This window comes from Hordeum vulgare, chromosome 7H (assembly GCF_904849725.1).
Source record: "Hordeum vulgare subsp. vulgare chromosome 7H, MorexV3_pseudomolecules_assembly, whole genome shotgun sequence".
NCBI lineage: Eukaryota > Viridiplantae > Streptophyta > Magnoliopsida > Poales > Poaceae > Hordeum > Hordeum vulgare.
The window spans coordinates 50,814,812-50,886,900 of record NC_058524.1 but is presented as its reverse complement, the minus strand read 5'-3'; the positions used below and the strand labels follow the sequence as shown (position 1 = coordinate 50,886,900).

General features: G+C 42.9%; 2 protein-coding genes, 2 non-coding genes and 5 pseudogenes across 4 annotated transcripts in view; all 9 read right to left on the bottom strand.

Moving 5' to 3' along the window:
- Positions 1 to 16,384, bottom strand: part of LOC123412340 (alpha-glucosidase 2-like) — a 20,388-nt gene extending 4,004 nt beyond the window's left edge. Inside the window, exons 1-19 of the mRNA XM_045105295.1 lie at positions 16,037 to 16,384; positions 11,190 to 11,258; positions 10,958 to 11,095; positions 10,584 to 10,701; positions 9,950 to 10,032; positions 4,988 to 5,083; positions 4,595 to 4,763; positions 4,373 to 4,512; positions 4,197 to 4,283; positions 3,914 to 4,099; positions 3,311 to 3,478; positions 2,701 to 2,821; positions 2,202 to 2,271; positions 1,845 to 1,932; positions 1,642 to 1,762; positions 758 to 951; positions 568 to 676; positions 303 to 458; position 1 (exon numbers count right to left, since the gene is read on the bottom strand). The exon at position 1 is cut by the window's left edge and continues 102 nt beyond it. Coding sequence (XP_044961230.1) covers position 1; positions 303 to 458; positions 568 to 676; positions 758 to 951; positions 1,642 to 1,762; positions 1,845 to 1,932; positions 2,202 to 2,271; positions 2,701 to 2,821; positions 3,311 to 3,478; positions 3,914 to 4,099; positions 4,197 to 4,283; positions 4,373 to 4,512; positions 4,595 to 4,763; positions 4,988 to 5,083; positions 9,950 to 10,032; positions 10,584 to 10,701; positions 10,958 to 11,095; positions 11,190 to 11,258; positions 16,037 to 16,270 — 2,348 coding nt within the window. The 5' untranslated portion in view covers positions 16,271 to 16,384. The remainder of the gene's footprint in view (positions 2 to 302; positions 459 to 567; positions 677 to 757; positions 952 to 1,641; positions 1,763 to 1,844; positions 1,933 to 2,201; positions 2,272 to 2,700; positions 2,822 to 3,310; positions 3,479 to 3,913; positions 4,100 to 4,196; positions 4,284 to 4,372; positions 4,513 to 4,594; positions 4,764 to 4,987; positions 5,084 to 9,949; positions 10,033 to 10,583; positions 10,702 to 10,957; positions 11,096 to 11,189; positions 11,259 to 16,036) is intronic.
- A 29,110-nt stretch (positions 16,385 to 45,494) lies between these two features.
- On the bottom strand, positions 45,495 to 47,913 carry LOC123407968 (40S ribosomal protein S20). Its single transcript, XM_045101212.1, has 3 exons — positions 47,678 to 47,913; positions 47,460 to 47,573; positions 45,495 to 45,817 (listed from the first exon to the last, which is right to left on the bottom strand). The coding sequence occupies exons 1-3, from the start codon at positions 47,802 to 47,804 to the stop codon at positions 45,675 to 45,677; spliced, it is 384 nt and encodes a 127-aa protein (XP_044957147.1). The 5' UTR covers positions 47,805 to 47,913; the 3' UTR covers positions 45,495 to 45,674.
- LOC123414363 lies at positions 45,922 to 45,996 on the bottom strand (annotated as a pseudogene).
- LOC123414362 lies at positions 46,165 to 46,242 on the bottom strand. Its single transcript, XR_006614352.1, has one exon. It is a non-coding gene; the product is annotated as a small nucleolar RNA SNORD36 (small nucleolar RNA).
- On the bottom strand, positions 46,420 to 46,505 carry LOC123414379 (annotated as a pseudogene).
- On the bottom strand, positions 46,549 to 46,623 carry LOC123414364 (annotated as a pseudogene).
- LOC123414360 lies at positions 46,789 to 46,868 on the bottom strand. The gene has a single exon (XR_006614350.1). It is a non-coding gene; the product is annotated as a small nucleolar RNA SNORD36 (small nucleolar RNA).
- LOC123414367 lies at positions 47,015 to 47,100 on the bottom strand (annotated as a pseudogene).
- Positions 47,185 to 47,270, bottom strand: LOC123414373 (annotated as a pseudogene).
- Positions 47,914 to 72,089: the final 24,176 nt, after the last annotated feature.

Below are 72,089 nucleotides of genomic sequence, written 5' to 3'. Positions count from 1 at the left end.
TCTAGGGAGAGCCAGAGATCGAGTACATGTGATACTTAAGTTAATAAGAAAATAATTGTTGGATATATTTACAACCAATGGAGAAAATAGACGAACTCCATCCACATTACTCAAATTATAAAGCAACTAAGAAATTTCAAAACCCTGTTGCACCACATGTACTGGCATGTTAACAACAGTTCCAAGAATAGAGACTGCCTTGAATTTCTTTATTTAGTAAACAACATATCCTACTACTGTTGATACACAGACATCACAAAATAATAGAAGTCCATTGATCATATAGCACCAAAGGAGCATACCAGAAGGAAGATGAGTCATCGAAATAATACGGCCGCCAATCCATGGTACAATCTTAAGAAACCAGTCCCCACTCTTCAAAATAGTAAGTGTTTTTGAGAGCTCAGCGCCTTCCTGTCCCGATGGCTCGTCCATATCAGGTATAGGACGAATTGTCTCTGTATAACCATCGCAAGATACCAAAGCAGGCCAAGTTCAGTCAAATTGAACTCTAGTTATGGTAATTAAGCACTTCAAATATAAAGTACTAGAGTCATAGATAGATACTTAAGCGTTCCTTGAGATCAAGTTCACTTGTTGCAACCAAGCTGGACACTTCAAACTCAGAAGGCATCGTACAATGTACCTCTTCGCCATCCACACCACATGAACTTATCTGAGTTTATAGAAATAATAACTTAAATCCTTACAACAGAAAAACAATGTGATAAACACAAAATGCAACAAATATACATACCATGGCACCTCCACCAAGCAAAATACTTATGTTTAAGTTACGGTTTGGTCTCTTCCGGGACCCTTCAGTTTTCAGAACTTTCACCGAAACCACTGATGAGTGGACTTCGGCGACATAATATGTCAGTAGATAGTCTCCCTGTGTGAACCCGTATCCATCCCCGGCATCCTCGAACAAGATACCTTCAGCTTTACCTGTAAAAGAAATCATACATGGTGAAGAACAGAAAGTATGCACACCATATGACAATATGCTTAAATCAGTATCTTCAACATAGAAAACTGGCTAAAAATGCACTGCAAAATTCTGTTATTCTATTTGTTCGAGCACATATGAGTACTTAATAAATCACACAATACTAATAATAACATGGTCAAATCTTGGTATAAGAGATTATGAATGCCATTAAACATAAGAGAAAGGTGTGATAGCTCCCGGGTGTCTAGGCACCCTCTATGAACAGTAAAATCAAAAAAATAGAAAACAAAATCAAAAAAATCTGAAACTTTGCAGCATCAACGATGATCAAACTTTGTAGGTTCCTACAAGTTTTCATGTCAAAATATCATGTAGAGAAAGATGTACAAACAAGTTTCAGATTACAGCTAAAAAGTGCTCAAAACTTCAAGCATTGAAATATTTTCCGTGTGTAGAGCTCCTCGAATAGTTTTTTGGCATGAAAACTTGCAAACACCTACAAACTTTCATCATCTTTGATGCTGCAAAGTTTCAGATTTTTCTTATTTTGTTTTCTATTTCTTTTGATTTTACTGTTCATAGAGGGTGCCTAGGCACCCGGGAGCTGAAATAAACACCTCCCGATAAACCACAGACTACAAACCCAAGTTACCCTAGGCAAAGTTACAGACACCTGAGACACGTACCATTTTCATCCAGTGCAACAAGTAGTGATAAATTGTCCTCTGAACTTGCTTCACCAACATGCTGAATAGGAAGGCCTACAGGAAGTATTGCTCCACCTCTTAAATACAACACCGGCAGATCCTATATTATCGGACATAATAATAAAAGTTAGTTCCAGCATAGCTTTGTCGGCAGCACAATAAAATTTTACCAACCAACTTACCGGGTGTGAATCGCCAAAATCAAACGGTAACCAGATGCCATTTGGCAACTTATGGGCACATTCATGAGCTCCTTTATCAGGTAAAGTGCTGCCAAAAGACCGGAAGTTTTGATGTCACATAGAAGCAAAGAAAAATATACATATGGCGCATCATGATGGCCATTGATTCCTCTATCTTTAAAGGGACGACAGAAAAATTACATTTTTTAGTTAAGGGTGAAGAACGTATTGGCATTATACAAAAAATTCTACTGACAGACAACAACATGCAAGCTCATGCACACAAGAAAATCTTGATTTCCAAGATAACAAAGCAAAGAGGTACGTTTTGTGACCTCATTGATGTGATACCATTACCTTGCACAAACTAAAAGTGACCCCAGGAGAAACGAAGTCTCAATTTTCCTCAGTTCCGTGTCTTGAGGATCTACAACGAAGTAATGGATAAGATTTCATATTACATAACAAAATTCATCGAAAGAAGAGTATCTACTATATGGCACAACAGCAAGGAAGAACATAAATACTTTTTCCTTGTCTAGTCCTGAATCATAACATTCAATGATTGTAATTTCTTAGGGCCTGTTTAGATGGGAATTTCACAGGTTTCATATAGGAACAACACTATTTCCTGCAAACTTTTTGTGACATTATTGTGTTCCAACTTCCAAAAATGCCCTTGTCATAATAGTGCAACCACCGCGATCTTCATTTTATAGATGTGCACCAAGAAAAGAAAAAAGATGTGGACATGTTTTGCTACATCCCATTTATTTCTAAAATCTACAGCCAACTTAGACTATGGGTCTCTGCCACTACAATATTTTTTAGTGAATAGTAAGACAGACAATATTACCAGCAAAAAAAAGTGGCGCAGCGACTGGAGTACCCTTTTTATGCGAAACATAAAACAGAGTGTAGATGTGTGGCAGTAGCCGATACCGCCTTAGTAGCGCGAGACGGCAAACTTCCTCACACTGAAATGTGCATTGGCTGTTAGAAATAGCCAGTGGTATATCTATTAAGAAATTAACAACGATAAAAGGCATAGGAGGATCTTGATGTATGAATAAATTAGAATACTCAAAACGTCAGCACAATATATAACTAAATGAAAAGGCTTCTTCGTAATATATGCACAGTAGTAATAAATTTTAGGAAGGGGAAAAAGAGTTTTCCTCAGAGTGCATGAACAAAAAATCATTTTTCTGGCTATATGACTTGCATAATAAAATGGAGGAAATGTTGTGTGAAATGTATGTTAATCTCATGAACAAGAAAGCTCTCCTGTACATTTGACTTGTAAACTAAGAAAAAAATTAATGGAAGTACTAACACCATGTGTATCAAAATGTAGCATATAAGAAACAATCGAAGACATTGAAGCTTCTAGGAGTGCAACAAGGTTTTGTCTGTGTGCGTACACATGCAGTGTGGATGAGGGACGTGAAACACACAAACAGTACCTCTTCACCAAAGGACCATGGCTCATGATCCACGGTTCCAGCTTCAGAATGGCCACGTGAGAATGGAAACAACGCACCCACTCCCATCCATCTTCCAAAAAGTCTTGGAGTAGCATTTCCAGCAAACCCACCAATGTCAGGACCCGACAGCGGCTGACCGCTCAAACCCTGATTGGATATAACCACATTATTGATTCCTAGAGATTTATAATCATCATACCCAGTAATGGACAATGTGATGATTTTAATTTTTTGATGTCAACATATTGAGAATGATTTGCTGGAAGTAATCAGAATCAAGAAATAAGCTTGCAGAGTTGCAATGAAAGTAAAATTAAAAGAACAACAAAAATCTGTAACTAATACAGGTAGCAACGTTCCATAGAAGTAATGCACTCGAGAACGTTGCTTTAAGATCACAAGACTGTGATCACGGTACAATCAAATCACAGGATTAATGGTGTGTTCATCTATTCATTCAAACAATTTAATACACTTCTGTTTTAACTTTTAAGATGAATTGGATAAAAAATACTACTTGCTTCTTGATACATTTCAGGGAGGAGGGGGGCTATCTTGTACTTGAAGAAATAATTTACATACCAACTGAAGAACCATTGACAGACTCATGTGCAAATGCTCCCAGTTCGAGAGATTATCACCAGTCCATGTTGCAGCATATCGCTGGCTTCCTATAAAACCAGCTCGTGTAAGAACGAATGGTCGTTTTTCTGGATTGGACATCATCATTCCTTCATAAGTAGATCTTGCCATTAGCATTCCATAAACCTGAAAATCATAAACATTAAAGCATGATCGCATATAGAAAACTTGTTTGTATTCCATCGCCAGTTTCTTTTTATTGCCAAAGCGATAGAGATATTACATTATGATAGTAAGAATGATTCTGGACACCACCAATATTAGCATCTCCTCTATGTATGTTGCTCTCAGGCATTGTTTTGGTAGTAGTCTGCGAGTTGACACCATCACTTCCATATTGCATACGGAAATATTAAAAAAGATGACACATAACAAATGAATTGTGATAAGACTATATACTGTCATAGCAGGCTCGTTCATATCATTCCATATTCCATCAACGCCGTTGGAGATGAAATCCCTTACTAATCTAGCCCACCATGTGCGGATTCTTTCACTGGTGAAATCCGGGAAAACACAGTCACCAGGCCATACTTCCCCTGGAATTATAGGACATGAGGCATGTTCGACTGGTAAAATCAGTAAGATGACAAGGGGGTCATTTAAGTCAGTAAAACATACCAATGAATGGGCTACCATCTGCCGTTTTAATCCACACATCATTTTCTGAACCACTTTCGTACACAAAGTAACCCTTCTCTTTCTTTATTCCCGGGTCAAGCATCCAGATTGATTTACAACCGATGAAATGTAGATCATCAACCATAGATTTTGGGTCAGGAAAACGGTTCTGTAACATATCAAGTTCAGACATAGTCCTTGGCCAAGGAAGAAACTTGTCCCGATGGACACAAAATGTCACTGATTATAGACTATAGAATTCATCTAAAATAGACAGATCTTTGGTAGACAATATTTGTTAGTAAAAAAGAGAGACTTTATATGGCATTTTGAAGCAATATACATTTTATGCATGCTACTTTCATGTAGCAACTATCATAGAAAGGTACTTACATTGTCAAAAGTGAAGCATCTAAAACCATCCATGTAGTCAATATCCATCCAGACCACATCACAAGGAATGCCTTTCTCTCTAAATGTTCTAATAACCTGTGAAAGGACTAAATTAGTACATCACTGAAATATCATCACTAGCATATTTCTAAGCCACCTCTCGAGAGTAAATTGCAAAAAACCACCATAATTGGGGACTCTAATTCAGAAAACCGCCACCATTCGTTTTATTTTCGAAAAACCACCAACATTGTGCTGACAGTTTTCGAAAAAACGTTGATCGCTCGATTAAAACCATTTAATTGAAAATTTGACAAGTGGGTCCCGACGACAGGTCCATGGGGTCGAGGAGAGGCGGCGCAACTGGTCAACCCCGTCTCCTCGCGACTTTTCTCTACGCGCTCTCGCACCTCTGTAAACGCATGGCGGCATCGGCATGGGGCACACGGCTTCGGCCAGGCAGGCCGCCGGCTGACGAGCCTCCCAGCATCACCAACGTTTGTGCCACACAACACTATGCTCGGCCTCGGGCGGCAGAGCGGGAGATGGGGAGGCGCAGTTCATTGGAGTCGGAGGAGACAGGAAGGCACGACGAGGCGCTTTTGACGAGGCGACGAAGCTTGACGCGATGCAGCGTTGCGTTCTAGCCGCCTTGCTCCCTCCGGCCGCCGCAACCCACTGCTCCATTGTCGTTCGTTGTCGCAACAAAGAGCGGAGAAACAACGGCCGAACGATGACGGCTTGTCTCACCGGCGACGAATGGCGGTCCAGCGTGGATCCTTCCAGATCGAGGCGGGCGACGACGACTTGGCTTGCCAACGGCAACGGCGACCTACGGTCCGACGTAGGGTCCTTCCTTGTCAGGGCAACGACGGCGGCTGTGCACACTGTATGCATAGTGGATCTAGAGGAGGACACAAAGATGTGTTTTTATTATAGGAGAGATATCACACTGACATGCGGGTCTCATGTCTATTTTGACGGTCGATCAAATGTCGTTAGTTTTGGTTGCCACATCATCACTTATGCTGGGACCTATATGTCAGTTTTAGCGTTAGCAAGTGCTTATTTGAGCGATCAACGTTTTTTGAAAAAATAAAATGAATGGTGGCGGTTTTGTGAATTAGGGTTCCCAATTTTGATGTTTTTTGTTAATTTATTCGCCTCTGGGATCCAAAAGTGTGAACTGTGGGAAAGGGTCGGACATTATACTCCAACACTTCCCCTCACGTCTATGCTTCGTTGGAGCTTATGACGTGGCCAGCAAAAGCAGGGGCAAGCCGCAATTATTTATTGTGTTTACTGGATTTTGAACCCTGAACCTCTTGGTTGCAAGTTTATGCACCTAACCAGTTCACCCATCAGTCCGAACTAATGGAGGGAGGCAGGCAATATATTTCAACACCCACCCCCCTCACGTCTGGACTATTTTAGTCCTTAGACATAGGATCGATGTAGGCCGCAGAATCTTTTGTTTTTAATATTGTGTTGGCAGGGTCTTGAACTCAAGACCTCTTGGCTCGGTTATCATATTGAATTCATGCTTCACCCAACTCATTCAAAAGTGTGAACTGATGGAGGGAGGCCGGCAATATATTTCAACACTCCCCCTCTCGTCTAGGCTTATTTAGTCCTTAGACATGAGATCGATGCAGGGCGCATAATCTTTTTGTTTTAATACTGCATTGGCATGGTCTTGAACTAAAGACCTCTTGGCTCTGATACCATATTGAACTCATGGTCCAACAAACTCATCCAAAAGTCCGAACTGATGGAGGGAGGCAGGCAATCTATTTCAACACTCCCCCTCACGTCTAGGCGTATTTAGTGCTTAGACGTGGGATTGATGTAGACCACAGAATCCTTTTATTCCAATACTGCGTTGGTAGGGTCTTGAACTCAAGACCTCTTAACTCTAATATCATATTAAACTCATGCTCCAACCAACTCATTCAAAAGTCCGAACTAATGGAGGAACACGGACAATATATTTTAACATAAGTAACCAAGTATCAGTAGGAAAATACCAACAATACATAATCTTAAGCCTCATAGTGCATTTAGAGAGCACTTTCAAATCAGGAGACATCTACGAAAATCTAATGGCAAATAAATCTTATCATAAAAATAAGTAACTAAGTGTGTCGACATGAAAATATCAATACTACATAATCTTAAGCCTTGGAGTGCACTCATAGAGAACACTTTCAAATCAAGAGGCATTTATGAAAAGCTAATGGCAAATTGACCAATTATCATATCACAGTGCTACACAAATATAAATCTTGAAACAGATGAGTTACAAAACATCAACATGCCTAAGGCGTGAAAAATGGTTTCCAACGTTCTGGTCTACTCTTTGTTTAGGGCATTACTGGTATTATGCTTCAGTCTATGGTTTCTAACTTCGTCTGGATTTAATCCTCACTCTATGTGTTGGCTCTTATTATTTTTCTAATTAGTATTCGTCGAAGGGATTAAACCCTTTTTTAGATAGCTCAATTATCCCTTTGCAATCCCTTTTAATGAATCCATTACTGCTGTTTCACATCAAACTTCACTCATGTCACTCTAACAGTACGGACACCAATTGGGAAAGATTGGCATGCGGGAGGATTTCCTTCGTCAGCTTGAGTTCACCAAGGAAGTTTAGTACGTTGACACTTTTAGGGGAATTTATCACCATATTCAAAACTACATCATGCGCTATGATAAAAAAAAGGCAAGATTTTCAACCTACCCCACTTCAAAACATAGCAGCAATGAGAAGAATGCCACCTAGTTTCTTGAAATCAGGATTGTGCCACACAAAAAATGTCATTTCACCTATTTCCCCCAATTCTTCCCCAACTCTGTTTCTTTCATTTTGTTTTCCCATTTTTCCGAACTGCATTTTCTGCTTTGCCCTTGCCTTACTTGAACAGAATCGAAGTATCAAGACACAAAAATCTTGGGCCAATCCATATCGATTGAAGTCACCGAACCAATCAATATGTGACCAAAACAGGGAGGCTTGAGTTGGGTGCTCCATGACCACAGCTTGTCAAAGCGGGCGTCGCATCTCGAGATGGCATAAGTTAGGTACTCTGTTATCTACTCCATCGGGAAGACCGAGGCACATATGTTGCTATCTTGGACCTGAAGATTGAGGCTCTATTCCCCTGCATATCATGGATTTGCTATGGATTCTGGAACTCGTGTCTAGGTGTTGCGGTGGTAACCGCAAGAGATCGGTGGGGTAGGAGGTGGCCTTGCTTGGATCTAGGCTAAGCAGTGGCCTCTGCATTGATCTCGAGTGGCGAAACAACTTCCCGCTCTCGACGGACGTGGTTTGATTGATTTGAATGAAAAATAAGCAGGGGCAAACACAAAAATTCAGTCGAGGATAATGGACCGAACTACATTCCCGGTTTTTTATGCACTTCCTTTCTGTCTAGCCTCGCTTCCTTGCTAAATGGAGTATGACTAAATTTAAAACGTTTAACTCCATTTGTGATCTGTTTGTGCTGTTAGGTTTTAGAAAGAAAAGAACTATACTAGACCTCGCTTTTTGATGCTTCTTTTGAGCTAAAATTTACCAAATGCTAGACAACGTACTCGCACGGTTCATCTTACCCGAGTGGCTTTGACTTGCTTTAGATTACATAGGGTAGGTGCTCAATTGTTCATATTAGAGCAAGTTTAATAAGGTCTAATCAGCAGGCTATAGCAGATGACATGTCATTAAAATCCTAGGTGGAAGAAAGAGAAGGAGAGAGAGGACAGCGGGCACTACATCTGCAGCCCGGCTATAGCAGCGAAAATAGGGGAAAGTTTGCATGCAGCCTGTGAGAGCTCCTCCCTCCCAATCACATCTCTCCTTTCGCATGCATGCATTAGATGCTACAATTAATTAGTAGCTAATATACAGCCAATTTGTTATATGAGTGAACTTTTTTAAAGGCTATAGATGCCATGGCATCTCTTTGTAGCCGGCAGCGGGCTACACTATTAACCATGCTCTTAGAGCATAACGTACAGTTCCATAAAAAAACCTAAACATAATTTTAGGTGGTGTCTACATAATTTAGGGGAGGTTTATAGGTGACTGCTTTTGTAGTTCCTATAAAAATATTGTCATATAATTAATTTGTCTTTTCCCATTTATCTTCAAATTCATGTACAAATGACACATGCATGTAAATTCTATCAACATAGTAATTCATCTACAAGGCAAAATCACACAGCTCAAACGACAATCCTTTGATAAATAAAAAAATGCATGAGAAAAACGTTAAACACCTTGGGAATGAAAGAAAATGACGGCCGGTCGAGCAAGATCCAGCGAAGTGGCGATGATCATTCACGGGAGAAGGCCGGTTGGAGCAGAGAGTGTGACGGGTGGCTACTGGTGGCAAGAGAAAGTTGGCCGGCATGGGGCGGCACAAGCGGCGGCTACTGGTGGTCGGCCGTCAGGAGGCAGGAGGCGGGCCACCATAGGGACATGCGGGTCAGTGACGATCGGCGGGGGGAGGGGGTAGCACGATGATGCAGATGGCCGATGGCGTGAGGAGACGAGCGTGCGCGGGGGCTGATTTTCCAGTGCTTGGCTCCCGCCGCGTTTAGGGAAAATTATAGAGGAAGCTTCATGCATGTCCCATTGGGTGGAGGGGGGATGATTATAGGGGGTTCCGTAAATTTGTTTTTAAATTAATGGGAAATGTTGGAGCACGTGTTTTCACCCCAACTCCCCCTAAATCAAGAAAGTTTAGTGTATCGGACAACTGTTGGTTATGCTCATAATTCACATTAGCCTTTTTTGGATTACTTGTAACATATAAAGTACAATTTCTTTAACAAACTACACACCAAAGTACACGTGAAATAACATACTAAACTTAAATTGCTTTAACAAACTACAACTTTATTCATCATAAGTAAAGTGAATGAATTGATGCTGCCTACACTTCCTTTACAAGATACCTCGAGGACTCTCTCGGAAGACTTGTAGCTAAAGCGACATTGATGATAGCCAAGAGCCCATTTTGAAGGCATGGACACAGTTCCTGCAATAGAAAAAGTGTGTGCATTAAGTGGACAACAAGTTAAATAACATATATTAGCATCTAAATTGTAATTTTGTGTTTTCTCATGGCCAATTAGACATGGGTGTAGTCACGAAGAAGAAGCAAGTTATTGCCTTAGTCACACTTATATAGATTGTGCGTTTCCGTTCAAGAAACAAACTCCAGGAACGATAGCATAGAAAATATCCAGATATGAACACCCTATTGCGACACTAAAAATTTGCACAACATCATTTTCTCAAGATACAAAGCTATCTTTAAATACTTGAATATCAAATCATAGATGACACGTGAGACAAATGTTTTGTTAAACATGTACCATGACATTGACAAGATTTGCAACTTTATCATAATAGAATTAGACATTCCAGGCCAGAGAAATATGTTCTCATACAAGGCAGGTATATGCAACTTCTTTGTATATATGTACAAGACTACAAATTTGACAAATATATTTTACGTTTGTAGCATTTCAAGTGTGTGAACACTAGACACCAACACTAGAAGAGAGGTTATGAGAAAATAAATACCAATGGCATGAGACAGGGATGCCACCACTTGAGCTGGTGTATCGAATGGCCCAAAAGTAATGACAGGGTAAGCAGATAAGGCAGCAAACTTTATAGTAGATTCTTGTCTCAAGTCAATCTGTCATAGAATAAAGTTGTTAAAGAAACACCCATCGGCTCAATGAAAACATATATCTACTATAAAGGTACAATATCGAAGAAATAGCCAATGGAATTTGACCATGTTAGCTTCTTTTTTTTGGTATCACCATGTTAGCTAACAGTATTACAAATACTATAACCGATAACAAATATGATATGTTGCATCATCAATAATTACTTAAACAATTTATCTTCTAGGCATGTGTGTTGGAAAAGTTAAATAAAGTTATTACCTCACAACGGCGTGTGGTATCAGCTAGGACACCTAGACTCTTTCCATCTGGGAGGATGGACAAAACCCAAGGGTGTGATTGATATAGTGAAGTGGTTCCTGACCCGTATCCCCATGCATCTGTGTTCCAGGTGAAAATCTAATGGAAATCATAGAGAGATACCAGGAGAGGTCAATCAAATATTATTTTCAAAATTAGCAACAAAAAACATAGTGACATATGTCATGCTTACTCGTTTCCCAGTTCGTTCAAGTGGGCCACTAACTTCTCCTGTACCATAGAAAGACGTACCAGAAGGAAGCTGCTAAGAGTATATATTCATGTAAGCCTATGTAAATTTGGTTTTTGAGCCACATTATTTGTTAAATAAGCAACAACTGAAACCCCAAAAAACAGTTTAGGACACTGGACCAATCGAGGTTAAGGCAACACTACTGGTGTTTATTGGCTTTATCATCTTGATAAATCATTATAATGCAAAACAAAGCAATGGGTCCTACATTACATTGAATGTTCACAATGTTATCGGAGAATGATAAAACATTTGTGGTGTAATAGTCTTGAGTGTCTATCGTGTAGGCCCAAATTGTTGTTATAGTTGAGACAACTTGGGATTGTGATGAAATACATGTGGAGTGTGTGTGAGGGCCTTATAAGGTTGCCATACATTGACAAAATTCAGGTTCGGTCACACGTTGAGGTGCAACCTACTGATATGTGAAAGTGCACCTAGAATTTGTAATGCCTTTTGATTGATTAATGACAAGATAAATACAAGACTAAAAAATTTATTGTGATATTTCAGATTTAGTCCATGTGTTAGTTAAAAAGAATCATTGGTGACCCCTAAAACGAGAAACATGAAGACAAGCTTTAGTTACAAATTTATTATAGGCTTGTAGTGGAACAATTTCCATATTGAGTCTTTTCCACAATTGTACTATAAAGAGGGGCACTTGCACTTAAAATAGGGACGGCCACATCGCCAAATATTTAATATATCCCTCAAACTTTCCAATCAATCCTAGTTCTCCATATTTCATACATCTTAGAAACTATCATACTCATTGGCACATACCTTTAATACTAGGGAGAACAGAGCTGGTGAGAAATCCTAATTGTATATCTGGAACCACCGAGCTTGGTCCTTATAACTACTGGACTCTTGTTTGATTCAGACAGTGCTCCGTTAAGGACGATATCTTCGAAATGGATGGTGTCCAATACCTCTGAGTCGTAAGGGTTGTTACGCCAGATTAATTCTAGTATAGGTCCAAAACTTATGAGTGGTGTTGGTATGGAACATGGCTTAGATGTTTCCGGTCCATCCATTTTCATATGGTTCTCTTTAAGATCCGGAATTTCTAAGTGAAACTAGTCTGGTACTACTGAGTGATGTATCTTTGTCGTGGAAAGAGACATGCAATTGTAGTGTGGAAACTTCGAGTGTTTATGTTCAGTGCCATCATGCTAAATGTATTTCTAGAGGTGTCTCTGGAGCGCTTGGTACCTCAGGGTGTTACTGACATTCTTTCGGGAGCCATTTTCCCGCTAGACCAAGTTTTGAACGTGCATGAAACTTTTGGGGACGTTGATTTTTTCGTCGAACGGATAGATTTGGGAACTACCTATATAAGCAAACTCCACCCCTTGAGAGGGTGAGGCTTTTGAGACCCTTGGTTGACAGAGAACTTGTTCACGTCTTTGTGCTCTCACTTTCTTTTTGCTCCACTCCATCCTTGTGTATATTCCTTGAGAGAGAGATCTAGGGTTCTTCTCTCTAAAGAGGGCTCAAACAAAGTGAACTATGAAGGTTCTGGTTATTCTTGAAAGATGTGTGCCTCCTATCCAGTTAGGATCACTTGGAAGCCTACGAATTGTGAAGGAGCTCAGCAGCTTGTGAAGTCAAGGAGATCACCTACTTCATGTAAATCCTCTACTTCATGTAAAGATCTATCCCGTGTGACCTCTTAATGCAACTCAAGATAACATAGTGTTAACTATGTGGGTCCATTCTATTAAATATTTGGTATATAGAAGATACAACTCTAGTAATCAAACATTAAGAAAAAAAACCTAGAAACTAAGGAGGAATGTCATCATCGCTGCACTTTTATGAAGAAGAATATAGAAATACTCAAGCGGGACGTGCGTCCGTGAGCTTCAGCCTGCCCTCATTTTTGGCAACTTCTTCACTCCGCAATTAGCATCTCACTATTTCTCGCATCTACATTTCTCTATTATGTCGATACCACAAGACACATTATGCTACCCTTTATTCCCTCCTTCATCTCATCCCTTTTGAAGGCTACTGCTAGCAGTGACAACATAGCTAGCGCAGCGGTACAACTAAGAGGAGGAGGAAAGTGTCTATTTTACTATTGAACTTTATGATGTGGTAGCGGACATGTGGATATGTCCTATATATACCTACAAATTTTTGTGTTTCTAAACATAAAACTAAGAGGTTTAAATAAAAAATAGGGAAATTCAATATTTATAAAAAGGACATCAGATTTCATGTTTCAAAAATTAAGCCAAGAAGTCTAAATTAAAATAACAGAGTACTTTAATGTTTATTAAAAAATTGGATTTACATGTAAAAAAATCCAAAAATGATGTCATTTTTGGCATTTTACAAAATTGCTCATAAAGGGTGACAAATTTCAAAAATATTCTACATGAAAAGATTTCTTCTATTCACAAGCATTACAAGGGCAATATCATACACATTATTTCAATGAAAAATTCAAAAGTTTGGTGTATACGTTTGAAACATGTTTTACAATATTAAAAAAACCTATTTAAACCATCGGAATTTGAGAAAATGTTGAACAGAAAAAAATTACACAGTTTAAGCAGCTTCCCAGGGTGTATCATTTGCTCTATTTCGATGAACGGTTGAGGTCTTACGGTACAAAAAAGACAAGCACATAAACAAAGTGAACTTCGAATAAAAGAACACCCAAAGTCCAAAGTCTGCACAAAGTGTGTTTCGAGCACATAGTTTTCGTCATGAAACATAACATGCATGATCTCATTATTTCAAAATTAAAAAATTTAGGAATTAAAGAAAGCATTCTACATGAAGAAAATTCACATTTTCCATAGCATTCCAATGGTATATCATTTCCCCCGTTCCAAAGTATAATTAAAAAATTAGACCTTCAAAATGATTTCCGTCATTTTCAAAATTCTTTCAAAACCTTGAAAAATTGGAAAAGGTTCTATACCAAAAAGTTTTGCATTTGCACCGGTTTTTCTACAATGTATCATCTGCTACATTCCAATGAAATGTTTATAGATTAAAGTGAAATATATATGATCTCGTTTTTCAAATTACTCTTAAATAATTTGGAATTACAAAAAAAAACATCTTGGACTACCGCTGAGTAAACACCATCATTGACGTGCTTCCACAGAATATCATCCTCGACGTGTTCATCAAGATGAAAATCATGCACTAGCATCCAAAGTGTGAAGAACTCAGTGATGTGGTCACCGGTGACAACTGTATCCAGTGGCGGAGCTACGTTGGGGCAAACCTGTGCTATGGCCCGCCCAACACAAATAAAAACAGTGAAACGTGAGGGAAAACTAGTACATCGAGGGCAATTTTTACGGTATTTTCTCTGTCCAAGCGTTAGAGCCTTGCACACGTTTCAACTTTTTCTCCTTCAGGCCTAAAAAATAAGTGGGACGATGTCTTTGGGATTGCGTTCGGTTTATTCGGTTTATACGATTTTCGGGTTTGTATAGTATTAATACTTTGGTAAATATGGTATCAAACTAAGATACGATTTGGTTTCGGTATATACCAAATTATTTTGGTATGGTTTCGGTATATACCATAACAACCAAAGTTGTTGCAAATTTGAAAATGGCATATAATAGTTTACAAATTTATGACTCGAAACATATAATTAACTTTTATACAAAGAGCACATAGCTATATGCAAGTGTATATTCATGCATGAATTCGACGGTTGTGAATGTACTTGGCACTTCTTTTGAAGAGAAATATGACTACGTTATGGATGAGAATTTTATTTTGGTTTATCCGGTAAACCATTCGGTTTTTTATATACTCCCTCTGTTCTTAAATATAAGTCTTTTAAGAGATTTCATTAGGGGTCCACATACGAAGCAAAATGAGTGAATATATACATGAAAGTATGTATATATACATCCGTATATAGTCCACTAATGAAATCGAAGGGAGTAAAAATCAAAGTCCAAAACAGTATAAAAAGTTCATACCATACCGAAACCATAAACCATAAAACATGTTAAATTGATTCGGTTTGGTTTATTTTTTATATGGTTTTTCGGTTCGGTTTACAAATGCACGGGTTGAGGTTGTGGTGGTTTCAGCTGGCCAGGCGAACATGAGATGAACTCCAGACTCCGAAAAGTGTTCCACGGGTTTTATATCAATTTGCTAAAATTTAGATAATCAGACTTTTTTGCGAACATTTATGGCATCCATTGAATTGCAAAAACACATCCAAACACCATCATCTGAATGTTTAGAGGCGGTATGGGGTATAGCATCGAAGATGCCCTTGGGCTGCGCTTGGAATCGATGTAAATAAATACCGGTGTTCCTAGGCATTTTGTGTTTAGTTAGAGAAAAGAGAAGAGGAGAGAGAAGGTAAGCGGGCTCTTAGCTAAGAGCCAGCTCTAGCACTTGTTCCTAGGCATTTTGTGAGTATGAAAGGTGAAGCATATAATAAAGAAGTAGTACACTTTTGCAATGAACTATTGTACATGTTGGTTATAAAGTGAACTATAGATGACATGACAATGGCTTATAGCCAGCAGCTGGCTATACTATTGTATTTGTTCTTACCGGCTGAGAATGATTTGCAGGCGAAAACAGAAACGATAATAGTTGGTCTGTATTTTGTACAAGCGTATTTAAAAGGAAAACGACGTTCCAGGGCTAGTGAGCCGTAGAAAAGAAAGCCAAAAAAAAAAAGTGTACTCCAGTGAGAGTTAACGGATACGGACGTGCAGTGCACTGTATACACGTAGACACCATATTCCTGACAAGACCCTGCAGGCCAAAACCCGTACCTTGATCCAAACCCTGTGGACGCCGTCACCCACCACCTCGCACTCCGGCACGACCGCGGGGCGGCCGGCGCCGCCCGCTCCCGCTCCCTCATGCAGCAGCACCACCTCCCGGCGGCGCGGCTCGGCGAACGACAGGCTGGGCCCGGCCGCCGCGCGCGCGGCCTCCGACGCGTCGAACCGGAACACCCCCTCCTCCAGTATCGGCGCCCACACCATCGCCGCCGCCGCCGCCATATCGACCCGCGCCGGAGCTGCTGGCCAGCGAGCACCGGCGAGGCAAGGAGGAAGGCTCGCGCGCGGTCGGGCGAGGAGGAGGAGTTCCCAGCTGGGGCGCGCGCCTCTTGTACAGAGAGCCGCTCCGGTTTGCTTGCGTGGATTCGGGTTTTGTTTAATGGGGCTGGGTGGACTTGCCTCGGCTCGCTTGCGTGGATTCGCGTCGGCTCGGGTTCGAGTGGAGCAGGTGGCGGTGACGATGCGGCGTCAGCCGCAGACATCTTTGCTGACGACTGAGCAGACCCCCGGTACTGGAAAACTACTGGAAATATTATCTCGGCCGCCGTCACTATCTTACACTTTTTTAAAGTTGATTACAATCTTTTTAGGCGGCTGCTATAAATCTATCGAAGAAATCATCCGTCTAGTCGGCCGGCCGTTCGATTCCAAACTCACAGCCATCTGATCTTCCTTACATCATCTCGTCTTTCCTCGTATCCGTGCACTTCCGTGTGTTAGTATTAAGGCCCTGTTTAGTTTCAATAAGTCAGGTGACTTAAAACCAGTGACTTATAAGTCACGCCTGTTTGGTTGTCATCTGACTTATAAGTCACCTTTCCATGCAAAAGTAGGTGACTTATAAGTTTTAAGTTAGGGTGGAGCAACTTATGACTTATAAGTTGGGGTGACTTATAAGTTGGGCCTGTTTGACAAAATAAGTCACTTTTTGCACTTTTCAACTTATAAGTTGGTGACTTATTTGGAACCAAACAGGGTCTAATTCCGTAGGATTCATATGACTCGATCTTATGCCTAGCAATTAGACCATCTAAACAAAGGAAGTGAGAGAGATTGATTCTTACCACCAATGGTTGAGGCCATTGGTGTAGGCGATGTGATGTCCCGTGCCTGCTCGATGCACGCGTGATGCAGGCTCGGGGTAGACGGTCGTGGCGGGAAGCGGCGTCCCTCCGGGCGCCACCGACACTGCCCTGGAACAGGGGCAGAGGTTGGTGATGGTCTTCCCGTCGTGCAGCGCTCCCCAGATCGGATAGGGTTTTAGGGATGTAGGGAGCAGTAGTAGACCGTACGTGAATTAGATCTTGCACGCAGGTGCCGGCTGCTCCCCACCCTTTTATGTGCGCTGGCGACAGGGGACCAAAACCACGTTGGTTAGGGTGCCCCCGATCAGGGCGCTTCTGTTGTGACGAGGGAACGCTCGTTGGATCGTGGCCCTCTCTTTTACGTTACTTTGTGTTTATCCTTTGGCCTTTTTCTTTCTTTCTTTCTTTTCTCTACAGCCCGTTGGGCCTTAGATCAAATACCAACATTCTCCCCCTTGATCGTTAGGCTCATTAACTTTCGTCCATTCTTCATAGGAATGATATACCAGAGCAAGGTGTTACAACGACAAATGAAATGCCATTGAACCGCCATACTCATAGCACTCATCCTATCTCGAAACGGAATACATATTACTTAATGGGGAGTGGTTATATTAGTGGTCCCATTATTCCAGAATCAAGAGGCTTCCAATAATCCCATGCCGGCTACATGCTCACGAAATATATTGGGTGGTAAGCCTTTAGTGAGCGGATCCGCAAGCATACGTGTCGTACTGATATGCTTAACATTAATAGTTTGATCATGGATTCTATGTTGAACAACACGATACTTTAGGTCAATGTGCATGGCAGCAACACTTGACTTATTGTTATTGGCATAGAAAACTGCGGGTTCATTATCGCAGTACAATGTGAGTGGTTTGGAAATGCTGTCAACCACCTTAAGTCCGGGAAGAAAATTCTTTAGCCATACAGCCTGCCCAGTGGCCTCAAAACATGCTATAAACTCTGCCTGCATCGTAGATGAGGCAACTACCGTTTGCTTGGAGCTTTTCCACGATGTGGCTCCACCGGCGAGTGTGAATATATAACCTGACGTGGATTTCTTGCTATCCACACACCCGGCAAGATCAGAGTCTGAGTAACCAATAACTTCCAGGTTATCGGACTTCTTATATGTAAGCATGAAATCTTTAGTACCTTGCATATAACGCAAGACTTTCTTTGCGGCCTTCCAGTGGTCCGGTCCTGGATTAGATTGGAATCTGCCAAGCATCCCGGTTACGAAAGCTAAGTCAGGGTGTGTACACACTTGAGCATACATGATGCTTCCGACAGCCGAAGCATAGGGAACCGACTTCATCTGATCAGTTTCATTTTGGTTCCTTGGACATTGGAATGTCCCAAACTTATCACCCTTAACTATGGGGGCAGGTGTAGAAGAGCACTTATGCATATTGTATTTCTTTAGTACTTTCTCAAAGTATGCCTTCTGTGATAGTCCTATTGTTCTGTTGGACCTATCTCGATGAATCTCAATGCCAAGGACATACGAGGCTTCACCGAGATCCTTCATGTCAAAATTCGAGGACAAAAATCTCTTGGTCTCTTGCAGCATATCTTTATCACTGCAAGCCAACAGAATGTCATCCACATATAGGACTAGAATTGTGAACCTACTGCCTTTGAACTTGACGTATATGCAGTTGTCCACTTCATTTTCTTTAAGACCAAAAGTTCTAATAACCTTGTCGAACTTTAGGTACCACTGTCTTGAAGCCTGCTTCAAGCCATATATAGATTTCTTTAAACGACATGCCATATGTTCTTTTCCTTCCATGACAAAACCTTCAGGTTGGGTCATGTAGACTTCTTCTTTTAAGTCACCATTCAAAAATGTCGTCTTGACATCCATTTGATGTAGCTCTAAATCATAATGAGCTACAAGTGCCATGACTATTCTGAAGGAGTCCTTTGCCGACACAGGTGAGAAGGTTTCCTTATAGTCGATCCCTTCTCTGTGTGTAAAACCCTTTGCTACAAGTCTCGCTTTGAACCTTTCAACGTTCCCTTTGGAGTCATATTTGGTTTTGTAGACCCATTTGCAGCCTACCCTTTTGGCTCCATCGGGAACTTCTGTTAAGTCCCAAACATCATTCGAGCTCATAGATTTCAATTCATCTTCCATGGCAACCATCCATTTGGACGCATCTTCACTTTTAGTGGCTTCTTTATATGAGGTCGGATCTTGTGCCTTCCCGATGTCATTTTCATCCTTACACATGAAAGTGACATAATCATTTGGGATGGCCTTTTTCTTATCTCGTTGTGATCTTCTCACGGGCTCATTAGTATGCGTGTTTCTTCTTGCCCGAGAAGGTTGAGGATTAACATTAGGTTGAGGATCATCATTTGGTTGGGAGTCCTCGTCCTGAGGAGGATCTTCATTATGTTGAGGCTCCTCGTCAGATTGAGGATCCACTTCAGGTTCGGGATCACCAGTCGGTGTCTCGTGCGTGATAGTCATAGGGATAAAGCTCTCTCGGATAGTCGGGGACGGGACATACACCCGCTTCTCCTCAAGATCAATTGCCCTAACCTCAGTGACTTCATTATCCTCAAAAAATACCGCTTGCCTGGTTTCCACAAACTTGGTGGTGTGACCTGGGCAATAAAAACGGTATCCTTTTCCTCTATGAGGGTACCCAATGAAAAAACAACTAATTGTCTTTGGGTCCAACTTCTTAATTTGTGGATTGAATACTTTAGCTTCAGCTGGGCAGCCCCACACACGCAAGTAATTCATGTTCGGTTTCTTTCCCGTCCACATCTCATAAGGTGTGCTCGGTGCTGACTTAGTTGGAGCAAGATTCAGGATGTGTGCAGCTGTTTTCAATGCCTCCATCCAAAGGTTTACTGGTAAGCTTGCATGACTAAGCATGCTTCGTACCATATCCATCAAAGTGCGGTTGCGACGCTCAGCTACACCATTTTGCTGAGGTTCACTGGGCATTGAATATTGGGCAATAATTCCATTTTTAGCAAGATGTTTAGCAAACGGTCCTGGAATTTGCCCATAAGGAGCATGCCTGCCATAATATTCTCCCCCGCGATCAGATCGTACTACCTTGATCTTTAGATCGAGTCAGTTTTCAACCTCTGCTTTATAAATCTTAAATTTGTCCAAAGCTTCGGACCGATCACGTATGGGGTAAATATAGACATAGTGAGAGAAATCATCCGTGAAGGTAATGAAAAAATCAAAACCATCCACAGACTTTACGTTAAAAGGTCCACATATATCAGTATGCATAAGTTCAAGGACCCTTGTGGCTCTTACTGCTCCTTTCTTAATTGTTTTTACATACTTTCCCTTAATGCAGTCAATGCAATTGCCCGCGTCAGAGAAATCTAGTGGAGGAAGTATTTCTACTTTAATCAATCGTTCCATTCTCCCCCTCGAAATGTGGCCTAAGCGACGGTGCCACAATTTCGAAGAAGGATTGGTACTTCTCCCATTTTTTTCATGATTGCATACATTCATATTCAGCTCACAGAGATTCACACATATAGGATATTCAAAAAGATTCAACATATAAAGTTTGCCTCGTCGAACGGCGAGACCAACATCCTTATTACAATATTTTAAAAAACATTGTTTCTTCCCGAAAGAGCAATGAAAACCATAATCATCTAAACATGAAACTGAAATCAAATTCCTACTTAATGTAGGTACATAAAGTACGTCCTTGAGCTGAAGTAGGAAACCAGTGTGCAACTTCAAGGTGAGGGAGCCCACAGCTTCAACTTCAGCCTCCTTTCCATTTGCGACATTAAGTCTTCTTGAACCCCTTCTTAGGGTATGGCTTGTATGGAATCCCTGCAAGGAATTAGCGACATGCATAGTCGCTCCTGAGTCAATCCACCATGTAGATCCAGAAAAATCAACATATAGAGATTCATCTACGAGAGTGATCTCATCTTTACCTTTTTTATTCAGCCACTTGAGAAAACCAGGACAATCTGCCTTGACATGACCTGGCTCTTTGCAAAAGTTACAAATCATTTCTCCAGCGGCATTCTTGAGATTGAGTGGAGCAGCCGCTTGAGGAGCGGGACGTAAACAGCTTGCCTCATTGCATTGCTTAGGTTTTGGAGGAGTCTTTTTTAAAGACTGCTTTTTGTTGGGCACATTATTGCCAGGAGCATTGTTCTCCTGCTTCCTTTTTCCAGAGTTAACATGGAAAACTTGATCCTTTTGTTCACTTTTCATTCTCTCTTCCTCCTAAACACAATGTGCAATGAGCTCACGTAGTTTCCATTTAGTTTCAAGAGAGTTATAATTTATCTTAAATGGATTGAACTGTGAGGGTAGTGACCTAAAAACAAGGAGCACAAGAAGCTCTTCGTTCAAGTCACACTTCATGGTTTTAAGCTTTGCCGCGGCATTGCTCATACTTAATATGTGTTCCCTCACACTTCCTTGCCCATCATATTTTGCAAGCAGCTTGTGTAAAAGCTCATCAGCATACACTTTCTCTGAGCCCTTAAATTGTTCTTCCACCGATTTCAAATATTCGGCGGCATTTTCTTTAGTGGGAATAGCCCCTTTAATCTCAGTTGAGATGGAGAAGTTCATAATTAGGAGTGCCATTCTGTTCGACCTCTCTCACTGCTCAACTTTAGTGTCATAGGCTTTCTTAAGCTCAGCATACCTAGTGGCACCCTTTGGAGGTTCCTCTAGCTTACTTTCTCTAAGCGCGACGTCAACCTCATGCCAACCCAAGTGCAATAGCAACGAGTCCTTCCATGTTTGGAAGTTGTTTCCTGTTAGTGGCTCGATGTTTTCGAAACCACGAGGACCGGAAGCTGTCATAATTTCAAAATATCATAAGTAAAGGGAAAGAACATCATAACTAAATTAAGTTGCAGAAAAATTAACCTACGTTGGTTGACCAATTTTCATGCAAAATTTAATTCCAAATTATGTCACCGTTGGGCAGAAAATAATAAGGAATTACCATAAAATAAAATAAAATATATATGAATCAGAATTGTAAAACAACGTTGGTTGTATTACAAAAAGAAAACATCACATTAATATGCCATAAATGACATAAACATTATTTTCATAGAAGTTTTCCAAATAAAATTTCTCGTTGGTTCCATTTTATTCAGAAAAATTAAACATAATTTTCAACATTATTCTTCTGTTAATTTTCTATTTATAACAGTGCAAAACATTTTTTTAGAACAACTTCAGAAAAAATGCACTGAATAAAAAACAGAAAATGAGCAGAAGCTTTAAAACCCACTGCAGTCCATTAATTGTCAAGCCCACGCCTGTTAGTAGGCCGAAAAGGGCCCAGCTCGGAGCACCGCTCCAGCCGGTCCGTCTGATCGAGCGAACGGCGTTGATCTGCCGTGGGGGAGAGAAAACCGGGGCAGTGGGGGGGAACCCTAGCCCCAAATCCCTTTCCCCGATCATTGTCGTCTCTCCCGAGCGGCGGCTCGTCCGCGACGGCAACGGAAACCCTCCTTCCCCTTCCTTCCCCGATCTTCCTCACTCCCGAGCGGCAGCTCGTCCGCGACGGCAACGGCAAGACCCCGGCACGGCGGCGACGGCAAGCATGCCTGAGAGAGCGACGCGGCAGCTGCGCTCGGCGGGGCAGCGTGCAGAGGGACTTCGTCCCGCGCGCTCCTCCGTCGAGCGTCGCTCCGGTGACGCGTTTCATCGGCGACGGCGACGTGCAAGGCGCAGGGCCATGCGATGCAGGCGTCCGTGAGCGCAGCGGTGCGGCTTGTCACGCCCAAGATGCGACCCTATCCTCGATTTGGCACGAGGGCCTCGTCAGGGATAGAAGCGCATCTCGTCGTGTCGCAAGAATGGATATCGTTACAAGTACATGTACTGAAAAGAAGAGATATATAGAATTGGCTTACACTCGCCACAAGCTACATCAGAGTCACATCAGTACATTACATAATCATCAAGAGTAAGAGCAGGGTCCGACTACGGACGAAAACAAACGAGAAAAGAAAGAACGACGTCCATCCTTGCTATCCTAGGCTGCCGGCCTGGAACCCATCCTAGATCGATGAAGAAGAAGAAGAAGAAGAAGCAACTCCAAATGATCAATCAACGCGCTCGCGTCAAGTAACCTTTACCTGTACCTACAACTGGTGTTGTAGTAATCTGTGAGCCACAGGGGACTCAGCAATCTCATTTCCAAAGGTATCAAGACTAGCAAAGCTTAATGGGTGAGGTATGGTTAAGTGGTGAGGTTGCAGCAGCGGCTAAGCATATATATGGTGGCTAACTTACGAGTACCAGAAATAAGAGGGGGAAAATCTACGCATAGCAGACGTGAACTACTAATGATCAAATGAGTGATCCTAAACACCTACCTACGTCAGACATTACCCCACCGTGTTCTCGATCGGAGAAGGAACTCGCGAAAGAGACAGTCACGGTTACGCACACAGTTGGCAAGTTTTTAATTAAGTTAACTTCAAGTTATCTAGAACCAGTGTTAAACAAAGTTTCCACGTTGCCACATAACCGCGGGCACGACTTTCCGAAAGATTTAACCCTGCAGGGGTGCTCCAACTAGTCCATCACAAATTACCACAAGCCGCATAGAAATCCTCAATCACGAAGCTCGCGATCTCGTCGGATTCCCTACTGGAAAACCTCAACTCTGAGATTACCCAAAGCATCACCGGAATCCCGATGCACAAGATATCTCGTCAAAGGTAAAACTAATCCAGCAAGGCCGCCCGACGTGTCGACGATCCCGATAGGAGTCGCATACCTCGTTCTCAGGACACGACGGATGAGCGATGGTTACCACGCCAAACGCCGAGTTGCCCCGGGTAGCGTTAATAAGTTGCTCTGTTTTGGACCAACACTCATGAGGAGCACTGGCCCAGGGGTTGATTAAATTATCCTCGGGTTAATTACTCCCTATGCAGTTCATTAGTTATTAGGCAAATGTAGTACCAAAGTTGGGCCTTGCCAGACCAGCTTTAATCTAAAACGAATTATCAAGGGGGTCCCCATAACAACCCCGATCGTGTTAGGAGCGCTCATTTATGGAACATAACACCGGTAGCTGGAAACTAAGGGGGCAAAGGTGGAACAAAACACCAGGCTAGAAAGGCCGAGCCTTCCACCTTTTACCAAGTATATAGGTCCATTAAATTAAATAGCATTAAATATGGTGATATAACAAGGAACCCATGTTATCACATGGAAGCAACTGCACCTGCAACTAGCAACGCTACACAGGGTTAAGCAAGCAATAACATAGCCAATCAGTGGTTTGCTAGGTTGAACAGGTTGAAGGTTTTCATGGCATTGTTGAGAGGCTGATATTTAACATGTGGTAGGCAACGAGACATAATCGATAGCATCGAAATAACTAGCATGGCAATGATAGTAATGGTATCTAGGGAAATGGTCATCTTGCCTGAGATCCCGCTTAGAAGAAGAATGCCTCCGTGAAGCACACGAACCGACGTAGTCGAACGGGTCCTCACAATCCGGCACGCTGCGGAACTCTATCGAGACAAAGAAAACCGGAAATACAAATCAACACACGATATACACCACACGACGCACAACACATATGATGCATGAGCAGTTGAAAACATGCACGTCACGGCATGACAACCCACACAATCAAACACTACACATTAAGCGAAGTTCAATATGCAACGAGTTGCATATTGACGAAACTCCACGTTTATTTATTTAGTTCTATCCCGATTAAATACACGGCAATATTAAATGTAGTTAAACATGGCAACAGGTGAAGCGTAAATAAACTACCTATCTAGGTATTTTAAATGAGGTCAGAAATGTCACATAGCACCTCCGAAACGACCTCACATGTTAATTTACAATTATGTCCAGATCTAAACTAATGCATTTAATTAGTTGTTAAACAGCAAAACAAATAGGTTCACGTGATTTTACGCGTCAAGGCAAGCAATCTACACATAAAGAACATCTCCAACGGAGCTACGGATCAAAAGTTACAAGCATCGCAAGATATGATGGCATGAATGCAATATGTGTGCAACGACGGTCACGAGCACTTCAAAACATACAAACAGCAAGAGAACATGAAACTACACGAGATTCTAAGCAAGTTTCATATAGGACACGATTAAATCGGAGCTACGGTTCAACAACTACGAGCAAAACAAGAAATGACTACAATCTGCCAAAATCAGCCACATAGCATTTTCTACGCCCCACAACTACGGCTACACAACTCCGATATGCCCAAGCAAGGCATGGCACGGAAGAGGGCAAGACGCACTACTACAAACAACTAAGAACAACTAGCGTGGCAGCAAGGAGCACTAGGAAAAGAAGACACAAAATGGCATCTCACACACTATTTCAGACTTAGTGAAAATTACACCTCATGAAAGTGCAGTTTTTGATCTGAAGCAAAATTGACAGCAAGAAAACCTATACCTACAGGGCTCCGAATGGCATGAAAATTTACATCATGCTAGAGAAACACAAGGGGTACAACTAACTCCATTGGACCAACCTCAAAAGAGCTACAGATCACAAGATGCAAGCAAGACAAGACAGCAACAAAATAATAACAGATCCCAGACTTAGAAATATTTCAGCTCCTCCAAATCAGCACTATTTCTAGCAACTTGAGAGCAAGCAAACAACGCCTAAACATGCATTTCTATTGCAACCAAAAATACCAGGGGCTAAACAAAACATCTAAGAAGAACTCCCTAGTTGACAACTAATTCAAACGAGGCACGGAATAAATCATACGAATTAAACAAAAGGGCAACTTAGCAAAACATCTCGCGAACTAACTTGCTCTAATGCTAAAACTAATTGCACAGAAAAATCTATGGGATTTTTCTACCCCGGAAACATATAAAATATGTGGGGTTTGCAACACAAAATAATGCTGCACATAAATGCGAGAAAAATAACCTATACGCGGGAAAATAAATTACCGGCAAATCTCTACATGTAAAAATACAATTGGCCGCTCTAAAATACATGCAAAAATGATTCCTAAAACGTGGACATTTAATCTACGGTATACGGGCAGTCCGGACACGCACGAGAAATTATACGGGTCGGAAACATAATAGGACAGCACGTGTTTCTAGGCATACAGCACGCTAAACGACCTCAAATAATTATGCAAGTTTGATAGTCGTATTCTACGCAAAATTCTACACCAAAACCATATACAACTCATCCCGATCCGACTTACGGAATAGAAACTACGGTCGTTTTAATATCTAGCTATATCTGAAAATACTAATTCCTAGAAAATCCTAAAAGCTACGGGCCGAAACTGAGAGGGCGCAGCTTAGCAAAACTCACCACGGGCGGGGGAATAGGCTCACCTAGGGGTCTCTTGGGCCAGATCGGCTGGCGCTAGCCTGGCCTGGGCCGACTCGGTCGGTGGGCCGCTGGGGCTGGGGATGGCCCAGGTCGGCCAGTCGGGCGAGGCAGCCCGTCGCTGGGTCAGGCAATGCGGGAGGAACGGGACGCTCCCGATCCTATCGAGGCGAGGCCCCAGGCGGCGGCGGCTACAGGTTCCAGGGGCGGCGGCGGCTCGGGCCGGCCGGCAACGAGACGGCAGTGAGGGGACATGCGGATCCGGCGGCGGGGTTGGTGGGGAGTTCCGCGAGGGCGAGGAAGCACCGGAGGGCTTCGCTGCAGCAAGCTTCGGCGGCCATGGAGTTCGAGGGCGACGGCGGCTTGGGGAGGCAGCCACCTCGGCTCTCCGGCGAGCGGCGGCCGGAGGTGGGCCGACGGGGAGGTGCGGCGGCGCGGCCAGGAGGTGTGGCGGCTCACCACCAGGGCACGGGAGCACGGGCTTGCGGGAGGATCGGGCGAGGCGGCGGCGGTTCGGGCCTGGCGGGCTCCAGATGGGCCTGGACGGGCCCGCAGGAGGAGAGAGGAGGCTGGAGGTGGGTGGCTGCGCGGTTAGGGTTAGGAGGGGCACGGAAAACGAGGTGGAGAGGGAGAGGGGGCTGTCTAAAATGCACCGGGGGGTATTTATGGAGAAAATAGGGGCTCGGTTAACCGGAATCGCGTTCCGGATCCAACGGTGCGGTCGGATTCGGACGATTTCGAACGCGGGAATGGGTACGCGGCCGTGTAGAGGAGTTTACCTGAGACGAGAGGGAGAACGGGCGGCACGGCAACGAATTTTAAAACACCGACAAACGTCCGACGGTAGACCGAGTACGGTGCCGCTACGGTCGACCGTTCGGGTACCAGACGGACTCCGATCACGACGAAATTCGACAGGCGGCCTAGCTATATTAAAATAAGACCGCACATCAAATCTCAACCCGATCAGAGAAAGTTTTCAACACACTTTTAAAACAGGGTTTCGAACGATGCCGCAGGCGCGTGCGAGTGCGGTTGGACTCAGAACGGACAACGACGAGAACCGGCAACTACTAACGAATGCAAGTTTTGAAAACTGGCGGCAACGGAGACGCCGATGCAATTCTGATGATGCGCATGATGCGATGATGATGCGACAAATAAAAATAGACATACGACGAAAACGGAAAGAAGGGGGAATCTTCTGGAACGTCGGCATCGGGCTGTCACAACTCTCCTACACTACAAGAGGATCTCGCCCCGAGATCCAAGAATGAAAGGGGGAGAGGATGACAAAGCAAGAGGTAAAACTTAGTCGCTTCTTGACAAATGAGTGAAACCAACGATCCTTGAAGGTTGCAAGGAGATGAGGAATGACATGAGAAAGAAGCCAGAATTCACGAAAAATTTCGGCAGCACTTCGGTAGGAAAACGGGACAAAAAATTCGATAAGAAGAGAGAATTAGACAATATTCACAACAAACAAGTAAATAGAACAAGGGAACATCATGACCTTGATAGAACAACGTGATAGACCCAAAAGAGCGACATCACAATGCCTCCGGAACAATAGAATAGGAACTAGCTCAAGCGGAAGAAGAGAATGAATAAAGAATGCCAACTATCATCACAATAGAATTGAAGAGCCTCTGGACAGAGAATTGACTTAGTAGTTGGAAAACCAACAGCGAAAAGAACAAGATAGTAGTGGGCTTAAGGAAAACTTTTCAAATTAATGAAGTGACAACCAGCCACTAACAGAAACAAGGATTGATTGGGAGAAACAAGATATGAACAATTCTTACACCAAGAGGATACATTGAGAACTTAGATTAATGACAAGCACCATGATAGCAACAATCCATAGGAAAAGCTTTAGGTGAAATCCAAACCAAGATAGATCAATGAAGAAATCATGGGTTGAAATATCTCATGACCATAGAATTGGTGGGTTTAATTATCTCATTCTTGAAAGGAACTTTCTTCGAGGCTCCTACACTAACAAGAATGCTATAATACCACCTCAAAGGATAAAGGAAGAACAATTGCACTGAAAATGGAAGAGAAAGAATACTTTAGGTATTCCAGCAGGAATCTTGAAGAACACTTGAGAATGAATTGAAACCTTTATGAACCACCAAGAAGGACCTCCGTATACAGATGAATGATGCAAAGATATGAAGGAAGAAAGAATAAGATTATGACCTTGCCAAGATTTAGATGAAGCCTCACAAGAGATACTTGATAAAAGCTTAGAACTCCGGAAAAGAAAGATAAGAACACTTGAGAACAAGGAATTGATATCATGAGGCACTCCGGAAGAAGAATTCGGATTACTATGAACAAGAATAAGAATTATGTTATGCTTATCCTTCATCAAGTTAAACTGATGACAATCAACGGATTTAGCATACCACTTATTCTTCTAGAAATGATTTAGGAGAGATATATGAGCACAAACTAGAAGAAATGTTGCAAGAAACACCGGTGAGAATTGAAATGAACGAGGCAACCATGAATGAATGGAGATACACGAGAATGAAGAGATCATGAGCCACCAGAGAGAAGAAAACTTAAACAAGGCACCGGATAATCGAGAGACGAACGCAGAGACAACAATTGAGAAGAATTGAGGATGAAAGCTGAAAGTTGAGAACGAAGAATCTTCTAAAATGATGGCCTTCGGAGGAACGAGAAATAAAAACAACTCAGAAATGCACCGGATAGCACGAAAGGGATTACTCACGATAGAAACAATTGAGAGGAAAACACGAAGCTGAGATGACAATCTTTACAAGAATGGAGCAAGATTGAGAATGATGACGAGAAACAACCCACGAATAACTGAGACACTCCGGAATAATGAAGAAAGCAAGGTTGAGCCAAATATGATAATTAATTCAAATAGATCTTGACGAAGGGATATGACTGATGAAATTCATACTTACGTCATAGTTGAAAAGAATTAAAGATCTCCGGAAGATTACAAGAGCTATAACAGATCCTGGGAAAACCCTGTGGGTTATGGGCCCACTCAAATAAACCACCGTTAGAAAAGATTGCTAGAAAGATTGATATTGCAACGGTATAAGGAAAACTAGATGAGGTTAGCACCTCAAAATAATTGAAAAGATTGGAAAAACCAGAACTTGTGAGACAACTTCAGCACTCCGGATAGACTAGAGAGAAATGAATAACAAGAAGATAGACTGATAAAAATTTCCAACATAGGAAAGAATTACAAGGATGAAAAGGATATGATGACACGGACAACTGAATTAAATTCACCGGAAAAGATAACAAGATTGAATAAAGATGAACACGAAGCTCCTGAGAATCTTCACAATGAACCACCGGGTACGAGAGAAAAGAACAGACAGTGGAAGCACAATGAAAAGAAAACTCTTGGATGAAAATTGAATCACTGAGAAAAAGGGCGGGAGGGTGGGGAAAAACAAAGACGACTTGAGACCGATGAGACAAACTCTGGTAAGAATTGAGAGAATGATCAGCAACAATTGGAGAGGATTGATTCAGTTGCAGAGAAGCACACCGGTTGAATGGAATTGATACGATGACTCCGGTTGAAAAGAATTGATAAGACAACTGATTGAACCAAGAATTTGCACTCTCATATGAATATGAGAACACTGCTTAGAAAAGATCTGAAGGCACCGCTTGGCATCGAAGCAACTTGAATTACCACATTAAAACAAAACAAAGGGTGAGGCTTATGAAACAAGCCAGAACAAACTCATGAGAAAGATTTCGTCTGATATTTTCGTGGACAGGATCGCACGGGCTCGATTTTACAGTAACCATCAAGTGCAAGGCAGTGCACCCGACATACGAAGCGTCCGTGAGTCGTAGCAAGCTGCAAGGACTCTTTAAGACACAACGTGTACCGCTGTAAGTCGACCGTGAACAAACGAATCCACTAGATGTCGAACCCCAACCTAACATCATGCATTTGTTAGAAGATTGTCCTATAAGCAACTACTTGAATTCCCACCTAAGAATTCCCGAAATATCTGGTCATGCAATCTGGTACACGGATACAAGGAGTAATAATCACACAACTCCTATACTAACCCGTCACCTGTATCACATCCGTCAACACACAACCAGAATCTCGGACCTTCATCTACAACAGACCCTCGTGATCACAACGATACAAAGTATGGCAGTACTCCCGAACAATCTGCACCAGTACTGGGGACATCGGGGTTATCTCGCCACTACTAGTATTGAAGCAATTACGAACATCCTTCGTTCTGAGATACTAAGAAATCTGAATGATAACGATGTGCTCAAGAATCCCCTGGAGCTCAACTCCCCTGAGACTTAGAGCAGATAGGAGGCACCAAGTCAGAACTCCGTCACATCGGCATCATATAGATTCCAAAAATATCCGCGTGATCCTAAAAAAAATTGAGTGAGAAGAGGAGTAGAATTAAATTATTATGTCAAGAATCCTCACCAGAGCATAGAAGAGGAGAAAAAAGAATACTACTCTCCGATATATAACTAGACTCAAATCAGTTTTTCACTAGACTCGACTCGGCCAAGTTCGATCAATCAAGGGGGGCTCCTAGGTCGGTACTGCTCTGATACCAACTTGTCACGCCCAAGATGCGACCCTATCCTCGATTTGGCACGAGGGCCTCGTCAGGGATAGAAGCGCATATCGTCGTGTCGCAAGAATGGATATCGTTACAAGTACAGGTACTGAAAAGAAGAGATATATAGAATTGGCTTACACTCGCCACAAGCTACATCAGAGTCACATCAGTACATTACATAATCATCAAGAGTAAGAGCAGGGTCCGACTACGGACAAAAACAAACGAGAAAAGAAAGAACGACGTCCATCCTTGCTATCCCAGGCTGCCGGCCTGGAACCCATCCTAGATCGATGAAGAAGAAGAAGAAGAAGCAACTCCAAATGATCAATCAACGCGCTCGCGTCAAGTAACCTTTACCTGTACCTGCAACTAGTGTTGTAGTAATCTGTGAGCCACAGGGGACTCAGCAATCTCATTTCCAAAGGTATCAAGACTAGCAAAGCTTAATGGGTGAGGTATGGTTAAGTGGTGAGGTTGCAGCAGCGGCTAAGCATATATATGGTGGCTAACTTACGAATACCAGAAATAAGTGGTGAGGTTCCGGGGGCGGCGGCGGCTCGGGTCGGCCGGCAACGAGACGGCGGCGAGGGGACATGCGGATCCGGCGGCGGGGTTGGTGGGGAGTTCCGTGAGGGCGAGGAAGCACCGGAGGGCTTCGCTGCAGCAAGCTTCGGCGGCCATGGAGTTCGAGGGCGACGGTGGCTTGGGGAGGCGGCCACCTTGGCTCTCCGGCGAGCGGCGGTCGGAGGTGGACCGACGGGGAGGTGCGGCGACGCGGCCAGGAGGTGTGGCGGCTCACCACCAAGGCACGGGAGCACGGGCTTGCGGGAGGATCGGGCGAGGCGGCGGCGGTTCGGGCCCATTGGGCTCCAGATGGGCCTGGACGGGCCCGAAGGAGGAGAGAGGAGGCTGGAGGTGGGTGGTTGCGCGGTTAGGGTTAGGAGGGGCACGGAAAACGAGGTGGAGAGGGAGAGGGGGCTGTCTAAAATGCACCGGGGGTATTTATAGAGAAAATAGGGGCTCGGTTAACCGGAATCGCGTTCCGGATCCAACCGTGCGGTCGGATTCGGACGATTCCGAACACGGGAATGGGTACGCGGCCGTGTAGAGGAGTTTACCGGAGACGAGAGGGAGAACGGGCGGCGCGGCAACGAATTTTAAAATACCGACAAACGTCTGACGGTAGACCGAATACGGTGCCGCTACGGTCGACCGTTCACGTACCAGACGGACTCCGATCACGACGAAATTCGACAGGCGGCCTAGCTATATTAAAATAAGACCGCACGTCAAATCTCAACCCGATCAGAGAAAGTTTTCAACACACTTTTAAAACAGGGTTTCGAACGATGCCGTGGGCGCGTGCGAGTGCGGTTGGACTCAGAACGGACAACGACGAGAACCGGCAACTAATAACGAATGCAAGTTTTGAAAACTGGCGGCAACGGAGACGCTGATGCAATGTTGATGATGCGCATGATGCGATGATGATGCGACAAATAAAAATAGACATACGACGAAAACAGAAAGAAGGGGGAATCTTCTGGAACGTCGGCATCGGGCTGTCACACGGCTGCATCTTCCCGCACGTCGTCCCGAAGGACAGCTGCGTTTCGGCCATGGATGCGCGCACAGCGACGGCCGCACGGATCCGAGGGCCGGCGTCAAGAGGTGAGCCCCGAACCTTTTTGCCTCTGATTTGTGATTTTGGCATGAACAAAAAATGGGGAAAAAATCTAGGGTTTCAGAAAATGGGAAAATTGCTTGATCTCTTTGACACATTTGACTCCCCTCCTTCTATTTTCTTAATCATGATTCGGAAACAGTGCCTAAAGTGCAAAACTTAAAGCAGGAGCGTGGCATAAACACATTAACAGACGTGATTTAACCGTTCTTGGGATAATTAGCATTGTCCCGTGGCATTAAAACACCAATAATCATGAACCAGATCAATCTTAGGGATCTAATCTAGGCTTAATGGCTCTAATACCATTGTTAGTATTAATCCCGTAGGATTCACATGACTGGATCTTATGCCTAGCATTAGACCACCTAAACAAAGGAAGTGAGAGAGAGATTGATTCTTACCACCAATGGTTGAGTGTAGGCGATGCGATGTCCCGTGCCTGCTCGATGCAGGCGTGATGCAGGCTCGGGGTGGACGGTCGTGGCGGGAAGCGGCGTCCCTCCGGGCGCCACCGGCACTGCCCTGGAACAGGGGCAGAGCTTGGTGATGGTCTTCCCGTCGTGCAGCGCTCCCCCCAGATCGGATAGGGTTTTAGGGATGTAGGGAGCAGTAGTAGACCGTACGTGAATTAGATCTCGCACGCAAGTGCCGTCTGCTCCTCACCCTTTTATGTGCGCTGGCGACAGGGGACCAAAACCACGTTGGTTAAGGTGCCCCCGATCAGGGCGCTTCTGTTGTGACGAGGGAACGCTCGTTGGATCGTGGCCCTCTCTTTTACGTTACTTTGTGTTTATCCTTTGGCCTTTTTCTTTCTTTCTTTCTTTTCTCTACTGCCCGTTGGGCCTTAGATCAAATACCAACACCATGCACTACGTCATAGCAGAGCAACGCATGCATGTCACTATCAATTGCACCCACAAAACAGTAGTGTCCCTGGCCTCTTCTCTTCCTGCACCAGCATCCGCGGGGAAGGCGATGATTGCAACATCACCAGTCTCTCCGGCGACTCTCCCAGCGAGCTGCATCGCAGAACTTAGCTCGTGTCCGCCAACGACCAGGTCGTAGTAGGCTAGTTGCAGGATGCGCGCTCTCTCCGGCAAGCTACAATGCAGTACTCCAGGGAAGCGTTGACGACCTCGGTGTAGCTCCATGGCAGCACGGCGCGGCGCCACAACTTCATCGTAGCACGGACGAGCCCCGACGAAGCTTCATTGTAACTTCATGGCAGCGGGGCGCGGCGCCGCAGGTTCATCGCAGCACGGACGAACCCCGACGAAGCTTCATCGTAACTCCATGACAACACGGCGCGGCACGGCAAAGCTTCATCGTAGCTCCAGGGTAGCAGCCAGGGGCGGAGCCGGCCCCGGGCACCCAGGGCCTAGGCCCGGGGCGTGTAAAATTTAACAGGCTATAGTTATATAGATTTTTTTGCAGGCCCGGGGCTCAGCCGAGTGAATAAAAGAAAGCCCGAAGCCTTGATGGGCTACCTTAGCAGTTTGCACGCACGCACGAGGAAATACTAACCCACGATCCTAGCGCACGATGGGCGTCGCTGTTGGTAAAAAAAAGACGAAACGCTAGTGAGGCCGCCGCTCACACGCAGGATGAGATCGATCTCCAGACTCCATCGCTCGCGCCGTCGTCCGCGTGGCGTCGCCTCTCCCCCCCCCCCCCCCACTCGGCCATTCCCCCTGCTCTCGGGCTCCCGGCCGCCCTCTTGTGCATCGTTTGCCCTCGTGGCGCAGCTTCTCTGACGGCTGCTTCAGTGCCGCCTGCCGCACCTTGTAAATGTATTTGAAGCTGTCTTTGCTTCCCTCCTAATAACGCTCTCCATCTATACCATATTCTACATGTATTAGTGTATAAACTGCTCCAAACTGAAATTTAATTGAAATGATGTGTGTGTATTTATCCAGTCATATAACTAGGGTATTGTTGAACTCAAATTGATGTAATTGCCAATTTAATTTCATATTGCAGAAAAAGAAGATAAAGAGATTTTTTTTCACCGGTGTCCGCAACGGGGGTGTCTACACCTGGAGGAATCAAGCGGCTGAGTGATCATTTGTTGAATTATAGAATGGTTCCAATATTGAGCGAGATGTATTCGCAAGTATTGATGATGATGATATTGTATATCGCTTTCAATCATATAGGTCTCGTGAAGGGCTTTTACCTCCTGGAAGTAGTAAGTTTTTCGATCTGTATCAATGATAATTGTTTCACTTGATGTGTATGCGCCTTCTCTTATGAAAGTTTGCTTTTGATGTCCTGAAGGTGTTGGCTCTTCTTCCACCGTTGATGAGGTTATGCGAGGCACTGATGAAGCAAACTATTGATTTGGTACTCTCTTTTCTATCATGTACTGTTCTTTATAGTTTTTGTCATGTTTTTATCTACTTTGTTGTATCGTTAAGCATTAAGTTTAGATTATAATTTTTTGTGCAATTGAGCCATATATTGTATGGAGTATCTTTTGAGGTAGTTAAAAGCCTTATGGACGTTAAGTTTTTCCCTTGCGGAGAATTTGCTTTTTGGCCCGGGGCTTGCTCCAATCCTGACTCCGCCACTGGTAGCAGCCAGCGACGTGCCAAAGCTCGATTGCAGCACCCAACGGCGGAGCTATGTAGGAGTCTGAGGGGACCGTGCCCCCCCCCCCCCACCGCCACCACAGCCCAGATGCAAAAAAAATTACTACTAGTACTAGTCCATATCCACACACGTGTAGAAGGCCATGTTCGCTGTTTGGTTCTATTCATAGCCTTATGAAGTTGTTTAATGCAGTAAATTTTGTTATCCAAGATATGGCTTCTGATGGATCAGTAGTGGGATCAGTGCTGATGCTGACACTTCTTTCAGCTATTTGTCCTCGTTCGAGTTTGTCTTTATCTTAAAGCTTTTTTACGGTACCCTATGCTGCCAGAAAAGAGGCAACAGTATATTTCTAATCTCACCGTTGATTTCATATGGGTAATATAGACCTTTTTTAGTTTTTACGGTAAAAAATGTGTTCGTTCATAGATGGTTGATGGGCTAATACTTCGCCCCATATCCCGCATCTTGCCGTTACGCTCGTCCCTCCCCAAGTCACTCCAGGAAATAGGCATTGCCGCCGCCGGGGGCATCGGCCCTTGTTTGCCCCGTCCATCTACCTCCAGCCGTGCTCCGTTGTTGCCCTTCCGGTAGCCATGTCTCATGGCCGTGAGCTTGTTGCCGCGTCACATCGTCTGTGCCCCGACTGTGTGATTGCATTGTAGAAGGTAGAAACTAAACGAGCCACACACATTTTCAAAATTCACGAACTAAAGCACCATTTCCAGAATGTTGTATGGGGTCGGCACGCAGATCAAACTTCATGTTTCTGAATCTGATAAGACAAAAATCAATGCTTTCAGCATTAAATCGCGATCAGCCAAGGGGCCAAGCTGCGGGAGTCGCTCTTCTTCGTGAGGAAGAGGAGGGGGCTCGCAGAGGGAGATAAATCGGACGTGCGGCGGCAGCGGCCGGAATCGTCGCGGCGTAGGCGTGGGTCAGGTCAGCGGGTGGGCGGGCTGAAATATTACGATGTTCCCAAACTGCCCTCAATCTCTGTATACTGCTCCACTTTGCTCGGGTTGGAGTGCATATACTGCTGGCCCGTTGAAGCAATACAAATCAATCTCTAGCGTTGGATTTCCCCGAATGGACGGACTAATTTTATTACGGGGTACCATAAAAGATCTCTTATCTTATGTATGATGAAGGAGATATTGGGGATAACTGAAGGACTTGGTCAGGCTTTACAAAAGAGGTCACAAGGTAAACGCTGTTTGTCTAGTGTTTGCAACAAAAGAGTGCCTTCGTCAGTTGAGATCAGACAATGGCTGGCAGGAATTCTTTTGCACAGTTGTTGAATTTTGTGTGAATCATGACACTGAAATTTCGGACATGGAGGAAACTTATATCATGCGTGGTGGCCGTGCACGGCATCAGCCTGATAATTTCACTAAGGAGCAATATTTTCGAGTGGAGATATTCCGTGCAACTCTTGACAGCCAACTACACGAATTGGATCGCAGGTTCAATGAGAAGATGATGGATCTTCTATCCACCAGTACCACATTAATTCCTAGAAATAAATTTAAATCTTTTAAAGGTAGTGATATATGTGAGTTGGTAAAGAAGTATTACCCAGCAGATTTTAGTCAACAAGACCGATATGGCTTGCAAAACCAACTAAAACTCTTTGTTCAAGATGCTTCCAATGATGCAGAGTTGAAAAATATATCAACAATTACTGATCTTGGCCAACTCCTTGTTGAGACAGGAAGAGATAAAATCTACCATCTAATTGACAGACTACTTCGTCTACTTGTTACTCTTCCAGTTTCTACAGCTAGTGCTGAACGTGCATTTTCTAGTTTGAAGATCATCAAGACAAGGTTGCGTAATAAGATGGAAGATGACAATCTGGCCAATAACTTGGTTGTTCACATAGAGCGTGAAATTGCAGAGAAGTACACCTTTGAGGACATTTTAACGGAGTTCAAGAGCATAAGTGATCGAAAAAGCTGATCTGTAGTACCACTGCTTCTGTAGTTCTTTGTTGGCTCATGGAATGTCTTTGAAGTTTGAAGGCTGGGCGGTATAAGTAGACAAGTTGTATATTTTGATGTACTTAATTCTCTTATAGAGTATATATTGCTAATCATACATGTATTTTGCTAGCAGTATGGAGAGTTCAATATGGATAATATATGTATAAATTTACTTGGAGCCTACAATCTCTAGTTTGTTGCAGTTGGTTAATTTTTTTTATCATTGCCCCCCCCCCCCCCCCCAAAGATTCTTGTCAAGCTCTGCCACTGGCAGCACCGACGACCCTCAGGGGGGGGTACTCCATTGCAGCTCCATGGTGGCGCCGTGTGACGAGGCAAATCTTGCAGCGACGACGACCCACCGACGAAGCTCTATTACAACTCCATTGTTGTTGCATAGTAGCATCCATCGTCGACGAAGTACCATGTGGTTGCAGCGCCAACCATCGATTTTACAGCAGCACGAGCATGTATTAGGATGTTGTGCCGCCGTGTTTGAGGCTGCAGAGGAGAGAAGCGATAGGAAGTTAGAGAAGACACTTGGGCCCAGTTCTTTTGCCAGAATCTCGGGATTCTTCCAGAATGAGACCCCTCCCCAGCTTCTTCCAGAATCTTTGACCCCCGTTTGTTTTACAATCCTATCTAATTAGACCCTAACTAGATAGGATTGTAAAATAAATGGGGCTCAAAGATTCTGGGACAAGCTGGGGAGGGGTCAGATTCTGGGAGAATCCACACATTCTGGCAAAAGAACTGGGCCTTGGACTAGTAGCGATGCGATGGTGTTATTCTTGCAGCAGCAGCGTGCGGCGCGTGGCGGCTCCTGTGGTTGACGGGATAGGAAAGAAGAGGGGGGAGATGAAGAAGGGAAGAGAATGAGTGGCTCTCCATGACCTGTTGGAGATAAGGGAGAACGTGGCCAAAAAAATGATATGGGAGAATGTCATACGGTGCGTGGTTCGATGGACACGTGGCGCTTGAGCGACGCGGTTGATTTCGGTAGAAATCAGTCGGATGTTTTTAACACCTATCCATTCTTTTAACATGTAAAGTGTTTATTTCAACAATGTTGGAAATATGCCCTAGAGACAATAATAAATTAGTTATTATTATATTTCTTTGTTCATGATAATCGTTTATTATCCATGCTATAATTGTATTGATTGGAAACACAAATACATGTGTGGATACATAGACAAAACACTGTCCCTGGTAAGCCTCTAGTTGACTAGCTCGTTGATCAAAGATGGTCAAGGTTTCCTGACCATAGACAAGTGTTGTCACTTGATAACAGAATCACATCATTAGGAGAATCATGTGATGGACAAGACCCAAACTATGAACGTAGCATGTGATCGTGTCATTTTATTGCTATTGTTTTCTGCGTGTCAAGTATTCATTCCTATGACCATGAGATCATGTAACTCACTGACACAGGAGGAATACCTTGTGTGTATCAAACGTCACAACGTAATTGTGTGACTATAAAGGTGCTCTACAGGTATCTCCGAAGGTGTCTGTTGAGTTAGCATGGATCAAGACTGGGATTTGTCACTCCGTGTGACGGAGAGGTATCTCGGGGTCCACTCGGTAATACAACATCACACACAAGCCTTGCAAGCAATGTGACTCAAGTATGAGTCATGGGATCTTGTATTACAAAACGAGTAAAGAGACTTGCCGGTAACAAGATTGAAATAGGTATAGGAATACCGACGATCAAATCTCGGGCAAGTAACATACCGAAGGACAAAGGAAATGTTATACGGGATTATATGAATCATTGGCACAGAGGTTCAACCGATAAGATATTCGTAGAATATGTAGGATCCAATATGGACATCCAGATCCCGCTATTGGATATTGACCGAGAAGTGTCTCGGGTCATGTCTACATAGTTCTTGAACCCGCACGGTCTGCACACTTAAGGTTCGATGATGTTTTAGTATAGTTGAGTTACATGTGTTGGTGACCGAAGGTTGTTCGGAGTCCCGGATGAGATCATGGACGTCACGAGGGTTTCCGGAATGGTCCAAAAACGAAGATTGATATATAGGAAGTTGGTGTTTGGATTCTGGAAAGTTTCGGGCATTGCCGGCAGTGTACCAGGAGTGACGAATGGGTTCCGAGGGCCCACTGGGTGGGCCCACCATGCCCAAAGGGGTCCACATGGGTTTATTGGATGTACAATAAGGTATAATGAGCTGACAAAGTCATCCAAGGAAAGTCCATGAGGAAAAAGTGGAAAATCCAAAAGAGGTGGGAAAATAAGGAAGGAGTCCTAATCCAAGTGGGATTGGAGAAGGGACTCATCCCTCCCACTTCGGCCGACCCAAGGAGGGTTTCCTTGGTGCGCCAAGGCTTCCCAAGGCTGCCTCTCCCCTCCTATATATACTAGAGGTTTAGGGCTTTTGAGACACAACTTTTGCCACGTGCAACTCAAACCTACACCTCGTAGTTCTTCCTCTAGATTAGATTTATGCGGAGCTCGGGCGGAGCCCTGCAGAAATAGATCATCACCAACACCGGCGCGCCATCACGCTGCCGGAGAACTCGTCTATTTCTTCGTCTCTCTTACTGGATCAAGAAGGCCAAGATCGTCATCGAGCTCTACGTGTGCTGAACGCGGAGGTGTCGTCCGTTCGGCACTAGATCGGAACGAATCGTGGGACGGATTGCGAGACGGTTCGTGGGACAGATCTGGGACGATTCGAGGGACGGATCGTGAAGACGTACCGCTACATCAACCGCGTTTGTTAACGCTTCCGCTTGGCGATCTACAAGGGTATGTGGATCCGATCTTCCTCTCGTAGATGAACATCACCATGATAGGTCTTCGTGTGCGTAGGAAAATTTTTGTTTTCCCATGCAACGTTCCCCAACAGTGGCATCATGAGCTAGGTTCATGCGTAGATGTTATCTCGAGTAGAACACAAAAGGTTTTGTGGGCGTTGATGTTCGATTTGCTGTCCTCCTTAGTCTTTTCTCGATTCAACGATTTTGTTGGATTGAAGCGGCCCGGACCGACATTACTCGTACGCTTACGAGAGACTGGTTTCATCGACTAACATGCAAATCGTTGCATAAAGATGACTGGTGGGTGTTTGTTTCTTCAACTTTAGTTGAATTGGTTTTGACCGAGGCGGTCCTTGGAGAGAGGTTAAATAGCAATTTGCACATCTCCGTTGTGGTTTTTGCGTAAGTAAGATGTGATCATACTAGATACCCATAGCAGCCACATAAAACATGCAACAACAAATTAGAGGACGTCTAACTTGTTTTTGCAGGGCCCTATCGTCTCCCAATTAAATTCCTCACCTATTGATTTTCCCAAATGATAACGTTTATACGCGTGGTATCTCTATATTTCATCCACACACCTTAATCTTCGTCTGTTGTGACTTGCACGGATCTTGACGATGTCTGACGAAATTAGAGTGCCACGTAGGCGTAGTGTGCTATGTAGGGATTAGAGCGCTCACCCACATGACCTGCAGCATGCGGTTGCCAGCTACGCCGTGTGGGTGAACCAGTCCTCATCCACACGGACACCATCCAATCCATGTTGTGTGAGTGAGCTGCTCTTCGCCCACACGACGCTCGTACGATGATAAATGACAACTACAGTTGTACATATGTGGCAACTAATTAATCATACATGGCAACTATGGTTGACGATACATGGCAACTATGGTTGGACAATAATTGATTGACCACATGTGGCAACTATCGTTAATTAGACATGGCAATTATAGTTAAATGAAACAGGGAATTTGTCATGCTTTACAACTAAAGTTGCCATATCATGGTAACTAAAGTTACCATCAAAAAATGTCAGGGTGAAATTGCTTCGTGTCATACGTGTGGGGTGAGGATGAGTAGTTGTTGGACGTGTGGCATGAAGTAAATGTGGCCAAACGTGTGGACAGTTTTAATATTTGTGAACACAGAACCATGTGGTCTGCCTTAAGGATACTCCACAGAGGGTCGTGTGGTCGGCTGTCCATAGTACCACACACGTGATGAATATTGCGACCCTTGATTTTTATTCCAACTCTTCATCTACTACACTAGCATCTTTTGTTATCCACGACATAAATGGAAGAGTAAAATGCAGTTGTTCTTCACCGCAACAAGTACCACGTCTGCTCAAGAGGAATGGGGAGAAGTATTAAAAACAATCGGCTCGTTTCGTGGTTAATCAGCCGCGTCGGCCATGTGCCAAGCGTCTTCCTAGGGCCCACAAACCGTGTGTTGTTATCCCCAAACCGCAATGAGAGCCATTCGTTTCCATTCTATCTCAACGAGATCCCTACTTTTTCCTTCATTCGTCTCCTACCTTGGTCTCTTACTCCCACCTATTTTGCCATGGCCTCATCGAAGCAGATGTTGGATGAGTTGCAGCACTCAAGTCGGCATGCAGAACCTCCGTCGGCTTGTTTTGCACAACTATCGTCGACCTGACGGGGAGGGGGGAGGGGGAGAGGGGGTGGTTTGTGGTCGGTGTTGCAAAGCTCACCTATGCAGCGGGAGGAGCACCTGGTGCTGCACATCTCGCCACACCTGGCGACAACGCGCGTCTGCTGCCACGCCGGCAGCTGCATTGCAGCAGGTGAGGCTACGCTGCATTGCAACATGCCTCGTCGGACGGTGGAGCTGCATGGCAGCATGAGAGGCTACGGGGATGTTGTGGTGCAACAGGTCATGCCGGTGGTGGAGGTTACGGGAACGTTGCATGCCAACAGGCCACGTTGGCGACGAAGCTGCATTGCTGTGGGCTACGGGGACACTGCTGACATGCCCCCCGGTGGAGCTGCGTTCTCGCAGACGGACTATGACGACGTTGCTGCCATGCACAACGTCGGAGCTACGTTGCAGCAGTGGTCCACTGCAACGGGTTGGGTGGAGACAACACTGCCATGACCAGCAACGATGTTGCTTCAAGGTGTAGATCAGCGCTTCCATGGACGCAATGCTACAAGCAGGTGCTAGGCGATACTACTGATAACGACTACCACGGTGGGGTTCAGCGCGACGAGCAAAGATGTAGGGCTGATGCAAAGTGGGGGTGCGTTGCTGCTATCGAGCTGAGTCTCTCGCCAGAGCTCGCCGCCATCAGGGTTAGTTTTTCCGCATTCGTGTGGTGGGGGTGGGCTGTAATTTCATTTTCCTGTTGCTTTTTGTCGCAAGGCAAGGGGGGACGAAGCAGCCCAATGGGGTTAGTTTTTCGCAAAGTCTCCACCGCAGGTCTTCCGACCAATGAGGTACTGCCAAATCTAAAGTTGTGCGACCATGTGCATATGTATATGAAAATATTCATTGCAAAATATCTCTTGTATTTTTTATTTTAGTCTAATCAATGCCACAATGATGTACTCCATCCCTTCCTAAATATAAGACATTTTAGAGATTGCACTATAAACTACATACGGATGTACATAGACATATTTTAGAATATAGATTCACTCGTTTTGCTCCGTATGTAGTCTTCTAGTGAAATCACTAAAATGTCTTATATTTTGGAACGGAGGGAGTAGTACCTTTTAACACGAACGCACGCATGCATGCATGCAGAATCTCTCCTCTCTCTCTCTCACACACAAATCCATCCATTTTATCTTTGTTTAACTTTTTAGATGGACAATGTCTCTAATACTAATTTTCTATTATCCAAAAATCTTATATATTCAAATTCACGAACATGTGATCTGTAGAACAAGACCAATTTCAAATAAAATTTAAATTAGTTTGAGTTTTTCTATTTCAATCGTATCAAAACTTAAATTTCATTTATTTGAAATTTACTTATTCGAAATTAGTTTCACAACTTGCAACACCACATTGAAATAGATTTCAGGATAGTAATTTCATATTTTCAAATACATACCTCACTGAAACAACTAATTACAAATATATCTTTTGTAAATGAGTGTGATTTATTTTTTGAAACTAGTGAAATGTGTGAAATCTATCTTTTGGAATGAGTAAAATCAGTTTTTTGAAACGAGTGAAACATAGTATTACAATTGACTAAATGTAAAGTGTATCTTTAAATTTTGAGTGAAATCTAATTATTTAAGTGAAATTAGTTTTCTGAAATAAATGGAACCAAAATTTTACGATGAGTGAAATCCTTTTAAATACACATGCCACATTATTTTCAATATATTCAACAGAGTGGCATAAACATTTTAAATTTTACAGAATGGTTTCAGTTATTACAATACAAATTACATATTTCACATCAAGTGAAACTGATTCTGAAAAAGTCAAATAACTGATTTCATTTCTGGAATATGCATATTTCAATCCTTCCAAAAGCTCATTTTCAGTCTCACACACCACAAAATGTGAAAATTGATATTTCAAATGAGTGAAATCAGTTGTTTCATGAACTGAGTGAAATGTGTTTGAAATGTGTGAAATAAGTTTTTTTTGCCTTGGGCGAAATCATTTTCTAAATGAGTGAAATCAGTTTTTCACACTGATTCAAATCAATTTCAAACTGAAATATGAAACTAAGTGAAATTTGTTTTCTCAACTTAGTGAAATGTGAAACATGTTTTCAAAAAAAAGGTCAAATATATTCAAGATTGATCTTGGTCTAAGGTCTTGTCACCATGATTTCAAATATATAAAAAGTTTAAAAATGGACGTTTGGTTTAAAACATATCAATCATTTAAATATAAAGATGAAATAAAATGCATATGTGAAGAGAAAGAGTCATGCATGCGCATGTCACTCTCTCTCCACCCATGGTCGTACTCCATCTCCCCCTCTTCTGGCAAAAGGTGACCAGAAAATACCGTGATCTGTCGGGTTTGTCAGATGTATTCGAAGCATATATAATGGGGATGCATTTCATGACAATTTTTTTGTTTTAACCTTTTGCCTTAAGAAATTTCGGAACTGACTTTACTTTTTAAAAATATCAAATCTGATATCTTTTGGTGATGTCAACATCCCTGACATCTCGTTTGCATGAGAGACGCCAAGGTCCAGCGTCTAGTACGGGCTGGCTCGACCGGCTGACCCGTTGAGTCTCTGACGTGGCTTGATACCAGACGACACGGACCCTGACGTCTGGTCCTGGACCAGATGCCAAAAACACTGGCATCTGGTACCAAACGCCAGGGACCTTGACGTCTGGTCCCAGCAGATCATACAAATGTTTTTTTATAATCTATGCCACGTCATCCAGACGTCGAGGTCTTTGGCGTTTGGTCCCTGGCGTCTGGTATCAAGCCACGTCACAGACTCAACAGGTCATCCGGTCATGCCAACCCGTACCAGACGCGAGGAACCTTGACGTCCCCCATGCAACCCAAACGCCAGGGATGTTGGCGTCATCAAAAGAGGTCAGATTTAAACTTTTCTCGAATGTAAGGTCAATTCTGGAATTTGTTAGGGTAAAAAGTCAAAACAAAAAAGTGTCCGCATTTCACGACTTATACCAGGAAAGGAACCACAGATCTTGACGACGGTAGCCAACGGTGGATACAACACCAGTACATCTCGGTTCCGGTAAAAAAAAACTTATTCGGTTAGTTTTTCCGCATGCGTGTGGTGGGGATGGGCCGTAACTGAATTTCCCTGCTGCTTTTTGTCGGCAAAGGGGACGAAGCAGCCTGTCTAGTGTGTTTGTGTATCCAACGGTTGAGGGAGATGAGATCAAGACAGAACGAGCGGCCAGCAAGCCGACTGATTTGCACTGATTTCAGGGCAAATCAGTCGGCTTACCCTTAGCAGCCGCCTTTGATTGAATTCAAATCATCGCTTAACCAGCAAATTTGATTGGATTCAATGGCTGTGAATCAACTTTGTCACTGCAGTTGTTTTCACACCTCAAATCATAAATTTTTAGCAAGGACACCGGTTTGTTGAGAAAATGGTTGGTTGCTTTTGTTACGAGTGGTATCTCTGTTGAGTCTGATGACATTTTATTCAAGGCAGCACTTCCATTTTCACAATGCCAAACGCAAATCATCACTAAACACTCCGAAGGTATGGAAGAAACGGTGCAATCTATGAAACGCTACCAAATCTCACACGGAGTAGATAAATAGTGATCCATGTAGAAACATCCAACCCTGCACACACACCAGGGTAACAAACAAAAATTGACAGAGATTAACTTAAGAAGATAGGCACTTAGAATCACGATGCAAAGAACCTAGTCATACAAAACCCAGTTCTCATACTACAAAGTCTAAAAGAACATCTCGGTTCGCTGGTGTCTCTCCACTCTTGTAAAAAGATTTAAAGACGATCATGGGGAAGCATATAATTACTGGTCGCTGATGGTCACTTCGACCTCAACGCCGGGCTCGATGGTGATCGAGGTGATCTGCTTGACAACATCCGGGGAGCTGACAAGGTCAATCACCCTCTTGTGCACCCGCATCTCAAACCGATCCCAGGTGTTGGTACCTGATTACACAAGCATGGCAACATTGTTATACTCTGCTTACTCTGAAATCATCATAAGAAACTACAACACTACCAGACTAACAGACAACTGGTTTGTGATTGGCTGAGCATCAGGTTTAAAAAGCTCGATTTTGAAACATCAAGTGTATCAGAATAATCATATCAATCATCATTTGCTGAGCCCATCTACTAAGTGTAACAGCTTCCCACTGGTAGCATAAGCTAAAATCATATGGTACCAGTTAAAATTATGTGCAAGCATATGTTGGGGAATACACTTGAACACATCACTTGCATTACCTACTGGAAGGAAAAGTGCATTGAAGGAAACAAACGTTAGACAGGCTAGCCATCAGTCTTAAAAAGCTCGATTTTGTATTCCTCAAAGAGAATCTCAGGAACATTTTGTTTTATCATCATCTGACACGCCCATCATAAAACACAACCCAAAAATTAGCATCGCACATGAAAACCTGCCATGGATAAGACCACTGCTAGATTCAGTGTAATGTGGATTTCAATTGACAAACACACGACCCCTATGTTGGATGACCAAACAACCAGCAGCAATACTCCCTCCAAGCTACTAGCAGTAGCTAAACCAAGCATCAGTTTTAAAAAGCTCGGTTTAAGATACTTCAACGATGGATGACAACTCAGTTGCATCTCCTTGTAACATCATAAGAAACTACAGCACTATCAGACTAACAGACAACCGCTTTGTGATTGGCTGAGCATCAGGTTTAAAAAGCTCGATTTTGAAACATCAAGTGTATCAGAATAATCATATGAATCATCATTTGCTGAGCCCATCTACTAAGTGTAACAGCTTCATACTGGTACCATAAGCTAAAATCATATGGTACCGGTTAAAAATGTGCAAGCATATATAGAGGAATACACTTGAACACATCACTTGCATTACCTACTAGAAGGAAAAGTGGATACAAGGCAACAAACGTTAGACAGGCTAGCCATCAGTCTTAAAAAGCTCGATTTTGTATTCCTCAAAGAGAATCTCAGGAATATGTTGTTTTAGCATCATCTGGCAAGCCCATCATAAAACACAATCCAAAAATTACCATCGCACATGAAAAACTGCCATAGATAGGACCACTGTTAGATTCAGTGTGTTGTGGATTTCAATTGACAAGCAGATGAGCAATACTCACTCTAAGCTGCTAGCAGTAGCTAAACCAAGCATCAGTTTTAAAAAGCTCGGTTTAAGATACTTCAACGAAGGGTGACATCTCAGTAGCATCTCCTTGTAACATCATATGCTTAGCTGACAAACTCCATTGTGTACCACAATAACAGAACCACCTCAAGCATCTCTACAACAATATATATATACAGTGATGGCATGCCTAGCATCAGTATTAAAAAGCTCGATTTTAGATACATCAAAGACCAAAAAGGCCTCAGTGGTCTAAATGTTTCACATCCTCTGCTCAGCACACCATCATCATAACAGCAATTTTCGTGCGTACGAAGGAAACAGACAGCGATCCATAGAGACACGTCCTTACTGACATCCCCGACGAAATCCAATGAGCATGGCAGGGCACGATACGACGACGCACGGCAAGCAGGCAAAAAATGGGATCGGGCAGAGAGGAGGCACGAAGGGGTAGGCGACTACCTTCTCCACAGGGGGACTTCCTGGTGGTGATGTTGAGCACCTTGGTGGGCATCCTGACGGGGCCCTTGACCTTGAGCTGCTTCTCCTTGGCGCCCTTCACCAGATCGGAGCACACTGCAAGCAAACGAAGCAGCCACACAACGCATCAGATCGGCGACGCGCAAAGCCGGAACGAACGGGGGGGAGGGGAAGGGAAGGGATCACCACCGGGCACCCACCCTTCTCGAGGTTCTTGACGGACTTGGAGGAGAGGGTGATGCGGATCCGGTGCTGCACCTCCTGGGTGCCCTCGAACCCGAGCTTGCCCGACTTCATGGGCGGGGCGTAGGCCAGCTCCGTCGCCATGGCTGGAGGGTGGGGTGGGGAGGAGGCGCTGCGAGCTAGGGCAGAGGAGGCGGCGGCGGCGGCGGCGGCGCTGGAGCTGGAGGCTGCTAGGTTTTAGGTTTTGGAGATTGGTGCGCTTTACGTAGAGGAGGCTCGCTGCAAGAGATGCCAGGCAATGGAGGCATGGGCTGGGCGTCAAACCTTACCGGGCTTTCTTCTTTCGTTTGTTGCGCCTTGGGCTGGGCTGGGCTACCCGTGCAAGGAAAAGAGGTGTGGGAAAGATGCAGCATGGCGGCCCAAGAAGCCTGCTGGGCACCAAAAAGAAGAAAAGAAAAAAAAACAAAGTAATAGGTTCGATATAGGAGCCTGCTCTAGCCTCCAGGTGCAAAAAATCATGGGCGGGGACATATGCCCCAGGCAGCCAGGGACGTGGCCTGGGGCGTGAGGCTCATCTCCTTCTTTGATGACTTAAAAATAACATTATGATTCTTTCGGGAGCCAGCTCTAGCCTCTAAGGGCATCTTCAATGGTTGTAAGATAGTTGTTGGTAATTTTGACACATAAGATTTTTAATGAAGCGTCATACAATAAATGAAGAAAGAGAGCAAGGTTGTATATGTAAATTAACCAACACCCTTGCACAAGCTTTAAAATAGAATGAGAGAGCACCTTATTTATTACCTTATATCTTATTGGGCAAACTAGATACAACACATTAAAGTAGTTGTATGTTAAGGTGTTGACTGATGACATGACATATTTCACCAACAAGCTAACCAACAAACTGTTGGAGATGCCCTAAGAGGCGATCTAGGGTTAAGGACGTAGAAGAGGAGGCGACGGCGCTAGGATTGACGGCGGCACTTTATGTAGAGGAGGTAGTGTCTGTGATGAGAGGCATGGGGTTGGGCTTGGGCTCGGCGGAAAATCTTAGAAGGCTTTTGGACTTGGGTTGGGCCACCCATACAAGGAAAAGAAATGGGGGAGGGGGAGATGTAGCCTGGCCCAATGAGCCGATCTTGCACGACGGCCTGATCAGCAAGTTAGAATTGTTGATGTTGCTGGAATTCCTTATTTGTCGCTCTTTGCTGTAAATGGTCGGCAAACGCACAAGCCTTGGTGATGATCCTAGTTTTGGGAACTTCTAGAGGCTTTTAGTCTGTTTTTTTTCGATTTTGGAAAACTTCTAGAAGGTTCTTGAACCGGTTTTTATGTTTTCTTTTCTATTTTTGTTTCAAAAAACATTTTGCATTTTCAAAAATGTTCTGGATTTTTTAAAAATGTTCTTAAAATGTGAAAAATGTTCTTCAATTTTTTAAAAAACTTACTTCTAAATAATATCCCATATTTCCAAACTTTATCTTTTTTCAAAACTTCATTCATGTTCCATATTTCCTTCAAACTGGAAAATGTTTTTGCATTTTCAAAAAAAATCTGGATTTTTGAAAAATGTTTTTGGTTTTCAAAAAATGTTATGGATTTTTCAAATTGTTTTTGAAATTCGAAAAAGTTTGAAACTTGTTCTCGATTTAAAATAAAATTCTTGATTTAAAAATGTTAAAAACATGTTCGGTCTTCCAAAATTGTTTATGATTTTTTTAAAATTGTTCTCATTTTTAAAGTTTTTTCAAGATTTAAAAAATGTTCATGCTTTAAAAATTTGTTCACTCTTTCAAATATGTTCTCCGTTTTCAAAAAATCTTCAAAATAGTTTGCGCTTCCAAATTTGTTTATAGTTTTTCAGAATTGTTCTACTTTCAAAAACAAATCTCAAGATTCAAAAAATGTGCGGGCTTTAAGAAATTGTTTGCCATTCCAAATTTGTTTAGGATTTTCTAAATTATTCTCTGTTTCAAAATTTGGTCTCAAAATTCAAAAAAAGTTAGTGCTTTAAATATTTGTTCGCGTTTGAAATTTGTTCAGGGTTTTTGAAATTTTTTCTCTTTTTCAAAAGTTTGTTCTCAATATTTAAAAAATGTTCACGCTTTAAAAACTTATTTGGGCTTCCAAATTTGTTCATGATTTCTCAAAATTGTTCTCAGTTTCAAAATTTGTTTTCAAAATTTAAAAAATATTTGTGCTTTAAAAATTTGTTCAAACTTTCAAATTTGTTTGGGTTTTCCAAAAATTGTTCTCCTTTTCAAAATTTTGTTTCCAAGTTCATAAAATAGTTGTGCTTGAAAAAATTCTTCGTGCTTGCAAACTTATTCACATTTTTTTTTAAATCCTTCAAACTCGAAAAATGTTTTGCTTCATATACAAAAATAAAAGGAAAAAGGAAAGAAAAAACAAACGAAAAAAGGGAAATAAACATAAAATGAAAAAGTAACAGAAAAAAGGAAAGATTTCCCCTTTTTTGTTAAATTAAGAAAATGTTCTGATTTTCATAAAGTGATGTTCAAATTTGAAAAATATTTTTGCTTCAAATACGAAAATAAAAGAAAAAAAACGAACCAAAAAAGAAAAATATAAAGGAAATAAGCAGAAAACAAAAAATTTGCTGGGTTGGCTCAGTTGGAGCGAGCCCTGTGCGTGGCAGCTCTTTCTTGCCGCAACGAGCAGCAGGTAGGAGCTCCCGATGATGGCTGCAACATTCACTGCATATTTTTTTAGCTAAAATGAAACTGAAAAATAGAGTTCCTTAGATGATATTGAAAAGTGAAAGGTCGGGTAAACAAGATAAAAGAAGTTGATGAGCATACTAAATAATGACACAAAATTGTTAAAATGAAACTTTATGACATAAAATGATGGGTTCATCAAGCATTTATGGTAGGGAAAAATGGACGAGAAACATACATGACCATCTAGTGCACACAAGAAACCATGAGCATGCAAACTTAGCTTGTCATGTGAAAACCAGGCTTGATCTGCTACCCGTTCAGCGAGCACAGGGAAAATCCGTTCATATGCATCCTTCAAATTGTGTGCAAAAATATAAAAAGTGAGGTCATATCCTTCCCCACTAAACATAACTTAATGACGGAGGGTAGCCCTCGGATCTCCTGGCACGTGTGATATGGTCGTTCGTTGGCATATGTTGGGCACAAGAAAGAAAGAACCTAAATTTATGGATTTGATGTGGGAAAAACGCCTAGTAGGATGCCTTCAGGGGCTTGCTCTATCCTCTACGTGCAAAGCGACACTAGGAGAGAAACGGGTTATAGTTTCGGGGTTTTTTTAGGGGTAAAACACTGCTTTATTGATCACTAATGCGAATTACAGGGATAAGAGTAGTGTCAAAGGGTTGGAGGAGCCACACATGGCGTCCCTCTCCCGTGTGCAGAGCATGTTTAGCTAAGTGATGAGCTTCCATATTGGATAATCTACTTTCATGAGCAAAGGATATGTCTTGAAAGTCATTCGTCCCTTCCTTGATTTCCTTGATGATAGAGGTTGTGACCCCACAGGATCCTGAGTTGATTTCTTTAACCATATTTAGACAGTCAGACGCCACTGCTACCTTCTGTAATAAAAGATCTCTTCCCAAAGACTGGGCTTCGCGACAAACTAATGTTTCCAAAACATGACGGTCCGTTAATCCATGGAAAACAACAGCTGATGAACCCAGGTAAATGCCTTGATCATCCCTGCACACTGCACTAAAAGAGCCTATGGGGGGGGTTTGCATACTGCACCATCGAAATTTACCTTCGTCCATCCCGCGGGAGGCGGCATCCATCTGCGAGCATTAGATTGCACCGATCTTGCATGTGATATAGGTGATTTTGCCTTGGTTACTTCCAACTCGGCTATGAATCTGTTGACAAAGGAGTGTGTTGCCCATGGGCTTTGATGTTCTCCTTCGTGGATCAATTTCCGTCTGGCGAACCATATAGCCCATAATGTGACCGTGATCTTAACCAACTCCTCCGATGAAATCGACGATATCATACTGAAAAGCCACGACCGTACGTCCGGTTCCGCTGTAGCTAGCATATGCTCGACTAGCTCTTGATCGTGTAGCACCCAAACACACCGTGCCATTGTGCATGTAAGAAGGGAGTGGAGCCAAGAGTCTTCTGCCCCACATATCGCACAGGATGGGGAGGCTGCCATATGACGATGATGACGAACATCCGTTGTGGGCAGAGAACTTTGTGCAAGTCGCCACAGGAAGACCTTGATCTTTGACGGAACCTGAATCCTCCACAGAGTGTCCCAACATCTCTTCTCTCTGTTGCTGTCCGTCGGGCCACCGCGTCCCTCGAGCCAGGCCTCCCGTCGAAGCTTGGTTGTAATGAGCATGCGATAACAGGACTTTACGGTGAACTCTCCCTTCTTCTCTTGCGACCAGGACCAAAAATCATCATATTGTCTTGTGCTGAGGGGAATGTTGAGAATCACGTTAGCATCTAACGGTAAGAAGGTTGAATTGATCAGTTCGTGCCTCCATCTGGCTGAAGTGTGGTCGATGAGTTCTGCTACCAGTGTCGGGCGTTGAGGCGTAAGGCACGCGATCGGTCGCATGGAGGCTTCCTTAGGGAGCCAGTTCTAGTTCCAAATCTCCGTAGTGTTGCTGTCTCCAATCCGCTTTATCAGGCCTATCTTGAGAACTTCTTTTCCTTCGATGATTGCACGCCATATCTGTGATGAATTGTTTCCAAGCTCAGCATCCAAAATCAAAGTTGAAGGGAAATAGCATGCCTTTAGGATTCTGGCACTTAAGGACTCTGAAGACTTAAGCATGCGCCAAGCCTGTCTTGCAAGGAGGGATAGATTGAACAGTTCAACATCTCTAAACCCTAGTCCTCCTTCATATTTAGGTCGTATCATCACTTCCCACGAAACCCAACTCGTCTTCCTTTCTCCATTTTTGCTGCCCCACCAAAATTTTCTTATAAGAGAATTGATATGGAGACATGGTCCATGGGGAAGTTTAAAACACGCCATGGAAAAAAACTGGAACAACTTGTGCAATGGATTTGATAAGTACTTCCTTCCCCCCTGCAGATAAGATTTTCTCCATCGAGCCTTTCACTTTATTCCAAACTCTATCCTTTAGGTATTTGAAAGCCCCATTTTTTCTGCTACCCACATCAGTGGGCATCCCCAAATATTTTTCATTCAGACTTTCATTCTGCACATTAAGAATGTTTTTGATAACCTCCTTCACCTCGGGTGCTCAACCTTTACTAAAGAAAACCGAAGACTTTGCTTGGTTGATTTTCTATCCAGAGGCCATGCAATAGGTCTCCAACAACGAAGATACCATAGTAGCTCCCTCACTACTAGACTTGAAGAACAGCAGGCTGTCATCGGCAAAAAGTAAGTGACTAACCGGCGGAGCCGTTGGTGCCACTTTAATTCCGTTGATAGGCGATGACTCATTGTGGTTTTTGAGGAGGCACGAAAGGCCCTCTGCTGCCAACAAGAAAAGATAGGGTGATAATGGATCTCCCTGTCGAATCCCTCTCGAAGGAGTGAATTGGTCAAGTTTCTTCCCGTTTAGTAAGACCGAGAACGTAACGGAGCTAACCATCCTCATAATAATATTTACCCAAGCTGGTGCAAACCCCAGTCTGGTCATCATGGCGCTCAAATAGTCCCATTCCAATCGGTCATATGCTTTCATCATATCTAGTTTCAAGGCACAGAATCCATTCCTCTTCGATTTACTCCGCTTCATGAAATGCAGACACTCGTAAGCAGATATTATATTATCCGTGATAATCCCCCCCCCAACAAAAGCTGATTGTTCTTCTGATATGATCTCCGGGATGATCGATTTCAATCTCTTTGTTATAACCTTGGACGCTATTTTGTAAATGACATTACAAAGACTTATCGGGCGGAATTGAGTAAGAAGTGTGGGACTTGTTACCTTAGGTATCAATACCAAGATAGTGTCGTTCAAGATGTTTACCTCTTCTTCCCCTTTCATTATTTTTAAGATGATATTGGTGATCTCAGCTCCACATACCTTCCAATATCGTTGAAAGAAATGGGCGGGAAACCCATCTGATCCCGGCGCTTTGGTTGGTGCCATTTGAAAGAGAGCCAATTTCACCTATTCCTTAGCGTACTCCGAGGTCAAAAGATTGTTCATCTCGTTGATAACTTTCAGAGGTACCCTGCTAAGCACCTCCTCCATATTTGATGTACCCTCTGATGTATAGAGATGTTGGTAGAAATCTATCACCATATGTTCGAGCTCGTGGGCATCATCGACCATAGTGCCGTCCTCCCGTACTAGAGATTGAATCTTATTCTTACGCCTTCGTTTGCTCGCCCGCAAATGAAAATATCTGGTGTTTCTGTCGCCTTCCTTGAGCCATGTAACCCGTGACCGCTGACGCCACATCACCTCTTCCCTGTGATAGAACTCTGTCGGTCTATCTTTGATCTTTGTTTCAATCCTCATCGGTTCAGTGCGGCTCGGATCCACCTGAAGGTTTGCCAGGTCCCCATTCACTCGTTTGATCTCTTTACGAACATTGCCAAACATGGTTTTATCCCAGCGTCCAAGACCTTTTGACAGAGCATCGATTTTCCCCTTAGTCCTGCCACTGTTGCGGCTCCTGGACCCTGCCAATGTTGTTGCACTTCCTCTTGGAAACCATCGTGAGACTCCCACATCATCTCATATTTGAAGGTTTGCTGGCGGAATTGTCTGTCAAGTTGGCCTTCGGTTTGGAGCAAGATAGGGTTATAGTTCCGGTTAGTAACGAGCTTTAGCCTCGGTTCACCAATCGGGACAAGGGTTTAAGGGTTTAGGGGTTTCGGCTTTCTAGGTTTATGATTTAATTTTTCCTTTTCATTTTGTGTTTTCATTTAATTATTTCTCATTTCAAACATAATTTACGCTACTACGTACTGTATACGTTATGCATATATAATTGAATTTCTCGTACAACCAATCATATATATATATATATAGGCACACACACACACACACAATTTGATATGTAGAATTTTTTCTACAATTTGCAGATCATTACATGGAGGCATTAGGTGTAATGGTATTTTCCATCGGGAGATATGACCTGCTCAATCAAAAATCTCGCAATTTTCTCTTGAAGTGCTCGCATGCGGTCCTTTGGTAGAAGCCTCTCCCGCATCTCCGTCATCTTTAAATAAGGAGACCAATATAAATATATTAGTTGTGTGTATATATATTAGATCATGATAAAAAAAATATGAATAGTATTTACGTACCCAAAGATGTCTATCATCTCTGCGTCGTTCGATCATAAAGCGAATGTTCTCACAAATCGTAATATGCACATAAATTAGTTCCATGTTCATGCTAAATGCATTTTACGATAACAGGATTCAATCAGATAATAATCAATAAAGATAATGGTATTGAAATTAGAATTAAAGAGATGCGCGGACGTAGCTTGTACTACTTAATTACCGTCCCAGCTTGTACTACTTAATTACCTTGGATCATCGTCATTTCAGTTGTGGTTTCCATGCACCGACAACCTTTTTGATGAACTTTGTACAAACCATGCCCGACAAAGAAAAGAAATAAAGGAGTTATTAATTAATTGATAACAGAAAATGAACTAAAGAGATTGACATAGTACGATAATGATTGAAACTATCTGTCAAGCATCAAAACCAGGTTGTTGTATTCCGTAGGGTTTTTACCTAGCGAGTCCATTGTTTCAAGAGTTTCATCGTCAACTCTAATGATTAGCAGGATCTAGTGAAAACTGCTCACACGTTTATATAAGTGAACATGCATAACTCATCATCTACACTTAACATCGAGTAATCAAAATAGAATTTGTAGTACAAGACAATAACACTCAATGATAGTTGTAAGGAAATAGTATTTCTGTTCTGGTATTTAGTTCCTTCAAAAACATTAGCAAGTTAACCTATGAGTCTTCGGCGTGTTTTTTTAACATAATTTCATTAACGGTATTTGGGTCAACGAACCCAATGTCAAAGACTCCATCTCTTTTGCATTCAAAAATCTTCATTCTGCATAATAGCACACAAAAGAATATAGTAAGGATAATTATAGGCAATGAACGAGCTGAGCTAGAGACTTAAATTACAGAAAGAAATCACTTACACACAATAGCAGTTGACGATAGTTTTGTCCGTCTTGATTGAATAAGTGAAAAAGTTATGAAAACTCATACATATCTCGTTTGCATGGAAGTAATGCTCTTGCTGGACTTTCACCATGAGCCACTCTCGCCCCATCTTTACTTCTCTTAGGTACAAGCGGGGCCTATCCAGGTCTGGCCAGAGGGTTCCCGGGGACATATTTCCATTCAAACTTTGTAGCCATGGGGACTTGCTCGATGCCTAGGAGTTGATCAACACTGAGCCATGTTTCTTTAGCAACAGCGTCAGTTGCCGCCTTATCAGTACACACCTTGAGCGGGGGGGTCGATTACACTACATGTTCTCCAAGTGTTGTTCCACTCCGCAAACCCCTGAACGCACGGAACAACGCCTTTGCCTCGTGTTCGCCCCGGGTATTCATGATTCCCGAGGACGCGTGTAAGCTCGTCGTTCTCTCTCTTGGGCTGGAACACCCCCGTTGCAGCCTCTTCTATTGCTTGAATTAAAGCGTCTGAGGCATCTTTAAGGTTTGCATGTTCAATAATCTCCCCTGTCTTTGGGTCTAACTTTCTCCCATGCACAAAAAACCAAGTCATGGACCTGTCGGGCCAACCCACTGTTTTTGGAGTGACCCCTGCAGCAATCATCTTGGCCTCAGATTCTTCCCACTTAGGCAGGATAGTCTTGTAGCCACCTGGTCCCAAAACATGGTGAAACTTTTTTTCTCGGCATTTATCTTATATTTTCTCGACCCTTCCTTAGCTCCTTCCGATTCCTTGAACTACACAAATAAGTCTCAGTAATCTTTTACCTTCTTTAGCGCTCTAGTGAACTCTGGAGTCTTCTTTGCTGCATTGACGTAGTCGTCCCATAATCTTTTATTCCACGTCTGGAATTGTGTGGCCATCTTCTTAAGAGCAAATTGTTTGTCTCTCGACCGTTCGCGATCTCTGAAGCCTTCACATAGGTTAAATGTGACATGAGCGTATTCCAAAACAATTTTTTTGATCTTTCGTCAACAAAACTAACTCCTGATCTTCAATTGGATTATTCCATTATTGAACGGTGATCGAGATGTTCTCCCTAACAATAACTCCGCATTGAGCTATAAATTTGTGGGAGCAATCGATTCGCCATCTGCTTTGACTTCATCAATGTTGTAATTTATGCCATCGGTCAACTTTTTGGCTTGGCCTCGTACCTGTGTAGAAGATTTGCTTGATCCGGAGGGATAAAATAAGAAATATTCGTCAATATATACCTCACTGGACTTTGTTAATATATAAATCAATTAATACATCTAATGATCATCAGAGACCTTATATATATACCTCACTGGACTTCGTTAATTGAAGAATATTTTCTTCTGTTGGAATTTTATCTATTTTGGGTCAGCCCAATAATAATTTCAAAAATTTATAATAAATCCTAGAGGCCCATGCAGCCCATTCGTGCAAGGCAAGAGGTGAGAAAGTTTAGTCCCACATTACTAGTTTAGTGGGAGTTGGACCTCCTTATAGGAGGATGATTCCAGACATGTATGACCTTGAGAACAAGAGAGACACACACGCGTGCTCCTCCTCCGCCGCCGCCTCACCTCGCCTCGTCATGACGCGTTGCGCCGCGGGTTGCGAAAATGAGCCGAGCCGAACCGAACCTCGTTGGCCTCTTGCCTCCTTCTCTTGCGCCTATAAAAGGGAGGCCGCTCCTCTCTAGAGATACGCATCATAACTTCCTCTCGCCACCGGTTCCATTCCCCGTTCCGACTTGCGGCGTGCACCATAGGTCGGGATAGTAGACCTCCGAAACTCCGTCTCTTCAACTCCTGTACGGGAGAAGGGCGATAGGATTTTTGGGGAACTCAGCGCGACTACTGACTTCCATCACGGACACCGACGATCACTTCCTGGACGACGACTTCTTCCCCGACGTCGACCACCTCTTCGGTAACATGGCCATTGCCGACACCAACCCTACTGTTGCTGCTGTTGGAAATATGCCCTAGAGGCAATGATAAATAGTTATTATTATATTTCCTGTTTAAAGATAATCGTTTATTATCCATGTTATAATTGTATTGAATGAAAACATAGATACATGTGTGGATACATAGACGAAACAATGTCCCTAGCAAGCCTCTAGTTGGCTAGCCAGTTGACCAATGATAGTAAAGGTTTTCTGACTATATGCAAGTGTTGTCACTTGATAACTGGATCACATCATTAGGAGAATCATGTGATGGACTAGACCCAAACTATGAACGTAGCATATTGATCGTGTCGTTTTATTGCTATTGTTTTCTGCGTGTCAAGTATTTGTTCCTATGACCATGAGATCATATAACCCACTGGCACCGGAGGAAAACCTTGTGTTCATCAAACGTCGCAACGTAACTGGGTGACTATAAAGGTGTTCTACAAGTATCTCCGAAGGTGTCCGTTGAGTTAGTATGGATCGAGACTGGGATTTGTCACTCCGTGTGACGGAGAGGTATCTCGGGGCCCACTCGGTAATACAACATCACACACAAGCCTTGCAAGCAATGTGACTAAGTGTAAGTCACGGGATCTTGTATTACGGAATGAGTAAAGAGACTTGCCGGTAACGAGATTGAAATAGGTATGCGGATACTGACATCGAATATCGGGCAAGTAACATACCGAAGGACAAAGGGAATGGCATACGAGATTATATGAATCCTTGACACCGAGGTTCAACCGATAACATCTTTGGAGAATATGTAGGATCCAATATGGGCATCCAGGTCCCGCTATTGGATATTGACCGAGGAGTGCATCGGGTCATGTCTACATAGTTCTCGAACCCGCAGGGTCTGCACACTTAAGGTTCGATGATGTTTTAGTATAGTTGAGTTATATGTGTGGTTACCGAATGTTGTTCGGAGTCCCGGATGAGATCACAGACGTCACGAGGGTTTACGGAATGGTCCGGAAACGATTGATATATAGGATGGTTTCATTCGGTCACCGGAAAGTTTCGGGCAATTCCGGTAGTGTATCGGGAGTGACGAATGGGTTCCGGGTGTTCACCGGGAGGGGGCCACCCACCCCGAAGTGAGCCCAAGGCCCTAGGGTGGTGCACCAAGCCCTTAGTGGGCTGATGGAGTCAGCCCAAGAGGGCTATGCGCCACATAAGAAAATACCAAAGGAAAAAAGAAAAATAAAAGGAAAGAGGGAGGTGGGAAGGAAGAGGAGGACTCCTCCTTCCCAAACCGAATTGGAGGAGGAGTCCTCCTCCTCCTGGTGGCCGGCGCACCTTGAGGGCCTTGTCCCTCAAGGCTAGCCCCTCCCCCTCCCTCCTATATATAGTGGTGGTTTAGGGCTTTCTAAGACACAACTTTTCCACATGCAACTCTAACCTATACCACATAGTTTTACCTCTAGATCGGATTTCTGCGGAGCTCGGGCGGAGCCCTGCACGAGTAGATCATCACCACCACCGGAGCGCCGTTACGCTGCCGGAGAACTCATTTAATTCTCCGTCTTGCTTGCTGGATCAAGAAGGCCGAGATCATCGTCGAGTTGTACGTGTGTTGAACGCGGAGGTGCCGTCCGTTCGGCGCTAGATCGGAACGGATCGTGGGACGGATCGCGGGACGGTTCGTGGGACGGTTCGAGGGACGTGAAGACGTTCCACTATATCAACCGCGTTTCTTAACGCTTCCCGTTGTGCGATCTACAAGGGTACGTAGATCTAATCTCCACTCGTAGATGGACATCACCATGATAGATCTTCGTGTGTGTTGGAAAAAATTTGTTTCCCATGCAACGTTCCCCAACAGCTGCAACTCAGTACGTGCTCGTGTTCTTTTTCTTTGAGTTCGTGCCGCAACTTTTTGCTCTAGTTTCACTTCTAGATATGTTCCATTTCTGCTCGTCCTTTCATATGATGCCTTGTGTATATAGAACGACTCTATATATGTTCTCTTCTAGATCATATATGCACATGTCTTTTGCCGTCTCATCTCTATATTGCCTGCCTTGTTTCATCTCTATTATGATAGTCATGTTTTTCCTACCTTTTCTGTTAATAAAATCCTATGGTAAATTGCTCATTTTTCTAACAATCCAAAAACCTTATTATATGCATTTTACCTTAAGTGGTTTTGTTGCTTCCATGAGACCTCCTACATTTGAGGGTATCCACTATAAGAGGTGGCGCGTGAGAGCCGTTCTATGGCTCAACATAGCTCTCCTCAGCTCGCCTCTGCGGGGGTGCTGGGCTCACCTATGCTGAGGCCCTTTTTTGCATTAGTTGATGCATGCTCTCCTCAGCCCATACACCATACCAAACAGAGAAAAGTGAGGCGGGGAGGGAACTTTTGGGCTCATACACTCTCCATGCAGGCTACCAAACACGCCCTTAGTCTTGATCAACCTTGTATCCTATCTTCTCTCTTCATAAAGATGATGTCTTGAAGGTAAACATGAATGTTCAGACTTCAGACAATCTTCTTCTCCAAGACAAGCTTGTAATAAGCTCAACTCTCACATGACCAGTCTCAGGATAAAACCTTAAATACCACCTTCGTCACCATATAAACTCATTGAAACCATCAGATGAATTTCAAGAAGTACCTATGGACAAAACCCTCGAATATAACTCAAGGCAACTGATGGCCCACAAGTATAGGGGATCAATCGTAGTCCTTTCGATAAGTAAGAGTGTCGAACCCAACGAGGAGCAGAAGGATCTGACAAGTGGTTTTCAGCAAGGTAAAATCTACAGGCACATAATTGTCGGTAACAAGTGATTGTGTGGTGAGATGATTTGTAGCAAGCAACAAGTAACAAAAGTAGCAACGGTGCAGCAAAGTGGCCCAATCCCTTTTGTAGCAAGGGACAAGCCTGAACAAAGTCTTATAGGATGAAAAACGCTCCCGAGGACACACGAGAATTTCTGTCATGCTAGTTTCATCATGTTCATATGATTCACGTTCGTTACTTTGATAGTTTGATATGTGGGTGGACCGGCGCTTGGGTACTGCCCTTACTTCGACAAGCATCCCACTTATGATTAACCCCTCTCGCAAGCATCCGCAACTATGAAAGAAGAATTAAGACAAAGTCTAACCATAGCATTAAACTAGTGGATCCAAATCAGCCCCTTACGAAGCAACGCATAAACTAGGGTTTAAGCTTCTGTCACTCTAGCAACCCATAATCTACTTACTACTTCCCAATGCCTTCCTCTAGGCCCAAATAATGGTGAAGTTATGTAGTCGACGTTCACATAACACCACTAGAGGAAAAACAACATACAACATATCAAATTACCGAACGAATACCAAATTCACATGACTACTATTAGCATGACTTATCCCATGTCCTCAGGAACAAAAGTAACTACCCACACAGCATAATCATATTCATGATCAGAGAGGTAATGAGTAGCATCAAGGATCTGAATATAAACTCTTCCACCAAGTAATCCAACTAGCATCAACTACAAAGAGTAATCAACACTACTAGCAACCTTACAAGTACCAATCGGAGTCGCGAGACAGAGATTGGTTACAAGTGATGAACTAGGGTTTGGAGATGAGATGGTGCTGATGAACATGTTGATAGTGACGAGTCCCCTCTGATGAGAGGAGTGTTGGTGATGACGATGACGACGATTTCCCCCTCCGGAAGGGAAGTTTCCCCGACATGATCGTCCTGCCGGAGCTCTAGATTGGTTCTGCTCAAGTTCCGCCTCGTGGCGGCGGAAAAACCACGAAAAAGCTCCTCCTCGATGTTTTCCTGTATGAAACCCTCCATATAGCAAAAGAGGGGAGCAAGTGGGCCAGTGGGCTGCCCACAAGCCCGCATGGCACGGCCTGGGGGGGTTTGGCCGTGCCGTGCAGGCTTGTGGGCACCCCCTGGTGCCCCTTTGGCACTTTTTCGACCCAGTATTTTTGATAAATCGGGAAAAAATCCTCGTTGATTTTTACGGCGTTTGGAGTTGCGCAAAATAGTATCTCAACTTTGCTCCACTTTCAGGCCAGAATTCCAGTTGCCGGTATTCTCCCTCTTCATGTAAACCTTGTAAAATAAGAGAGAAAAGGCATAAGAATTGTACCGTGAAGTGAAATAGCAGCCAAAGAAGCGATAAATATCAACATGAAAACATGATGCAAAATGGACGTATCAACTCCCCCAAGCTTAGACCTCGCTTGTCCTCAAACGAAAGCCTAGCTCAATAAATATGTCCACATGTTTAGGGAGAGAGGTGTCGACAAAACAAGATACGAACATGCATGCATCATGATCAAGATCAGAACAGCAATACCAACATATAATCTCTGATGCTAAAGTGACAATTCCTTCACAAAGTAAAGCATGGATCAAGAACCTTACCGAGAAGTAACAACCGATAGTTTTTAGTCATTGAAGCAATTGCAATTTATCACAACATCAGAAAAGAGTCAAATAAGAGCTTGTAAAGCAAATCCACATACTCAATCATTCTTTCGTTCTCTACAATTGCTACAACTCACGTGGTACTCATGAGATCAAAGTTTCAGCTGGACACAAAGAAAGATAGGGGCTTATAGTTTTGCCTCCCAACTACTTACCTCAAGGGTAATGTCAACAATAATAATTCATGAATACCTACCTCCAAGTTGACATATGAATATAGATCTTTCCCAAGCATATGACGTTAGCCAAGATAAAGGCGAAATAAGGAATTGGTGAAGATCATCTTGACTATTTCAAGGGAAAAAAGTAAAGGTACAAGATAGGCCCTTTGCAGAGGGAAGTAGAGGTTGTCATGCGCTTTTGAGGTTTGGATGCGTGTCCTCTTAGTGCGGAGGAACGTCACTTTATATTGCCTCCTGTGATAAAGAACTTTATTATGCAGTCTGTCGCTTTTATGTCTTCCTCATCACAGGTTCGTATAAAGCTTATTTTCCACACACTAATAGATCATACCTATTAGAGAAGAATTTTTATTGCTTGCACCGATGACAACTTACTTGAAGGATCTTGTTCAATCCATAGATAGGTATGGTGGACACTCATGGCAAAACTGGATTGATGGTTTACGGATGCATAAGTAGTATCTCTACTTAGTGCGGGAGTTTTGGCTAATATGAGGTGGAAGCAATCGTCACATGCTAAGGGATCTCTAATCATATAACATTGTTCGGAGCCAAGCAAACACAATTCATTATGTTGTCTTCCTTGTCCAACATCTACTTCTAGGCATGCAATAGTTTAGTGAGTGTTCACAGTCATAGATGGTGTGAGAGATGATATATTTATATGTGAACCTCTCCTTCTTTATCACTTCCTATTAATTTCAACAATGACCAAGGTCTACGTTTGCCTACCCTCAACAAGTTTCAATCCTCATCCTTTTTATATGTGAAGCCATCACTTCCCATAAGATCATTACATGATCTTTCATGCTTTTGTTCTATTCTCACTCTATTGATCATGGCAAGAGGCAAAGCCTTTCAACTAAGACACTCTTTATTCTATGGCTCACGAGCAAGAATACAACGGGGGTGACACAAAGCAAAACTCAAAAGTAAAACACTAAGACTTTTGAACTACTAGAGAAAAAGAAAAACTAAAAAGGAAAACTAAAACAAAGGTAAAGGCAAAAGATGTGATGGTGATACGATACCGGGGCAACTCCCCCAAGCTTGGCAAAAGCCAAGGGGATTGCCCATACCAATGATCAGTTGTCTTCCTTTGGTGGTGATGGTGGTGGAGTCGTTGAAGAGGTCTTGAGCTTGTTTAATTTCCACTTGAGCATAAAATTATGCTCCCTCGGATCATCATTTTCCTCTCCAAGCTTCAACACCCTTTGGCATAATTCCTGCTTACTCTCCTGCAAGAAACGAGAAGGGATAAACAAGGTCTTAGGCTTCTTCCTTGAGCCAGGGAGGCTCGACTTCTTAAACTCCACATGCGTGTGTCCAGGTTGAGGTAGAGGAGCCTCCTCTTCATCGGAACTTGTTTGTTCCTTCCCCTTGGGATCATAGTCTTCTTCCTCATCAGTGGTCCAGCCATATGGATCAAAGTCCCCATAGACCTTGGGGTTAGCAAGGTGATCAGCCACATAGCTCTCCCCCTCTGAATCCTGAGAAGACATCTTGACCTAGATCTGCGGCATAAAACAGGCTCGAAACGAAAAAAAAAACAGAGGAAATCTCCGTGATGCAAGGGTCAGACCAAACGGAAGTATATATAATGATTTTTTCCAGACCAAAAGGAGTACCCTGAACGAAAACGGAGTCCGGGAGGCGCACGAGGTGGCCACAAGCCCTCACGGCGCGGCTAGGGGGCGGGCCCGCGCCGTGCAGGCTTGTCGCCTCCTCGCGCACTTTCCGGACTACTTCCAATTTTTGTATTTTTTCAAAAATTCCAAAACAGAGAAAATTTCCTACTGGAAAAGTTTTGGACTCTGTTTTCTTACCGAATCACGTACCTCTTTGTTTTCGGAGTCTGAAACAGGCTGATAAATATCCCTTAGGTATTCTTTCGGAGTTATGGTATTGATGATATTGCTTTCAACATTAATGGGAGTACCTGAGATATAATGCTTGATTCTCTGCCCATTTACAACTCTCGAACAATTACCTTCCGTGTTGTTGATCTTGATAGCACCGGAACGATATACTTCCTCAACAACATAGGGACCTTCCCATTTAGAGAGAAGCTTGCCTGCAAAGAATCTTAAATGAGAGTCATATAGCAAGACATAATCACCTACATTGAACTCACGCTTTTGTATCCTCTTATCATGCCACCTCTTAACCTTCTCTTTAAAAAGCTCTTCTCACCGACAAGTTTGAAATCAAAGTTGAGCTCTTTGATTGCCCAATAAGCTTTATGCTGTAGCTCAAGATGTAAGTGACATGCTTTTCCATACACCATTTTGTACGGAGACATGCCCATGGGATTCTTATAGGCAGTTCTATAAGCCCACAGTGCATCATCGAGCTTCTTAGACCAATTCTTTCTAGATCTGTTGACAGTCTTTTGCAGAATTAGTTTAATATCTCTATTACTTAGCTCTACTTGACCACTGGACTAAGGGTGATAGGGAGACGCAATTCTATGGTTGACATCATACTTAGCAAGCGTTTTACGGAAAGCACCATGAATGAAGTGTGAACCACCGTCGGTCATTAGATATCTAGGGACTCCAAATCTAGGGAAGATAGCTTCTTTCAGCATCTTGATAGAGGTGTTGTGATCAGCACTACTAGTGGGGATAGCTTCCACCCACTTAGTGACGTAATCAACATCAACTAAGATGTGAGTATACCCATTGGTTTTTGGAAAAGGTCCCATATAATCAAAGCCCCAGACATCAAATGGTTCAATGACAAGTGAATAGTTCATAGGCATTTCCTGACGTTTGCTAATATTACCTATTCTTTGACATTCGTCACAAGACAAGACAAACTTACGGGTATCCTTGAAGAGAGTGGGCCAATAGAAACCTGATTGCAATACCTTGTGTGCAATTCTATCTCCCGCATGGTGTCCTCCGTAGGCCTCGGAGTGACACTTCTGTAGGATCTATCCCTGTTCATGTTCAGGTACACAATGTCTAATAACACCATCTACTCCTTCCTTATAAAGGTGAGGATCATCCCAAAAGTAATGCCTCAAGTCAAAGAAGAATTTCTTCTTTTGTTGGTACGTGAAACTAGGTGGTATGTATTTGGCAACGATATAGTTTGCATAATCAGCATACCACGGTGCACTCGTGAAGCATTGATGACATTCAATTGCTCATCGGGAAAGCTATTATCAATAGGTTGTGGGTCATCAAGAACGTTCTCCAACCTAGACAAGTTATCTGCTACTGGGTTATCAGCACCCTTTCTGTCGACAACGTGCAAATCAAATTCTTGTAGCAAGAGAACGCACCTAATAAGTCTAGGTTTAGCGTCTTTCTTCTCCATGAGGTACTTAATAGCAGCATGATCAGTGTGAATAGTGACTTTGGAATCAACTATGTAAGACCTGAACTTTTCACATGCAAACACGACTGCTAAAAATTCCTTCTTCGTAGTAGCATAGTTTCTCTGGGCACTGTCTAAATTTTTACTAGCGTAGTGAATAATATTCAACTTCTTATCAACTCTTTTCCCTAGGACAACACCAACAACATAATCACTAGCGTCACACATGATCTCAAAAGGCAAGTTCCAATCAGGTGGTTGAACAATAGGTGCAGTTCTCAAAGCCCTCTTAAGTATTTTGAAGGCTTCCTCACAATCATCATCAAAAACAAAAGGAATATCCTTTTGCAAGAGATTGGTAAGAGGCCTAGAAATCTTAGAGAAGTCTTTAATGAACCTTCTATAGAAATCAACATGACCAAGGAAACTTCTTATCCCTTTGATATCTGTGGGGTATGGCATTTTCTCGATTGCATCAACCTTAGCCTTATCGACTTCAATACCTCTTTCAGAAATTTTATGTCCTAAGACGATGCCTTCATTAACCATAAAGTGGCACTTCTCCCAATTCAAAACAAGATTGGTGTCTTTACATCTCTGTAAGACTCGATCAAGTTGCCGAGGCAATCATTAAAGGAATACCCGTAAACGGAGAAGTCATCCATGAAAATCTCAACAATCTTTTCAAAAAAGTCATAGAATATAGCCATCATACATCTTTGAAAGGTGGAAGGTGAATTACATAAGCCAAAAGGCATACATCTATAAGCAAAGGTACCGAAAGGGCAGGTGAAAGTGGTTTTCTCCTGATCAGATTGTGCAACTGGTATTTGGGAAAAACCAGAATAACCGTCTAGAAAGCAGATGTGTGTGTGTTTAGAGAGCCTTTCTAGCATTTGGTCGATAAAAGGCAAAGGGTAATGATCTTTCCTAGTGGCTTTATTCAGTTTCCTAAAATCGATCACCATCCTATAGCCAGTAATAATCCTGTGTGGGATCAATTCATCCTTATCATTAGGGACAACGATAATGCCTCCCTTCTTAGGGACGCAATGCACCGGACTCACCCAATCGCTATGAGCAACAGGATAGATAATACCCGCTTCCAGGAGCTTTAGTATTTCTTTTCTCGCTACTTCTTTCATCTTAGGATTTAATCTCCTTTGATGATCAACAACTGGTTTGAAATCAGGATCAGTTTTAATCTTGTGTTGGCATAGGGTAGGACTAATGCCCTTAAGATCATCAAGAGTATATCCAATAGCATCACGGTGCTTCCTCAGAGTTTTTAGTAACTTCTTTTCTTCATGCTCTGAGAGGCTAGCACTAATAATAACATGATATATCTCCTTTTCATCGAGATAGGCATACGTAAGAGTATCAGGCAACTGTTTAAGCTCGAACATAGGATCACCCTTTGGTGGGGGTGGATCCCCAAGCAGTTCAACAAGCAGATTATTCTTAAGGATATGATATTGTTCTAAGACAACTCTATCTATCTCATCCCTTTCATCCATATGCACATCATTTTCATGCTCAAGCAAGTATTGCTCTAAGGGATCAGTAGGAGGCACGACAATAGAGGCTAAGGCAATAGTTTCATCCCTACTAGGCAACTCCTTTTCATGAGGTTGTCTACCAAACTTAGAGAAATTGAAATCATGTGACACACCTTCAAAGCCAACAGTGACAGTTTGCTTCTCACAATCAATATGAGCATTGACAGTATTGAGAAAAGGTCTACCAAATATGATGGGACAAAAGCTATCTTGTGCAGTAGCAAGAACGAGGAAATCAGCAGGATACTTCGTTTCACCACACAAGACTTCAACATCCCTAACAATTCCCACAGGGCAGATAGTATCTCTATTGGCAAGCTGAATAGTGACATCTATAGGTTCTATCTCAACAGGTGTAATCTCATCTTTGATTTCATCATATAAGTATTGAGGTATTGCACTAACACTAGCACCCACGTCACATAAACCATGATAACAATGATCTCCTATCTTAACAGAAACCACAGGCATGCCAACAACAAGCCTATGTTTGTCTCTAACGCGAGGTTCAGGAATTCTAGCAGCATCTTCACAGAAGTGAATATTATGTCCCTCAACTTCTTTAGACAAAAGATCTTTGATAATAGCAATGCTAGGTTCAGCAATGCTAGGTTCAACTATAATTTTCTCAGGGGGTGTAGGTGTTCTAATATAGCCTCTACGTGTCACAGTTGAAGCTTTAGAATGATCCTTTATCCTAACAGGGAAAGGTGGTTTCTCAATGTAAGAACTGGGAACAATATGATCATTATAGGCAATGACTTTCTCTTCAACTGGAGTGGGTTTAACTACATTGACTTTTAAAGGAGGATGATATTTAAACCACTTCTCTTGGGGGAGATCAATATGAGCAGCAAAAGATTCACACAATGAAGCTACTATCTGAGAGTCAAGTCCATACTTAGCGCTAAAATCACTAAAGGTATTTGTCTCAACAAAGGATTTAACGCAATCAAACGTAAAATTCATACCTGACTCCTTACCTTCTTCAAGCTCCCAATCTTCAGAGTTGCGTTTAATTCTCTCCAATAAATTCCATTTGAAGTCAATATCTCTCTTCATAAAAGAACCGGTACAAGAAGTGTAAAGCATGGTGCGATCATCATGAGAAAGCCTTCTGAATGATAATTTCTCTCGAGAGATCATGATTGGGGGCATGAATATATATCATTGATTTAAGCCCCCCCCAAGCTTGAGCGATGCTTTCTCTGTCACGAGGCCAAAAATTGTAAATATAATTTCGATCACGATGTACTAAATGCATAGGATAAAACTCTGTAGTCCCATGATCTAGTATCATCACATAGCCTATACCATGTCAACGCCTTATCCTTCAAAGATAAAGGAAAGACCTTCTTCTTGACCTCATCCTCGGGCACACCTGCAAGCTTAAATAAACCACAAACTTCATCTACATAGATTAGATGCAAGTCTCGATGTGATGTTCCATCTCCTGTAAAAGGATTAGCCAGCAGTTTCTCAAGCATACCCGAGGGAAATTCAGAGCAAATATTTTCAGTAGGTGCAGCAGGTTGAGGAGCAACTCTTTGTGCTTCCGTTCGAGGTGAAGATACCCCGAACAAGCCCCTCAAAGGATTAGTATCCATAGTGACAAGTGACAATAAATTTCAGCACACTATATGAATGTTTCATTACCAAGTTCCACTTACCAAAGGCACTTCACTCCCCGGCAACGGCGCCAGAAAAGAGTCTTGATGATCCACAAGTATAGGGGATCAACCATAGTCCTTTCGATAAGTAAGAGTGTCAAACCCAACGAGAAGCAGAAGGATCTGACAAGTGGTTTTCAGCAAGGTAAAATCTGCAGGCACTGAAATTGTCGGTAACAAGTGATTGTGTGGTGAGATGATTCGTAGCAAGCAACAAGTAACAAAAGTAGCAACAGTGCAGCAAAGTGGCCCAATCCCTTTTGTAGCAAGGGACAAGCCTGGACAAAGTCTTATAGGAGGAAAAACGCTCCCGAGGACACACGAGAGTTTTTGTCATGCTAGTTTCATCATGTTCATATGATTCGCGTTCGTTACTTTGATAGTTTGATATGTGGGTGGACCGGCGCTTGGGTACTGCCGTTACTTGGACAAGCATCTCACTTATGATTAACCCCTCTCGCAAGCATCTGCAACTACGAAAGAAAAATTAAGACAAAGTCTAACCATAACATTAAACTAGTGGATCCAAATCAGCCCCTTACGAAGCAACGCATAAACTAGGGTTTAAGATTCTGTCACTCTAACAACCCATAATTTACTTACTACTTCCCAATGCCTTCCTCTAGGCCCAAATAATGGTGAAGTTATGTAGTCGACGTTCACATAACACCACTAGAGGAAAAACAACATACAACATATCAAATTACCGAACGAATACCAAATTCACATGACTACTATTAGTATGACTTATCCCATGTCCTGAGGAACAAAAGTAACTACTCACAAAGCATAATCATATTCATGATCAGAGAGGTAATGAGTAGCATCAAGGATCTGAACATAAACTCTTCCACCAAGTAATCCAACTAGCATCAACTACAAAGAGTAATCAACACTACTAGCAACCTTACAAGTACCAATCAGAGTCGCGAGACAGAGATTGGTTACAAGTGATGAACTAGGGTTTGGAGATGAGATGGTGCTGATGAAGATGTTGATGGTGACGAGTCCCTTCCGATGAGAGGAGTGTTGGTGATGACGATGGCGACGATTTCCCCCTCCGGAAGGGAAGTTTCCCCGGCAGGATCGTCCTGCCGGAGCTCTAGATTGGTTCTGCTCAAGTTCTGCCTCGTGGCGGCGGCGAAACCACGAAAAAGCTCCTCCTCGATTTTTTTCTGAACGAAACCCTCCATATAACAAAAGAGGGGAGCAAGTGGGCCAGTGGGCTGCCCACAAGCCCCCATGGCGCGGCCGGGGGGGGGGGGGGTGGCCGCGCCGTGCAGGCTTGTGGGCACCCCCTGGTGCCCCTCTGGCACTTATTCGGCCCAGTATTTTTGATAAATCGGGAAAAAAAAATCCTCGTTGTTGATTTTTACGGCGTTTGGAGTTGCGCAGAATAGGTATCTCAACTTTGCCCCACTTTCAGACCAGAATTTCAGTTGCCAGTATTCTTCCTCTTCATGTAAACCTTGCAAAATAAGAGAGAAAAGACATAAGAATTGTACCGTGAAGTGAAATAGCAGCCAAAGAAGCGATAAATATCAACATGAAAACATGATGCAAAATGGACGTATCAGCAACCGTTAGTCCATACGGATTGTCTTCAATTACCAAATACACACATGAAGAAATATGCTCTAACAGAAACTTCTACTACTATATGATTATTCTTGCAGATTATGAAAAACACATTTTTTTTGTAAATTTGGTGCAAATATTGTCATTGTTTGTTTTACATTTTTTCTTCCATTTTATCTTTTCTTAATCTATACCCCCTCCATAAAGAAACATAAGAGCGCTTAGATCACTAAACATAAGAACGCTTATATTCTGTATTTCTTAGAAAAATCCATTATTTGTTTTTTAATTCTTGGTTCATTTTCTTTCCTCTTTAAGGGCAATACCAATGTTAGTAATCCAGTCTTCTTTGGAAACTTCATTTTTGTGAAAATTCCACTGTTACATGCTTATAGTTGCATAAAAATTGCGCTATCTTATGTGTAGAATATGTGCAAATTTTGTTATTATTTTTTAATATTTTTGTTGTTCTCAAGGAGTAATACCAATACCACTAATTCATTCTTCATCGAAAAGATTCATTATTTGGACTTTTTATGTTATTTCTTCTTTAAGGGTAATACGAATGCCACTAATTCATTTCATCTGAGCAAACTTCCTTTTTGCAATAAATCAATATTATATGCTTATTCTCGCATATTATAAAATATGGAATTTCAATGTCAGTTTACCCTGTTTTCCCTTTAAAAGTTTATGGTTTCCCTTTTTTTTCATATTCAATGTCAGCTTACCATGTTTGACCCAACTTGTTGCAACTAAATAGCCATTCGGTAGTCGTTGAGTTCCTGAACTTGTTGCTATGATGCAGCTATGTTTTTCAACTGCGCGTGAGTACTGAACGCTGCTAGCATGCCCACTGGCAGAGGCACAGTTGTGTACCAAGGAGAAGTGTCACAGTGAAGATTACTTTATGAGTAGAAGGATATGATTGGAAATGGAAGACCGCTGTCGTGAAATTCTTGTATCACAGGCGAAATGACCTTTTTCTAAACTTGTTGCTATGAGAAGGGAAGATTAAAACCATTGGTATAGTTAATTCTCAATGACTGGGGTGTATAAATTTCAGAAGATGCAACAGGTCTACATCACCAGCCGATCTTGATACAATGTCACATCTCACAACACAAGTTTTCATTTGGATTGTCTACTGGAACCAAAGATATTTGAAGAAAATACCGAGTGTGCAAGGATACTGCAACGCAGATTGGTCAAGGAGTGTGGTGACAAGCGTGCCGGACAATGACCTTTTTGAGGCATCGACGTGTGTCCCGGACGCCGGCGCGCTACACACGCTATAGATCAAGAGGAGCCAACCGCGCGGTGCTGCAGATCGAGAGCAGCCAACCGCGATGGTTTTGCAAGGGCATCCACCAAGAACCGTGAAGGAAAGACATGAGGGTCAGGAAGACATGTTTGCATGGTTCTGTTGATGGATTGGACGAATTTTATTTATGCTCGTAGTTGAATTATGATGTGATGTGATGCATTTGAATTGTTTATGTTTGTTTTTAACAACGGTGAATTTGTTTCAATT

Coding starts and splice junctions, on each gene's coding strand:
- LOC123407968 (XM_045101212.1), bottom strand. CDS start 47,804: ATGGCGACGGAGCTGGCCTACGCCCCGCCCATGAAGTCGGGCAAGCTC. Junction 47,574..47,677: donor CGTCAAGAACCTCGAGAAGG/GTGGGTGCCCGG, acceptor GTTTGCTTGCAG/TGTGCTCCGATCTGGTGAAG. Junction 45,818..47,459: donor GAAGTCCCCCTGTGGAGAAG/GTAGTCGCCTAC, acceptor TTGTGTAATCAG/GTACCAACACCTGGGATCGG.